The sequence below is a fragment of the Labrus mixtus genome, chromosome 11, assembly GCF_963584025.1.
Source record: "Labrus mixtus chromosome 11, fLabMix1.1, whole genome shotgun sequence".
Classification (NCBI taxonomy): Eukaryota; Metazoa; Chordata; class Actinopteri; order Labriformes; family Labridae; genus Labrus; species Labrus mixtus.
In genome coordinates, this window is record NC_083622.1 from 17,388,875 (window position 1) to 17,445,364 (window position 56,490).

Consider the following 56,490-nt stretch of genomic DNA (forward strand, 5'->3'; position numbering starts at 1 on the left):
TTGTGTTGAATTCTCAAATGCAGTTATCAAACACTTGTAGAAAAGATATATAATGAAGACAACATGGTTACAACTGTGCGTGTACGTGTGTCCCCTCTTTACACCCTGGAGAGTGATAATGCTTGATGTAATCTAATACACTCTGCTGGTGAACAAAAACTGCTAGTTACATGCAATGATACTCACATGAAATACTATTTGACTGGTGAATAAATCTGTGATAAAATTAGCGATACCGATAACATTGGCCGATATTATCGACTGATTAATCGGCCTCAAAAAACTTGTTATAAGTAAGGAACTTAAACAAAATCATAAGGCTAAATCCTCACTGGGGTATTAGGATAGGTTAAAAATTAAAATCATGGAAGTCAAAGCATATATAAAGATGAACATCAAACCTGTTTGATTTTGTATCTCTCTTTGTCTCCTGTCTTTGTGGGAAGGACAGCCTCTCTTCTTCATCCACCTGCTGCTGCCATAGATATGTAAAATTCTGTACTTGGAAGGTGTGCTAATGAATAGCAAAGGTCAATAAAAGACACTAGCAACCATGTTAGCTCTTCCCTCTGAGAATGTGATAATGAGGGCCAGAGTTTAAGCTGATCAATTAAGGCCTTGTTAACCGCCTCAAATGGTGCGTTTGTGTCTCCCAGTGTTTAACAAGCTGCCTTTAGTGTGACACACAATAGACACGTGCACACACACACCTCCACCAGTGGTTGACTTCTCAGATAATTGCCTCTCATCGTGCCGCACTTCCTCTCTCTCTATTATCTGTCAAGTTGGCTTTCATTCAAAAAGGGGGATTTGTGTATTTACATAGAGCTTCTATGTCACTTGACTTAATTCTCTGCAGACAGACACAGCACATGCAGAGACGTACATAAACAAAGACATTTCCACACCTCTGCCTTTGTAGAGCTATAGCTGCCCTTCTCTTCCTCCGTCAGTGTGCGTCCTCAGGATACTTTGAGAAGACACGAAGACAGCAGCAGCAGGAGGGTAGGTAGATATGTTTTTATATACTCTGTTTTCTATTGAACATGAATAAATGTCTAACATAGGCTAACAAAAACGTAAATGTTTTTGATTGATCAGTCTCTTCTTGTAACAGGCTAAAGAAGCATTCAGATGCTTTTCTTAACGGTAAATTAACTAAATGTAAACATACAAATTACATGTAAAGTCTTTAATTTTAATGTGAAAATATGTCAAAATAAACACGTAGAAGCATTCCCAAAATGCATCAAAATGTTTTGCTAAAGGTTGATGCTTCATAATTATTTTCTGTATAATACAATTTTGCTGTGGTTATTCATGGAGCTAAACACTGCTGGTGATGTTGAGTCATCTGCAGAAATGCTTTTATATTTTATAAGTTACAAGCTTCAAGCCACTGTTTTAAAATAAATGCTTTGGAGTAAAAATTTTAATATGTATTCATGATATAACACTGAGAACAGTTACTTCTCATGGCTTAAATAATTCTTTGCTTATTAAAGCTGAAATGTACTTATTCTGTTGAAAATGTTTTCATCTTTATTTTAACTGGTGAAGTAGACTCAGAACTTTGACATTTTATTGTAATATCTTTGTTTTGTCTGTTGGTGTTAATGTATTTCATTTCTCTTTAGAGGGTTGTTTGGAGTTTGTTAATATAATTAAAATTAATTGTTTTTGGTATTATTTAATCATTTGGTTGAATGCTTGTTAATTGTCATGATTATTTGTGTATGCAGAGAAAAACATTGAATAGGAGATGGTGCATCTCAAAGAGTTTCTAAAAAAAGAAGAAAAAAAACCTCATCTAAATTACCTTAAGACTGTGTTGACGAACTGTAATTATATAAAAATAAATAAATAATAAAACATTTTCAACAAAGCTATAATGTCAATGACACAAATGTATAACAATGTAATAAATGAGGTCAATAGCTTTGAAAGCCATAAAACTTTGTTTTACGCCTTCATTTACTGAGTGTCGACCTAGATTTGCTCATTGCTTCCACCCTCTCTCCTGCAGCCATGCGTCCATCCATGTCTGTGTCTCTGGAGCCTGGGTTGGAGCGAGGGGTCCCATGGGGTCGTGACCTTTACACCTTTGTTACATCAGCAGCAGGTCATATGATGCGGACCCTTCAGAAACCCCGGAAGAACCGACCATCCAAACGGCAGGTCAACCACCGTCGCTTCCTGCACAATATGATCCAGAGGTGTGTTGGAGCGTCAGAGAAACAAAGATGTCTGCTGAAATCAAACAAACACAACATTTTATTTCTAAACTGGACGTCACAGAGGGAGTTATCAGATGATAAGAGGGATAAGACAAAGACCAATAACTTTTTTCCTTACTAATACCAATTCTCTTATCTAGACATAAATATTGGCCCATACAACGCTACAATACTCATTTAAAAAATACATTGCCATTTTCTTCAACAGCTGTATACTAATAACCCTGTCTGGGATTGATTACAGTTGTTCTTGTAAGGCCAAACTAAGTAAAAGTTTTCTAACTTGAAGAAAAAGCTTAGCTGACGTTAGCAGCGACTATGCTTGTAGAATGAAAGTGCTTAATTCAGTGTCTTTACCAGTTTTTATGGTCTAAACTTTGAATAGTCCTAAAACATGTGATGGGGGAAAAAAAATGATTTCTGACATCTGCCAGGTTCGACTTGCACTACATCTACTCTAACAAAGCTCTGCTATTGTTTGGTACTCTCACTTAATAAATAATGTGAAAACAGTTAATTTAAAGGTTCTATATGTAACTTTTTGCATGTATAAATCATTTTTTATCGCCCATTAACTAGTGAACGGTTAACTGATGTGAAAAAAGTAGATGTTCACTGTCTATCTGTGTTGCCTGTATAAAGTTGCATGCACGTTCTCAACGTCCTCCTCACTCCGCTCCGCTTCCAGAGATCAACAGTACAAACTCATCACACACTCCCGGTCTTCACCTGCACAGCCAGAGGCCGTCTTCCACACACTTCTATCCGCCTTAAGAGCTCTCAAATCTCTCAAAGGCGGACAAACTCATCACACACTCCTGCTCTCAGCCAGTGCCTGCAGAGACTGTCGTTTGTAGGATGGAGAATGAATACAGACACACAGACTCCTTCACAGACTTCCACATGTGTATCACCACTTACCTCCTCTGTAAACATTATGCTGGTAAATATCCAGTGTGTCGCGGCCGATGGTGATGCTCGTTTGTGCAACAGGTTACTGGTGCAGGTCGCCTAACGGCCTGCGATATCACTACAAGCACAGTATTTTTGAAAGTTACATACAGCCCCTTTAAAAAAGGAGTTTATTTATGTGTATGAACATGAAAAGTAGTTTCTTGTCATAAAATAATGTATCACTGTGCAGACTACTGTTTTGGGGAAACAAGTAACATTTTTAGAGGGTTCATACATTTTTTTATAACCTGATCAGTGCATTGACCTGCTCACTGCTGTTATCCAATATTACATTAAAGGTAGTATTGGAGATATTTCCAATCCTTATATTACCATTGGACCAAATCTTCAACATTATATATATATCTATATATTATTTCAAGTGAGTATTACTTCTCATCTCCTCAGGGCTTCAAAAATACACAGAGAATAATCTTTCCTGGCTAGCTCTTTACACGATGGGTCTTCAGAGCACATTTTTGTGGTTATCAGAGTGAGACACTTGGGTCCCGCTGTCTTTGGGCTTCTTTGAAACTACTGTTTTTAACTATGTTTCCTCTTTCTCCTCGTCTGTCTCTCTCAACAGAAAGTTTGCAGACATAGAAGCAGCAAACCATAGACTGGCATCTGCTCTTAACTTGAAGGAGGAGGAAACAAACAGGTCTCTGCCATCACAGAAGCCAGAGACCCCTAACCTGTCAGGTATCCCCTCTGAAGATGGTCGTCAAGATATGTGCAGTCGTCACCCAGGAGCAGATGACATCAATGAGTCCAGTGGTGCTGTCTCTGGTGGCTCACATCAAACAGAAATCAGTGAAAAGAAGCAGCAAGAAGCGGGACTTCTTTGGAAACGACACACTAAATCACACCCCACCACATGCACTGCTAAGAGCAACCAGAGCAAAGGGAGGCAGAGCAAAGAGAGTAGAAACCTTAAACTGCTGGATTTCACATCTATGAGCTCCCCAAAAGGTATCGACTTCTACAACAGGTCAGATCTAGTCAATACTGAGTGTGATGAATATGAAAGTCAGCCATTAGTGGCCAACAGCTGCCAAGAAGACTCACAGAAAATCCAGCAGGACTCCAATTTCATCCAGTTTGGCCAAGATGTGGACATCTCTCCGTCTTACTCCCCAGAACTCTCTCCGTTGTCGCTTGACTCTTGTGACTTCTCAATGCAACTTTTAAAAGATGCGCTAACCCAGAAAAATGCCTCTGATATTTCTGCGAGTCAGTGGACAGATTTTATAGATATTTTCAGTGTTGGCAGTAAGGACTTAGGAGGCTGCATGGACGTAGAGGCCTATCTTGAAAGTATCTGTGCTTGTCAAGGTGACGATGGGAAGGAAGACGGTGCGGATGGGTTTGGATTGTCGGATCAGTCTGATAGTTTGACGCCAAGGATTTGCACCAACAGATCTGAGGTGGAGGATTTGAATGCTGAGACAGGTGATTATAGATATGAATGTGGATACATTTATCATGGAGATCAAGGACTGACATTAAACCACTCCCAAAATGAAGACATTGCAGAGACACAGTTTCATAATAATAATCCCTCCCAAGGTACATTTATCATCCATAACCAGCTCTCTACTTCAATCTGCAATGACTACAATTCCTTAGAGCAGCAGGTGTACCACCATCCTCATGAAGAGAGTCCCTGTATGATTGTAAGTTGTGAAAATAGGCAAAACTTTGCATCTTTCGAGGGCGTCGCTCAGTCTTTCTCTGTCTCGCTTCACAATCCTGAGCACCATCCAATACAAAGTCCTCCACACGAGGACGACTGGCTGTTCGCCGATATCTTAAAGGACAGGGAGTCAGCCGACGGATGGAAAGTTTAAAGAGTGATGCATGGATGGATTCCGCTGTCAATGTTGAGGGTGAAGGTAAAAGGGTTTGACCCATCTTTTTCTCATTTTAAAGAAGAGCAAGAATGAACCATCTTTTAATCCCCAACAGCTCATTGGACTTTAAAAAAAAAAAAAAAAAAAAAAAATGTTCAGATTATTTTTTTCTCTTTTGCTATGGATTATGATGCCTGAATTTTGTCAAAACAGAGCACAGATTTATGCAGAATAACGTAACAATCTCTGCTTACACCACTCTTTATCTGCTTTCATGTGATAAAATCTGTTGTTCCTTACAAACATTAAACAGGAGACATCTTTAATGATGCGCAGAGCATCTTAAAATTTCTGCTTAGGCTGCTGTTTAAGTGCGATGATAAGACTTAATTTCTGGTGAAATAATTGGATTTACTTTCAGGGAATAAGAGGTTAGGACTGGTGTACCAATCCCAATGCTGCATTGTACTGCATTAATGTAATGTGCAACTTGTTGTTTGGAGGTACTCAGTACATTCAATGTATTTATTCATAATATGATTTTATATTTTGTTAAAGAGCAAATCATTAATTTTTTTCCAACTTTGCAGATTTTCTAAAAATGTAAACCTCATCTTGTGATCTGATCTCACATGCCTTCCTGGTTGTTTTCTCGATCTTCATGTTTGAATGTTCTCATTGGAATTCGGGTACAAATTTGTTTTTGGCAATCTGAGCCCAGCAGGAGCTTTCATCATTAAAACGGATCAGGCATGTTACATAACATATTATCTTAGATTCAGAAAAGGAAATAAGGAAAAGTACTTTGTTGATATCTCATGAAGAAAGCTTTCATTCTTCCTTGCATCTTCAAAGTGAATGAAAACATTTGCTTCCTTATCTTGTCTTTAAGCTCTTGTAATTGGCTTTTTTCAGACTCAGTGCTCTTTTACACTTCACTGGTGACATCTCCAACCACTAGTACAACTTTTTTTGGGTAAAAATATTTCACTTGGATTTTATTACTTCCTTATATTCACTATATTCTTCCTTTCCAAACCAAACCTTTTGTGCATGTTTATATGTTTGATATTGTGTAACTCAATGAGTGTTAGTATTAACCAGTGTTGTGATCGCAGTGATATTGTGGCCTAATTAAGAAGTTTTTGTGACAGTGGTGACTTAAATTCACAATGCCAATAAACCATAAGGAATGATGCAATATTAACAGATATTGTTTTCAAATGTGTGTAGAACGATCAGTGAAGGAGTAAAACGATCAGTGAAGGAGTAAAACGATCAGTGAAGGAGTAAAACGATCAGTGAAGGAGTAAAACGATCAGAGATGGAGTAAGGCTTCAGATTTTTGAGTAAAAATACAGTTACAATGATGCAATTTTAAAATGCAAAAGACCTGCAGAGAGATTACATTTAAGCAAAAGTTCTTCATTTTATAAGTTGAGTATTTGTAATAATAAGGATTTTTTTTTTCAGTAACAGTTTTTATTTAAACTGTTGTACTGATGCATTCATGTGTAAATTTAATTTTACAGACTTAGCAGGTTGCGGTGAAGCCAAATGTATTAATAGTTGAAGTGATTCATATTCAATCTGCATCATATTTTATAAAATGATGATAGTTTTCACACAATATGTTCAAGGTGAGATATTATTGCGAGGTTAAAGGTTTAAGTAAGGCTGCAAGGTGGTTCAGTGGTTTAAGCTGTCGCCTAACAGCGAGGAGGTTCCTGCTTCTAATCTCCGGTGGACAGGAGCCTCTCTGTGTGGAGTTTGCATGTTCTCCCTGTGTATGTGTGGTTTCTCTCCGGGTACTCAGGCTTCCTCCCGCAGTCCAAAGAAATGCTTGTTAGGATCATTGGTAACTCTAAAATTGCCAGTAGGTGTGAATGTGTGTGTGTGGCTGGTTGTCTGTGTAATTGCATTTGAACTGTGCTTAAGTATTCTACTTAAAGACGTAGTGACTTCTGATACTCCACTGAAAAAAAAGTGAGTACCAAGTTTGTGCCCTAAAAAGACAAAACACACAGAAACACAAAGATCAAAACCAACGACATATATTGAAGTTAACCCCAGTCAGGTGTTTTATAATAACAGCATCATTAACAAAAAAAAGGCTAAAACAATCAAACAAATGTTTCCAAAATGTTCAAGTTCCACAGTAGCCATGAAAAAATGCAGAGCGAAAAATAACACCTCAAAGAAGCACCAGCCTCGTCTCTTGCTACACATGAACGGAACTCATCCGTTCTCTCTCCAGCAGTTTCGGTTTCCACATGTCCTCAGATTTTGGTCTTTAAAGACGTGAACACACATTCGCCACGTTCAGACGCTGATACGACTATTTGAGATAACATTAGTGTGAACAGTTAAGAGTGAGGACACGTGATGTTAGCTCATTTGGCTTAATGCTGTCGGCCTCTTTGAGATAAATCACAAACACAACAAAGCAGACATTATGTGCTGACAATGTCCAGCTGTGTTTATCTCCATTTGTAATGTGTAAAGTGCGGCTTTTACACAATATATTCAAAAATAAAGCGTCAAAATCCTTTGCATATTGCTAAGATCAAAGAATTATACATTCAGAAAATAAAAAATAAAACCCTTTGCTAGGGCGTTAAATATACGTCGTCAGAACTCTTTCTTGACCCGACTGGTTTGATCTTTCTTCTCCCCACACTGACTGGTAATCATGGTGAACTTGATATGGCAATTTTTTTTTTAAAAGCTTAAAATGTCTGAAAATATGGATAAACATGGAACAGAACGCCTGTACACGCTTATTGGTAAGTCAGTGCAGATGTTTGCTTTGCATTTTTGTTTCATTCCGTTTAAAAACAGAAGGTAGAAGTAGGAGTCGTCATGACAACCCTGTTTACCAAAAAACTACTGGAACTGTCAACGGTAAAAACCAACACGATCATTTATCCTCCCCCACATGTTCATATCACCAGAATCAAAAGAAAACATTCATAGCAGAAACAATATATTGGACTTCCTTTCAAACAATCTTTAGTTTCTTTAGTTCCAATTAAAATTTAAAGCACCAGTGACATTCTTCCTCATTTAAAGGAACAGTCGTCTATTTTAGGAAAAAAAGGCATCTTTTCTTTTTTCTAAAGTTAGACAAGATGATACGTAATTAACAAAAAGCTACAACCAAAAGACCTTTAGCTTAGCTTAGCTTAGCACAAAGACAGGAAACAGGGAAGGTGGGCAGCAAGCATGAAACTAATGAAGTTCATCCAGCAGCCTCTCTGAAGCTCACAGTTTACACACATTGTCTTCTTTGTTTAATCTTTCTAAAAAATCAAAGACTAAATATGTTAAGTATAAATAAGTGAGGTTAGGAGGTTCTGTAGGTAGACTGGCAGGCTAGCTTGTTTCCGCGTTTCAGTCTTTTAGCCAAGCTAAGCTAAGCTAACCAGCGTCTGGTTTAAGCCTCATATTTACTGGTCAAACATGGAGATGAGGTCAATCTTGGAGTATTTCCCAAAATGTTAAACTGTTCCTTTAAAGCATCGCTTTCTGTGACTATAAAAAAATGACATGAACATTGAAGTTCCTGGACAGCCTCAAAGCTATGACAGGCAAACAGGTGCTGAAGAAGGTCATAAAAAAAATAAAAAAATAAAAAGACCATAATATGTTTAACAATAAATGAAAGAAAATGAGTAGGATGGAGATTTTTCATAGAAAGAAATAACATTGTTTGTCTCACAGCAGGGTCATCGAGCTGTATGTGGGTTTGGCTGACACCCCCCCACCCCCACCCCCACCATACACACGTGTCTTTTAGGGCTGATAACTAGGGTAAAAAAGTCTACCATTTGTTCAATCACTGTTTTTTTCTCATAAAAATTAATTCCTCAGTGCCTTAATTGTCTTTTTTTTTTATTTAACTCTACTAGTATCTGAAAATGCTTTGAGTCTCATGCTCACTTTTTCTACTTGTTCACTGGACGAGAGTAGAAAACCTCACCAGCCTCATCTACTTTGTTCTACTGCTACTCTACATTTACTACAAATTTAAGTCCCTTTTTCTCATCCATACGCCCACCGTTTGGTTCAACAAAAAAACTTTGATGATCAATAATTTACACTCAGTAAAAATGACAATGTACAAGATGCTTGTTAAAATAAAATGTGACGTGTTCATCAATTTGTCCCAATTTGGATAAAAAAAGATGAATTTATAAATTCCCCACAGAGCGTTCCTTTTTTTTTTAATGTATGCTGTGGTTGACAATCTATAAATCTGTTCTCTTTCCTAACCAGTCACACCAGTTACACCTGAAACATCCTCTTGCTGTGACACTGACTGAAACCAGTCTGAGCCGTGATGTGACCCGAATCATCAGACTAACATGCCTCTTATAGAAAATGACCTGCGTTCAATAACTTAAGTTCACATTGGATATAAATTATACAAATTTATGAAGCAATAAGTCAAGACTTTAGTTGAAGAAACTATCTAATACTACCTACTGCGGTACCTAACAACAAACGGTTTCTAATCTACAGCAAAAGGATTCTCCCCTTAATACAATGTTAATGCATCTGAACGTCACCCAGGCTGCTTTGTAGATCAATACGTAACAGAACTAAGTGTAGTTACTTTCCAATAAGAGTTTTATTAAATATTGAATACTAATCGCCATTTCTCTATTGCTAAGTCACCCATTATGTCTGCCAGTCTTCCTATCTGTTTAATCTTCTCTATTTCACGTTTCTCATTGATGTTTTGACACTGTCAAAACTGTTCCATGTATGTATTTGACTACTTACTGTTTGTATCATGTATCTAGATTGTCTTAATTCACCCTTTTTTTTAAAAATCAGGTTGAATATTTAACCCACATCATGGCTTTGTTCAGAAATACCTCCTAATGTAAAAGAAGTCACCATCATAATGTTTTCACTCATCTAATAACTGTACAGCATCGGGAAACAAGTTGAAAACCATTCACTTTCCGACTCTGGGAAATGTAGTTTTAGTTACTCAGAAGTTCATGACATAGACGTAGAAATTCCCAGTTATTTGATTTTTATCTCACAGTTTGTTACAAAATCAAAGTCAGTTCCAGTTACCACTTTTTAAAATCAGATTTTTACATTTGTATCTGTTTATCGCTGAGGTTAAAGCGCCCCGTGTTTGGACCCTTCATGACGTTATAAACTAGTGTTGTTTTGTTTTGTTCTGTTCTGTACTGTGTGTGGTGTGTGTGTGTGTGTGTGTGTGTGTGTGTGTGTGTGACCTCTGAGTAGTCGAGGCGGTTGTGTGCCTGTGTGTGTGTGTGTGTGTGTGTGTTTGTGTGTGCAACAGAGTCTATGAGTGCGTCACTCTGTGTTGTTGACGCTGTAGGGTGGCGGAGGGTCCAGGCTGTGTTCAGAGGAAGGAGTTGGGGTCCCTGGGAATCCAGAAGAGGGGGTTGGTGATGCAGGGGGCTCCTCTGAGTCAGAATTCTCATACGAGAGGTCGTCAACCAGTGCTCTGCGTCCACGCATCGCCAGGGGCAACGGTGCTCGCCTGGACAGGACGAGAGAGAAAGAGTGAGATTGTGTTCTGATGTGAACCAGATTTCTTCATAATATTACTCGATTGGCAGAAGTAAAAGATGGTTCTGACTTTGAGCCCAACCTGCCTCTCCTCACTTTTGAGTTTGGAAAATATTTTTTAAGATACAAACACTTCTTAGTCGTGTTAGCCACAAAGATCATATATATAATATACAAGATAGGATAATACAAGTCCAAGCAGACAAGTGTCCGTCTTTGAAGCCTTTTCTTTTGTAAAAATGAAACATGAAACTAAAGTAGATTTTCAATTTCAACTTTACTATTATTAAAGATTACCCATAATGCAATGGTCTGTTTGAGTCTAAATAAATGAAGGAGCTAATGTCAGATTTCAAAAGCCGGGAAAGTGGTAAACTTGCTAATTTTGATTACTGAATTACTAAAATGATTTTTTAATAACAAACTTATGGTTGTTGATTCAGTTCCGGTTATCAGCGAATCAACATCACAACTAAATGCTCCAGTGCCATCTGTTGGTTTAGCAGTAACATTGTAAAGTGTATTTTATAAACCCTTGCTGGACGTTTATAACGAAGCTTACTACTGAATCATCTAAGTGAAACAGGTAATGCTGGGGCTGTGTCCGACACAGACAGAGCAAACTGTGAGCCTAAATCCTCGGGGAAGACGTTTGGGTGTGGATTGTTCAACAGAACCCTTTTCGATGAGACAAAACCACCAAGGTAATTCTGTTTCCATCGGGAGGGTGAGACTAACGAGGGACTTCAGACTACTGTAACACTGAAGAGCGTGCAGAGCAGATAACATCATTACATTCCAAATTTTTTCTTAGCATCATATTTCTTTTTTGATCTCATATTGTAACATATTTCACATTTGATCTTCTTTGATTGTTAATGGCCTATTTTTAAACGTTTCTTCTTCCCTTCATGCTTCTGATGTCTTGTGTGAAGCACTTTGAATCGCCTCGTTGCTGAACTTTGCTACAGAAATAAACTTGCCTTGTCCAATGCAAAAAAAAACAAAAAACCACACATGTACTTAGTGAACTGTGGATGTGAAATGAGCCTCCACCTTTAAGCACAAACACCCAGATATAATGAAAAGAAGACACACACAGTGACCTACTTATCTGGCCTCCACTCTGGGACGCTGAGTGTTGGTGTGACGGAGACAGGTGGACAGTTTGTCAGTGTTAGATGGACACAAACAGAAAAAACAAAAGGCAAAGTAAAAACAAATGATATCAAGTTAATGGGGGGTTAAAAAACAAAACAACAACAAATGATGATGAATAAATCCAACACACACACACAAACCAAACATACATTAAAACACACACACACACACAAACATGTGGTTACCTGAGCTGGCTGCGGAGAGACGTGATCTCTCGCGCCATGGTCTGACTGCTGTCCGTAAACTCCTCCAGCTCCCTCTGCAGCTTTCTCTTCTGAGCATTGGAGCGAGAGTTCTCCTCCTCGACCTCCTCCAGCTGCCTCTTCAGCTGCTTCAGGCGGACCATCGACTTATCCAGCTGGTGGAGGAGGAGGAGGAGGAAAGGGGAAGAGGGGGAGTAAAAGGAGAAGGAAAGGGGGTTATTGCAGAGGTCATCGTAAGGAGAAAGAAGAAGAATGAGAAGGGGAGCGATGTATAAAAACGGAGATTAGTAGTCTGAGTAGGAGGACTGATAGGGATCAGGAGTCAGATTAAACCTGGGAGATTATCAGCGATGATGTTTTTGGAGGACAGTCAGTGTCTCCTCTGTGGTTGAGGGATTTGTTTGTTTTTTTTCTGTGGGATTAGGATTAGGCTGGATTGAGCCAGATAAATCACTCATTTTAGGATGATTTTTTTCAACACTCTTATGGCCATGGACACACAATTACAGCACTGGTTTGGCTGCACTGACTGCCATTATATCTTCATGTATTGCTCCGTAACAGGCGATTCTTGTCTGTGTGTCTTCTTACGAGTCATGTAGAAGTAGTCAAGTGTTGTACCTGTTCTCTGTACTGGTCTGCATGTCTCCTCTCGTCTTCCGCCTGCATCATCACCTCCTTCAGTTTCTTCTCCGTCTTCCGCACCATTTTGTTTGCCATGGCTCGTTCCCTGAAAGGAAGTAATGATCATTATAAGCTACCTGTTGCACCAAACAACTGAACACATATTTCATGAGATTTAACTTGAAACAAGAGCTCGAAAATCGGGGGGGGGGGGGGGGGGGGGGGGTGCTATCTGTGTGCTGCTTTCAACAATGCTTTAAGTGCTTTCTTTAAAGGGCATTTTCTATCGAACATATCTGCATGTGTGTTTGTTTGTCTCACTGTCTCTCTTGCTCCAGCTGCTCCTCCATCGACTCTATCTTGGCCTCCAGGGCGGCAACGCTGAGCCTGTTTTTTCCCCTGACTGCTCCCTCCATCTCCCCAAGTCGGGCCTTCAGCTCCTTGTTCTGCCTCTCCAGCTGCTCCCGTGCCGACTCTGCCTTCTGGGCCAGAGTCCTCTCCCCCTGCAGCTGCACCGTCAGAGTCTCCACCTGCGGAGCACGAGGGAGCAGATGTTATGACATTACACTTACAAGTGTTTTATGTATGTGTGTGTGTGTGTGTGTGTGTGTGTAAGCGTTGAGTGCAGGTAAAGCCACTGTACCTGTAGGGCAGTCTTCCTCTGTCTCTCTGCCACAAGTTCAGCGTTACTCTGCTCCTCCTCTAGCTCCTCCTCCAGCTGACTGACTCGTGCGTCTAACCTCCTCTTCTCTTCAAACATTGCCGTCCTGAACAAACACACATTGTAAGAATGACAAACAAGTCCATATTCTAACCAGGCCCGCTAATTAAAATAACACATCTGGACTAAAGTGATACTAACTTTCCAGAGGTGCTGTTGACCATCTCATCAGCCACCTCGTCTCTTTCCTGCTGAGCCTGTCTCCTCTGCCTCTCTGACACAGAGAGTTCCTACACACAATGCATGTAAGAAGGGGTTAAGAGTTTAAAAACTATTTCAAAGCTGTATATGTTTCTGCTGGTTTTCACTGAATTACACCCACCTCAGTGTACTGCAGGACTTCTGCTTCCAGTATCTGGATCTTCTTTTCGCTGTCTTTCGACTGGGCGATCACCTCTTCCCGAGACAACTTGAGCTCATCAAGCTCACGCAGAGCTTCTTTCATTTGACCCTGTGGCAATGAGAGATTGTATTTAAATGCAGGCCAGTGAAAAGTATTGAACATGAATATGTGTTTACTCTTGCAGCCTGGGTTCCCTGCATTTCTGTAAGGCCAGCATTATGTCATGTAAGTGAAGGTTCTCAGTCATGCAGGTAATTGTTCAGAAGAGGAAAACCCTTTCAGATGCAAGGCAAAACATCTTCAAGAACCACTACCAAGTATTGCTGAATTTAGGATTAAACTTCAAAACGGTCTTTTGTCTTCTTAACTGTTGTTCATCCCTTTTGTGTGTTGCAGATTTGCTAAGTCGTAAACAGGGTTTAACTGATTAATCAAAATGAAAATTAGAGAGAGTATGAAGACTTGTGTCAACTTAATGTCCTAGGTGGAAAAAAGTAAAACAATAAATGTATTTAATTGGAATTTTTATTTTTTTTTACCTGCAGCCTCCTTAGCTGCTTCACAGCCTCTTCTTTGCCGCGGGTGGTTGTCTCCACCTGGGCCTCAGTGTCCTGCAGTTCTGCTTCCAGCTGTTTCTTGGAAGACACGGCCTGAGACCGCTGACTCCTCTCCTCCTCCAGCTGGATCTCCAACTCCCTAACCTAGTAGAGAAAATAAGGACAATAATGATTGATCTGAGGACTGGAACAGCCACGACACTGTCTGCGATTTTCCTCCCTACTTCCTCTCTCTCTACCTGTTTGCTGAGAGCCCTCCTCTTCTCCTCTCCCTTCTCCTCGCTGTTGCCTATCTCCCTCTCAAACTGAGCCTTGAGCGCCTGCAGGGTGACCTCCAGCCTCAGCCTCGAGTTCTCCGCCTCTGACAGCTCCTCCTCCAGCTCCTGCGTCTGAACCCGCAGGCTCTGAACCTCCGTGTCTAAAGCCCTCCTGGCCCGCTCCAGCTCGTGGACCTAGCACATGAGCAGAGAAGATGTGGTGACTCACTTAGGACTGAGACAGAGAAATATTAAAAAGGAGTCCAATGAGATAATTACTTACGTTTTTGCCGACATCATCCTGCTGGTTCACAAGCTGTTCCATTTCAATACGGAGCTGCTTGTTAGACCTCTCAAGCTCTTCCCTCTGGTCCTGGGCCTCCTACACAAACAGAAACAGGAAAACATTTATCTTCACAATATCAGATACACCAACACTCGAATTTGTCTTCTCTCAGTGAGTTTACCTGCAGGGCTCGGGAAAGGGACAAATATCTTGTGTCCTTCTCTCGGCTGTCTGCCTCTGCTCTGTCCTTCTCCTCTGACAGCCGAGCGCCCACCGCCTTCTCCTCCGCCAGACACTGAGGGAGTGGAGGAAAAGTTCAAAATAAAGGAAAGACATTTCAAGCATTTTTTCAACCTTTATAGAAAAAATAAATAATGAAGTTCTGACCTGGTCAAACTTCTTCTGCCGCTTCTCCAGGGCCATACAGTTCTGCCTCTCTCTCTGCAGTGCAAGCGTCATGTCCTCTATCTCCTCCCTCAGTCGCTCCCTCTGTCTCTCCACTCTCTCCTTCTCCTCCTCCTTCTGCTTCTCCCTCGCCATGGTGCTGTCTAGCTCTCGCTGGAGTTTCCTGCGCGTCTCCTCTCCGGATTCCACCGCGGTGTTCACCTCCTCTGACTGCTTACGGAGCTCTGCAAGCTGAGGGGTTCAAAAGTGTCAAACATGTTTTTTCAAATATCTCTCAAAATATCTTATATTTGGATTACTTTGGGTTCATGAAATATGAAAACTGAAATGAGATATTTATCTGCATCTGCTGTTTTTAACTTAGTTACATATTTTGAATTGTGTGTGGTGCGTCATTTTAACATTTTACTGCTGTTAACCATGATCTGGAGAACAATTTACGTATTTATTGACATCTTTTTCAAAGTAAGAACTTGGAGAGATAAATGAAAGCCTTTGTGTGCCTTTGATTTACCTGTTGTGTGTGAGTCTGAATCTGCCGGCTCAACTCTTTATTCCTCTCCTCCTCCTCCTCGAGTCTCTCCATCAGACCGTTCTTCTCCTCCTCCAGCGCTCGTACCCGAGAGCCCAGAGCCATCTTTTGACGAGTTTCATCCTGCAGCTGTTCCTGAGGGACAAGAAAACATAAGAGTGTCAACAAAAGCCCCGTCGTCGTCTGTGCTATGTGGGTGTATACGAGTGAAGGCTGGAGGAAAATCTTGTATTTTAATCAGATATTCATTTTCTTCAGAATGCTTCAGAAATGACTTTTGATGATGATTTTCTTAACTGTAGGAGTAAGATCTTAAAGTGTGCTTGGGTGTTGCATTTTGTTACCTTTGCGTCGTTCAGCTGGCCCTCCAGGCTGCTGACCTCTTTAGAGAGGCGAAGTGATTTGGTGTCATAGGAGGACAAACTGCTGGAGACGGTTTCAATCTCACACTGGAAATGACAAAGTTAACCAGTTAAATGATTAACTTAACGAGAACCAGTTTGGTGATATTTTGAAGGAACAAAGACACAAACTTTTTTAAGCAGATAAATTAACATCAAAACATAAAAATGAAGGTCTAGGATCTGTGCGTTTGTGTGTCCATCTGCACCTGTAGCTTGTGCACCCGCTCCTCTTTCTCCTCCTTCTCTCTGTCGGCCTGAGTCAATCGGGCGCTGACCTCCTGCAGCTGACTCTCAGCCCTCTTGCGGCCTCTCTCGCTCTCTGTGCGACCCGCTTGGAGGCTCTTGAGCTCGGAGGTCAAATTCTGCCTCTCTTCCTCCAGCAATACCTTGGCCTTCTCCAACGACTGACGTGCCTGAAAGACAACATGGATGAGTGACTGTGCCTTTTAACACGATGAAAGTGTTTATGACTGTGCGTTCCTCTTACCCTCTTGCTGTTGTCTAGCTGTTCCTGCAGGCCGTCTATGGCAGCGCTGTGTTTGACTCGGAGTTCTGATAGCTGGGCCTCGTGGTGGCGAGTTTCATCTTCAACACGCCGCTGGAGATCATTTAACTCAGACTCACGACGAGACCTATGTGGAAAGACGAGGAAGGAGGTTAGAGGGTTGTTAAAAATATTCTATAATCATTTTCCAGAACTGTTGATTTTTTGCTTTAGTGACGCTAACCTTAGCTCCTGCTGGGCAGCCGTGGTGTCCAGAGTGTCCTCCAGCTCAGTCCTCAAAGCCTCCAGTTCCTCCCCGAGGTCCCGCCTCTGTTTCTCTGCCCTTTCCCTCATCCCTCGTTCATTCTCCACCTCCTCCTTCAGCTCAGACACCTGGGACATGGCCTCCCTCAGTGACCTCTGAGCTTCTGCACGTCGCGCTCCCTCTTCCTCCAACCTGACAAAAACAGGGAAAGAGTAAAAGCAAGGGGGTGAGAATTCCATTACGAGCTTTTAGATGTGTTTCCATGTCTGTTTCTATTTTGTCTTGTGTCTCACCGGCCCTGCAGGCTGGTGATCTCTTTCTCTTTCTGAGACAGACTGCCCCTTAGCTCAGAGGACATCATGCCCAGATCTGATAGCTGCTCCTGGGCCTCCACAGTTTCGTTCTCCATCCTCCTCCTCATCTTCTCCTGCTCTAGGCGACCCTGCTCCTCACGCTTCAGACGCTCTGCACACAATAAAGGAGGAGTCAGATTACAGATCGATCAGCATTTGAACAGCAAAGATGTTCATACTGATATACTTAAATCAATTCTAACAGTTTCCTCTTAATATCAGCACTTCAATCTAAATCATTCATTCATTTCAATGCAATCACAGTGTAATATTAGTTACCTTCAAGGTCAGCGATGACAGCTTCCTGTTTGTTCTTGAGTTTGTTCAGACTCTTTGTTTTCTCCTCTTCCTCAGTGAGCTGATCGGTAACTTCACTCAGACGCTCCTCAAACTGTTTTTTGTCCTGCTCAGAAAAAAAACGGCAACACAGTGTCGGATCAAGAGACTTTTATAAAACATACTGTATGTATACCAAACATGTTTTACACAAAGCAATACGCTCAACTCATATCTACAATACAAGAGTGTAAATAAACATAGTGAAGCTTTCATTTGATGCCCACCTTGCTGAGTCGGTCTCTCTGCTCCACTGCATTCATCAGATCTGTTTCTAGACTCTTTACTTTGGTCTCCAAAGTCACCTTCTCCAGCAGGAGGCGCTGCCGTGCACTTTCCTCCTCCTCTAACTGTTCCTCTAGGTCCTGATGAGGTCAGAAAATATACAATTTTGCAGGTTAAGGTAAAGACGCCTCAATTTAACTTCAAGCAAAGCTGGAAGAAAAACTGCTGAGTCATTATTAGTGTCTCTCACTGTATTGACTTTATCTCCTGACCTGTATATTCTGCTGCATCTTCTTCTTCTCATTGGTGAGTTGCGCAGTTCTCTCCTCCTCTTCCTCAAGCCGACTCTCCATCTCGCCCATCACCTCCTCCAGCTCCTGTTTCCGAGTTGCTAACCTGGCCCTCATCTCCTCCGCCTCTGCAAACAGTTCTGCCTCCGCCTGCAGCTGGTCAGCCAGCACCGACTTCTCCTCCAGCAGCTACATGACGAAGATAGAGAGGAGGAGGAGGAGGAGGAGGGGGGAGAAGTGAGGCTCTGATTCATAGAAGGGGGGGGAAGGGGGCGAGGACTTCATGGAGTTTTCTTTGTTTATTTTACCTGAGCGTGTTTCTGGTCCAGTTCAGAAAACTCTTGCTCCACTCGGGTGAGATTGTCTTTGGCCTTCTGGAGCTGACCTTCTCTGGCCTGGATCTCCTCATCTTGCCGGGACACTTGCAGCAGTGGCTTCACCTAAATGAAATAGAACAAGGGTCACAAGTTATTGTGTGTGTCTTAATTTCCTGCATCAGTGTGACTTTCCTTTCTTTCACCTTTGAAGGACCTTTCAGAATTTCGCATTTCAGGTTCTAATAACAAAACCTGTTTTCTTCTCTCATGTTTTATTTACTCAGACATTATCTAAAATTCACCAGCTAGTAATAAGCGTTGATAACATTAGCATATATTTAAACAGTCTGTCAGAGAGAACAGAGCATATACTGTATCTATGTATATTTAATATCTGTGTGTTCGGTAGTTGAGTGTGCACTGTACCTTTGTAAACAGACGCCACCACTGCCAGTTCCTGAGTTTGAGGTAAGCAGCACAGTTCCTCTGCATGACCCTCATTGCGCTCAGCTGCTGCTGCTTCTTTAAGAAGGCTCTGAAAGAAAAAACAACAACATAAATCAACTAGCATACATGTGCATGTGCAGGAAGTCTGTGCATTCATTCAAAGTGGTTGATTGTCCTTTCAGAAACAGAAACATTACAATGTCACACATTAGCTTTTCTTTACACTCCCATCACTTGAAAACACATTTTACTCTTAACTACTGCAGAAAATGAAATCTTTAGGCATTTCACAGGATCACTAACAATCATGAACCACTTCATGATTCCTTTTCTAAAGACTTGGCTTCACTCCCTTTTTAACCTACACTTACATCACTGCTCAGTAATGGACAGAACTACTACAGATACTGTTTTCACAAATATTTAGTTAAATCCCAGAAGAACAAACGACATCACAGACACACATTGTTTGAATATGCATATTTGTTTTCTTTATAATTGTTTTTGCATTGTCTTGATTACTTTGAATGACCCTAATGTGCAATGAACCTGAAATCCACTGATCAGTGATGTTGTTTACAGTCTTCAATAAGCTGTGTCAAATTCATGTCAATGCGTCTGCGATTCCTGAGTCACTGATAGGTGCTGAGAGAAGATTAATAATTGATGCTCCCTTAAGAGTGAAATACAAAACTGCCCTCCTTCAACAAGTGCTTCTTACAGAGAAACCACACCGAGTTAAATGTTTGACTGCTTCGGTTTCATTACGTAAATTAAAGATTCATGGACTGGCACAAGTTGAATCCAATCAATTAATGTACAACACATATCTAAAAGTAACAACAGGGTGCTGTTCAAACATTCTAAACATGAAAAGAAGTCTAATGGAACATCTCTTTCTCTCTCTGTTCATCTTTAGTCTAAGTTCAAACTCTTACTTGCGTGCGAGGTAGCCTCTGGCTGCACTCTGGAAGCGTATGATGGTGTCTGTGATCTTAAGGTCTCTTTCTTCCTCCAGGTGACCCAGGACTCCAGCTCGGAAGAAGACTTTACTCTGACCCACCCTGAACAAGTTGTGGTCCAGTTCCAAAGCTTTGATCTGAATGAGGAAACAGCATTCAGTTAGCAACGTTGTGACGCCTCTATTTCAATCATAACACAGTCTGTTGTATCTTTACAGACCCAGAAAAGTTACTCACCATGAGTTCTGATGCCTGTTTGCCATCCATGAAGGTGCGAGGGATAGCGTTGGGAGTCAGGATCTCGTATCTGGAAGACATTTTTTTATTTTTTTATTATTGTAAGTTTGAGGAAGAGACATTAAGACTGAAGATGTGTGAAGAAGTCTCATTGGCAGATCCCAGAAAAAGAGCTTGATGAACATTTGGTGTGTGTGTGTTCAGAGAGAAAGAGGATCATAAGGGGCTGCACAGGTGGCTATGAAAGGTGGGTGAACACACAAAAATATACACACACACACACACCTCTGCCTAAACTCCTGAAATGGGATGCGGTTAGGGAAGCCTTGTCTGCAGATACGGATCCCCTCCAGAACCCCATTACACCTCAGCTGGTCCAAAACCAGATTGGGGGCAAGCTTACCGGCCTGAGAGAGAGAGAGAGAGAGAGAGAGAGAACAAGAACCAAGAGAATAATTGAAAATGTCATCCTTTTTTCCCAGCTGTCTTGTCTGCTTTGCTCTAAAGTCGTCATGGTTACCGCCTTCTCACCCTCTTCTCGTGGTTGGGGATGATGCAGCGCAGGAAGTTGGGGTTTGTGTTCCTCAGTGTGGCCATCAGCTTGGTGAGAGACTCCTTGTAGAGCTGACCAACAGTCCTGAACATTCCCTTCTTCGTCTTCAGACCTGAAGCTCCGAAGTTGACCGGGCCGCTGTTCTCTCCCGTAGAAACCTGGTCCAGACCAATGATCCTGTCCACTGCAGGAAAAAAAAAAAAAAGTGGTCACAGTTTCAACAAGCAAGCATCAACTTAGTGGAGTGAAAAAAGACACTTCATGAGGCCTGATTATATTCCCATGAGTGCCACACTAATGCAGCGGTGTTAGGATTTCACACCTGATTGCACATCTGCTATCAAGCTTTGGACATGATGATATTAGATGGTACACAACGGATTTTGAGCTCATTAGAGATGCAATCATATGGTTTTCACAGCAAATATAAATCACATATTTGCTCTCCCATGTCAGCCTCTATGACACACACTCACGCTTTAGTGAAGCGCAGGTGCATAACAGGTTTTCTAGCTGAACCTTGAACAAGCCTAGACAGGATTAAGCACAGGTTCGTCTGTCTATGATTTGAAAAAACAAACATGAGACAATGATGCCTTATATAGTTCCTCATTGGACTGTTATATTCGGTGTTATGCTCTTTGAAAAATGTCCCAGTCGGGTAAATAATGACATTTATAACACCATAACAGACCAATACTTGGGGGGCTAAATTGAAGCTGTGGCATGAAAGGTTACATGTTGCATCTCTAGAGCTGATTCAGGATCACACTTCGACCTGCACATGGTCGTTCTTACTGTGCAGCACATCTCTCGTGTGATCCTGAATTTGGTTGGTGTTGCTAATGAGACTCATACTGATGAATTTCTACAAAAACTACGGTGAAAAGGCAGAAAAAGGCACATCAAAAAGCACAGCACAGTCACTACAAGCTAATACTCTAATACTAAAGAATCATTAACTGAGCTAAGAGCACAACGACTTCATCACACTACAGGACAAAAACCAAAAAATGACACACAACTCAACAACTAGTGAGACAGAAAAAGAAAGGCGTAAAACAAGCAGAGGAGGTGGGAGAGAGGACTGTGACAACGGGAGGAGGAGAGAAACCTACTGTCGGAGCCATTGGCCTGTATTGTGGCATAGGAGTCAAAGAAGTACACACGAGGAAGAGTTTGAATATCTGATGTGGGGAGAAGTGAGGAAGAAAGATGAAGGGCAAGAGAGGAAGAGGAGCACCAAATTAGTGTAGAGAGGAGAGAGAAAAGAACAGAGGGAAATTGGAGCAAGAGCAAGGAGGACACAGGAGAGGACAAGATGGAGGACAGCAGATAGAGTAGTCATATTGTAGAGAAAGGGAAGAGAAAGAAATAAAGTTATTACATTTTGCACCAGGTGACTTCATCATTTGTGTTTGACAAGAGAAAGTGTTTCCGTTAGCAATACATTAATCTCATTTTGACATGCTGTACATAAAGTCTTAGATTATGGGGGCAATGTACAAGGCAGTGGATGAAAACGAGAGTAAATCAGTCTCACCTTCTTTCCAAAGTTCTGACACAAAGTGATCAGACGACTGGTGCAGAAGAGACGCCACGTTGTCGTTCAGAGGATCCATGTTCTTCACCAGCCAATCATTGGCCTTGTAGTCCACCTGAGAGACATTTCAGAGGGCACAGAGTGGACTTTTTTCAGTTTGATTCCTTTAATAAGGAGACATGGCAGGCATGGACGAAGATGAGGAGGAAATGATGGGATACCTTTCCAGCATAGTGAATGATGGAGAAGTCAGCCTCCCCGCGCGGCTGCTTTGATCGGAAGTATTTTGGATGGTTGCCTTGCTCAGTGGAGACCTTCTCTACAAAAGAGCGGTCTGTAGCCCGGGGGAACCAGCACTCTTCATCCAGCAGGGCCAGAACACCAGGCGGGTGAGTCTAACAGAGACGAGGGAAAAACAAATTTGACTTTGAGGGAAACTCTGCAATGCAAGATGAATCTGTGTGTGTGCTTGCGTGTTGATTTTTTTGTTTTCTTTAATTCACCTTCACTCCTTCATCTGTCAGTGCAGAGAACTGATCAGGTAGAATCTGCAAGCTGTATTTTGTGACTGTATTTTGTTACAAAAACAAATAGAGCACTCTAAATTTGGAAACTCAGCATCTATGTTTTTGGCAAGGATTAATCCATGCTCCTTATTTCAAAGAAGTGTCTTCGTGTGCACGTACTGGTTTCTCGATGAGGTCGATGCACGGCTGTAAGTCCAGGCCAAAGTCGATGAAGTTCCATTCGATGCCCTCTCGCTGATACTCCTCCTGCTCCAGGATGAACATGGTGTGGTTGAAGAGCTGCTGCAGCTTCTCGTTGGTGTAGTTGATACACAGCTGCTCGAATGAATTTAGCTGCGGAGGAAGGGATTTAGAAAAACAAAGACTCAATAAATCATCAATTCATGTGACATAACTTATGGAGGAAGATGCAGATACTTGTGTGTTACACTGTTTAAAATCCAGATCCCTACATGCTTAAATGTGTCTGCAAGAACGTTTAAACTAAAGCAGTCTTCCTCATCACCATCACTAACATTTGTCACTGTAGCATTTCTGAAAAACTGATGCAGTCAGGAAAAAGTCCACCATAATCCTTAATGTTGAATAAAAACACATTTGCTATTGTATGCAGACAAAACATGATCAAGAACAAACCTGGAAGATCTCAAATCCAGCGATATCAAGGATTCCTATAAAGGAGGCTCCCTGTCTCTGTCTGCGGTCCAGAGCTCTGTTGACCCTGTGCACCAGCCATCTGAACAGACGCTCATACGTTGCCTTTGCTAAAGCCTCCACAGCAAAGTCAGCCTGGTAAAGAAGAGCACAGTGTTAGACACAGTCCATAGAGACACGTCTGTTTATCTGCAGGAGTGTATATAAAATGTTACCTGCTCTTTGGTCTGCGCCTTCTGCACATACTCCCGACCCACTTTGATCCTAGGAGTGAGGATGGCCCGGGTGAACTCCAGCACGTTGATGCCCAGCAGGTGGCACAGTTTCTGAGCAGCTGTGTTATCAGGCATGGAGGCCTGGTCCTGGTTCTTCTCTTTCATGAAGGAAATGTTCCCAAACTGGAGCACAGCAGAGATCACCTTCAGCATGGCTGAGGAGAGGCAGAAGAGGCGAAGGGAAAACTTTTATATCAGTCCAGCAAGCAAATATGCAAAAGGAAAACAACTCTCTCCTCTCTTCCTCTTTTCTTACATAGTGACTCCTCAGGGGTGAAGCCCATGATGGCCATGGAGTCCATGGTCTGGGTGAAGTTCTCCGAGTCGCTCTGACCTGGAACCGCGATGGCGCCTCCACTGAGGAAGCGGTACTGGTCAGCAGTTCCAAGGAGCAGGTCAGCTATGGATGGGGATAAAAAAAAAAAAAGGGTGTAACAGTGAGGTTAATCTAAGTACACAACAATTTACCCTAGGGCATAAGTACATTAGACATCTACATTCACTGAAAAAGGACAGAGTGTGCTGTAGCGTTAGAGTTTCTGATTGGTCGACCCTTGGCTCACCTTTCGTCTCTTCTGATGTTCCACACAGCAGCTGGTAAAAGATGTGGAACGTCCTCTCATCTTTGGCCTGCCGGGTGGCCCGGGACTTTTCAAGGAGATCTGGATTTATATTGTCAAGGACATAACCAGACAAAACGTCTTCTACTAGTGATTTGCCCTTCAGAATATGTAGCATTATATTTAGACTTTTAAAGATTCCATTTTTTTTTCTCCACTTTTATACAAGAAAAAAAAACCTTAACGCAAATTAGCATGACTTGTTTTTATGTCACAACAGATGAATATATGGTTCAAATAAATGGACAATCTTCATGTCCAAGGTTGCAGTAAACTCAGTTAAATTAAGACAGTAGGAGTGCATACAGGTCTCATTCACTGAAGGTAGGACAAAGGATACAGGTCTCAATGTTGGCACCGACAATGTACCCCGCAACGTCAAAATTGATGCGGATGAATTTACCCTAAAGAAGAAGAAAAAGGTGATTAATGTTTCAGTTCATTTCTAGATGACTAAATCATCAACTGATTCTACTGGTGATAGAATTTTCGGGCGGTGATTAACATAGTCTGTATGATATATCAGGTCTGCTCTTACAAATCTGGATGAGTTGTCGTTTTTGACTGTCTTCGCGTTGCCGAAGGCCTCCAGTATGGGGTTGGCCTGCAGCAGCTGTCTCTCCAGCTCACCCTGAGAAACACAGGCGACGTCAGATCAGCTATGCAGCGCTGCAAATGTGAGAAACTTAACAAAAGCACTTCCATAGTGACCTTCTACTAAAATGCACCATTTCATCCTGCTCTCTTTAGACTATCCACTGATCTGTTATGTAAAACAACCACTGCATGACTCATGTTTGAAAAGCATTGACACAAAACGGTGCATTTTAGGGCCTGAAAAAGCATCGGCACACCATCCCCAGACCCAGGAACAAATGATTCTCAACTTCAATAAGAGTAATGGGCCCTCATTGGTTAGGCAATCAATAATAATGGCAACACTTTAATTTATTACAATTTAATCTCCCACATTATTAAAAGGCAATCTCTAGACACCAACTATGATGAGTCAGTTGAGAACCACTGTTGTAGAGAAAGAAGGGTGGTGCTGGTGGGGGGGGGGGAGTGACGTTAACACTTTACACAAGCTACATATAGGCTGATTCTAGCTAGCTGCAATGCAAAAGACTGCGGTTGTCGCATTGCCAGTGCAGCAGCTGATGATGCAGCAGCAGTAGTGATGAGGAGCTACAGTAGCTACAGGAGGGGGGTTTGACTGTAAAGTGCCCAGGAATCATCGCTTGCCAACTCCAAAAGCAGACACACAAACACACAAAGCAAAAGATCAGCATTTCTTATTAAATACAATCAATACCCCGAGAGGCCAAATACATGATTGTGTGTTCACTTGGTGCCACATCCACTCCCTCAGCCAGTCATTCAACATACAGGCGATGACTCTGTAGCTGGCTCTACCTAAAGACCTGTGGCATTTACAATTCAATGGACGGTGAAAAGTCATCCCTGAGCCCACTGAGCAGAATAAAATAGAATGTGCCCGAGGCTGAAGACCCAGAAAGTCAGAATTATTCAGGCTAATGTCACAAAAGAAAAAAGCACAACGAACCGAAGACTGGATTCTCTTTACGTATCAAGAGAATCTCATCAGCTCTGTCAAACATTCTTCTACTAACAAATGACAGTCCGCCCCCAGTGAATAAACCCCAAGTCGTCTAAATACTTGAATACTCACATATTGCATACTCTGACGAAGTGTAGGGAAAAAATGAAGTTTTTTGGAGGAAGGAGAATGGGTGAACATATGGATGAGATAAACAAACAAATGGAAAAAAAACACAAATAAGACAACAATAACAACAAACAAAGACATTTAAAGAAGCAAAAATCAAACATAGTGTACAAGGTTATGACGAAACACATCAGTACTGACAGTTAGAGGTCAACGGTTACTCTATTGGTTAGCCTGTATCTCAGTGGAGTTCATTAAGCAGGAAGAAAAGCAAAGGAGAGGGCAGCAGGATAGAGTTAACTCACCCTGTTTCCCAAAGTGCTGCCTCTTGTTAAGGATCTAGAGCCATCCATCTGAACATGCCGGAAAGAGAAGGAGGACAATGCAGAGAGAGGAGAGTGAGGGGGGAAATAGTGCAGGAAGGAAGGACGGTAATGTTTGTAGAAAAAGAGGACAGGAAAACCCGTTCCAAGGTAAAGCAGCTAAGAGTTAATGGTATCAGAAGGAAAACCCATGATGTCGTTTTTTACGAGACAATCGGTCAGTATAAAGAATAAACCAAGAGGAAAATGATGTGATTAAGGTGCAGTAAGTTGAGAAGAAGTTAGAGACTTGAAATAATGGATTGCACAGAGCAGCACATTTAAAATAACTAAATCACAGATGCCGGGTTTTATCGACTTAAAGGAATAGATCAGCATGTTGGGAAATAGTATCATTGGCTTTTTTTTCCCGTGAGTTAAAAGAGGAGATTGATACAAGTCTCTATTCTGTGCGCTAAGTGCAGACCTGAAGGAGGAAGGTGATTGGCTTAACTTGTCATACAGACTGGGAGCAAGAATAAACAGCTAGATTGGAGTCAAACACAGCTTCGAGCACATATCAAGGAAACCATTTACAGCATACAGCATCATGTGAGGAGGAGAATAAGAAGTCACTGTGGTCGACTGCAAACCAAGAAATTGTTAACACTTTAAACCTCCAAACAGTGGGGTTTTTTTTCATGTTTTTTTTTTCTTTGCTCAGATTTCAGTTATCTTAGTCAACGAACTGCTGCATGAGTCTGAACATTAAGGGCAAAAGTCATGGCAACATGTAATAAACAGAGATAACCTGCACTGACCAATACGCAGATAGCTAACAGTAATAGCTAACACAGCATTGTTGTCGATCATTAAGATAATGTAACGAAGAGTTCTGTTCTGCCTGTTCCTTTAAGGCCTGTTTCTCTGTAGAAGTAGTTTTTTTCCAGATACTCTTATTTGTATTCTTAACTCTGGTGTCTGTAATGTGACGTACCTGTATAGCCTCCTTGTTCCTGCCCGGTGTGCCCCCTTTATGGGAGGAGGCAACGTGAGCTAAATACTGGATGACTTTCTTTGTGTTCTCTGTTTTCCCAGCTCCAGACTCGCCTCTGAAATACACACAAACACACACAACACACTGATATCAACCACTATTTTTCTTTCTCTCTTTTTTAACAAACAGTTGACTCTGAACACATGTGGGCTGAATTATGAACGGTATATAAAGAGCATTTTAAAGAGAGAGAACACACAGGGAAAGTGGCCAAACCCACATTCATCACACCAATAAACGCAGGCCCCATGCGGGGGCGTTCAGGGCCACAGGTCTAAACAGAAAGCAGGTGTGCAGGATGAAGGCGGTGTCAGTGTTGTTGTTTTTGGAGAAGAAAGACGGAGAATGGGGTAAAAATAGCAGCTTTAAAAGATCTAAAAGAAGCAGACGCCTCGTACCAAATACTCTTGATTTTAAATGATTCTCGACAATGACAGGAAGAGTCTGGCAGGAAGACGTGATGACAGAGAGAGTGATGGGCGGCCCTCAGACAAGCAGGTAGGTAGACAAACCACGAGTGCAAACACTCACTAGGATGCATTCACATAACAGGCTGAACCTCTTCGCAAAGGAGTGATTATCTGACCTGATTCTTTATGTGTGTTTGACAACTGCTTCTGACAAACATCAGTGGAAACATTGATACCAACTCTTTCTATCTTCAGTGTTATCATACAGTGTTGTTCAGCTTTTAAAAGGGGTTCATTAACTCAACAAAAACCAAAAAAATCTAAATGAAATATGAAGCAAAAGGTTATTTTGTTCATTTAATACATTACAAGCACATGCAAATGTGCCTGAAGGCTCCAAAATACTCAAACAAAGACAGAGAAAGCATGCACACATCCTCCAACAGAGGCAGACATTCTCTTTAGGATTAATGAGGATTTCTCCTGAAGGCAAATGACTGTCACACACAGACACACTTGAGTCTTACTGAAGGCTACTCACGTGCAAAGGATCGCCTGATCTTCTCGGTCTGTGGGAGAAAATAATATGTGGACTAATTAGTGACAGAATGCGCATCTCACACCAGACGTATGAAAGACATTACTACATATCTGTCTATTCGTTTGACTGTTGACAGATGACTGCAGTTTCTCCCTCAAGTAGGCTTTTACTGAGACGGGCAGCCTTGAGCTCAGTTTACTGCCAACAAAAAGTGTATTGGCAATTTTTTTCTGTCACTCAAAGATGACTAGTGGACAAGGTTCTTTAGTTTCAATATGCTTCCTCATAAACAACAATCCTCTTCCCCGTTAGGTTCACATTTTGTAAAAACAGAATCAGGGGTTTAAAAAAGTCCAAAATGAGAGTTGTATTTTAGGGGCATTTAAAAAAAAAAAACTGTTGGTGAAGAAGCTATACGACCATTCTGTGTGAAACACCCAAGATATTTTAACCTTTTTAAAGTGTCATTAATAAAGGCTTTTTTTCTTACATTCTGGCACAGTGTTAAACATGGGGTTGAAACAAGAAAAGCAAAGTCAACATGGAACAGCTACAAGGATCACATTTCTCTTTAAAAGGCTACACATGTTGACATATGAATCCTTGAAATAACACACAGAAAGGTGCTTTATGGGAACGCTCTGTCATTGGCCAGGTGATGTTACTGTACAGTACACCAAGCCTCTCCCTTCAACTAACCAGACACGAAGACGGACTCACACCAACCCTCTGTGAGCGCATCAGTTATTTCAAGCGTGCAGAGAAGCAGGTCACCAGCTGAACTGGTCCCAGTCTGCAACATAAGTTGCATTATGGCTTTGAAGGTTCCCACACGCTCAGTCTGGAAGAATTCATACTGGTCCTACAGGTTTAAATCACTGTGGAAACACACCTATAACAAACCCTGAGGAGGGTGGAGGGTGGAGGGTGGTGGATGGTGGGGGGGTTGACAAATACATAGACACAGCCCGTTCTGTCCTGTTATCTCATGAAGACACCCCAGGCAGACACAGGCATTGCACAATCAGGCCTTAACGGCTTTTTTAAATAATTGCTGGGAATTCTCTCTGACACATCTTGTGAACTGGGGAATGGGAAGGGCCAATAAAAAATGTCAGTCATGTATTGTTGTCACCAGTATAATATGTGGTTACTATCATCACCACAACAAATACACTACATTGCTTAAACTACTTGTTACAAGGAGTGCTACGCCTTAAACAACCTGTTGCATAAAACACTCACTCAGTATTTTCACTTTAAAGGCTTTTGAAAACAGCCTCACGTCACCGTGTGACACCACACCTTCAAATAGCATTCGCAGTGTGGCTCGGTGTGAAAAGATCACAGAGCAGATACAGGACAACGTTCCAGCTCAGCTGATAGCAGATGCATGCGGTTGCTACAGTGTCACCGTTTGTCAGAGGGGTCAGCGATAGCGTGGATTACCTTGTAGCATGCTACGATAGGCGGCCTCTGATATGGCGTAGATGTGCGGGGGCATCTCGTGGCGTTTTTTGCCTCTGTACATCTCCACGATGGCCTCTGTGTAGATGGGCAGGTTCTTGTACGGATTCACCACCACACAAAACAGCCCTGAATATGTCTAGGGGGAGAGAGATTCACATTAAACTTACACACATTAGGCAGACCTCATAGTGGAGGTCATTTTCCACAAACAGATGTACTTCTCCATTATTTTGCAATTCTTCTTATTGACAGCGTTACGTTTTGAACAGTCAGCGCTGTTTGCACACGCTCAGTCACTCGAGTCACTTGTGTTTTGTCCTAAATGTATTGATTGACTGTAACTGTCTGACTTCTCCTTTTTGATAACTGCATGTAAAGTATATTCTTAATGAACCATGCCTGTAGGTGAGAGCACAGCAGTAAGCCAAACGTGATATCAAGTACTCTCAGGGCAGCTGTGCTCTTAAAGTGATTAAATATATCGCTCTATTCAGCAACATTCTCCCTCATCAATAAATGTGATGAAGGGAACCCTATTTGAACATTCATTATCGTAATCATAAATGAAGTTAATTTAGTCAAACAAACAATTGTGCTTCAGTGTCAAGACTGACTGTATAAAAAGAGGGCGTAAGTAAACATTGTTGCTCTGACATATATAACATATAACTCATCAAATTGTCCATACACATGATCACATTAAACCTTTGTTAATCGTCTGTTCTGAAAGAACCTCAACAGACCCCTGAACTTTAAAAACCCTCCCCTTCATCTCCAGATATGAAGATGTTACAAAATATGTATTGGCTCATTCTGAATTTAGAAATCCAGCCAGTCACCATATCTTCCACAGTGTTCATCCACACCGAGACAGAAGTGTTGATGTAATGCATTCCGACAGTAGGGAAAGTCATGAATGATATGTAAGCCACTTTATCTTATCTTGAATTGTAATACGCCTCTCACAACTATTCCAACCATTTATGCCAGCCCCGCTTTGTCCTATTCTTAATCTGCCCTCTCGGTTTCATACACCCTCATTCATCCCACTATTGACAGCTCGACTACCTTTTATTGCCTGTCATTATTCTACCTTTAGCACAAGTAAAGCCCTTGCATGCTTCCTGGTTACAGCACTTATCTCTGGCTTACGTCATAACGACCCTTCCTATCTGTTGTGTTCTACTCGTGTGTTTTTTTTTCTGCAGGAGAAACTGGAGAAGCCTCCCATCGACACCACATGAGCAACTTTGTAAACTGACTCCTCACCTCTCTTACTGACTCGGATCAGTTACACAGGAGACGTTAGATGAGCTAACCACTAACACATGCATACAGTACACAACATTACAAACCAAATTGTTGCTGTGGGCATGTCATTCTGAGCACTGGGGGTCACTATAAGCTGAACGTGTCCCCCCGTCGTACTTTAATTGTTTTGTTTCACTCACGTAGATCAGGCCCGAGTAGTATCTCTCTCTCAGGTTGTGAAGCACGGAGGCTTCGTTGAGGCAGGTAAGGTCGGCCATGTCCTCCACTTTACTGAAACGTGGGGGGTTCATCCGCTGCACCTCTTCTCTGGAGAGAGTGATCCGACGCTGGCTGTCTGTGAGCTCCACCTCCACCTCATCACCGCGCTCTTCTCGAATACTGGCCGACTGGAGGTCGAAGAAAAAGAAGAAGAATAAGAAAGGGGTTTAGCAAAGAGGGAGATGAAGGAGGAAGACTTGAAACTTTGAGAGGTGATGCACTGTAACATTAGGGCGGGGGGAGGGGGGGGTATCCCATATGATACAATACACTGACGCAATTCCTCTTTATCAGTTAAGATTCTAGAGTTAATATTTATGATACTAAAATGACAAAACATGTCTTTTTTTTGGATGGAATTCGATTCAAACAAATAGTGAGACAGTGGTTTTAGGCAGTGGTCATCTTCTTTGTAGAAGTTGCATTATTGTAATTACCTGTAATAGTTCAGTAGTGCACAAACATGTGCTTTAAGTGAGACTGGGCTGTTAAAGCTCTGTAACACAGGCTTATTGGAGAGGTGCATGCAACACTAATTATAGCAGAGTTAGTCAATCTGTTTGCTGAACAATCCATCATAGCTCCACTTAGAGTTCATGGAGTGATGTGAACAAACTTTTAACCTCACCGAACTGGATGAATTCTCTCATTTTGGTCCAAAATTTGCTGTTTTTTTTTTAATTTACACATTTAATTGTTTAATGTTATTTATTATTTTTTATGGCAATACTCTGTATTTTGTTTTCTTTTAATTTGTAGTGAAGTTGTGATGCATCCCTCATCCTCTCGTGATTCCAGTGTCTGCTACTGTTACTCATTACAACTCTGCTCTAGTCTCTTAACTCTCCTGTTAACCATATGGCCTACATTTCACAAGCAGCAAAGTATTGAAAGCATAATTGTGCAACGTTTGGCAGAATCTCTGTCAGTAAGCTTCAGTGAGGCCGGTCACTATCAGACAACAGACAAGAATAGCTGGTGACAGAAAATGGAGGAGACGAGCTGTCTTCTCGTCACGCTGCTGGTCTTGTGCTTGCGGGACAGGATGTGGTGAACTCAGGGTCTGACCAGGTCACAGGACCCTGCTCGACTCCATTCTCTCTGATATTTGACAAGCACGACACACAAAATATGTTTGTGTGGGTGAGTATTAGTCACGCATTGAATTACATGCTCCAAATCTAAAACTAGAGTAGAGCAGAGTGTCTTTCTGTGTGTGTTATACAGTATAAATATGGATGTTTGGTGTGTCCAAAAGTGCCATTCTCTAATCATGAGTGTAAAATGAAGTCAGTGTCTCTACAACGGCCTCTTTACCATTAGGAGGCTGAAGGAGAGTATTGTTCTATTCATAGAGCGCTCTATGAAACCAGTCCAGCAGAGAGAGGGAGACTCAGAGAGAGGACATCGAATTCATATGTCACATCTGACAGAGTGCCCCAATGAAAACCTCTGAATCATAGGTTATACAAGAGGATAAGTGGTGCAGAGGAATATTATTAAAAGAGCCTTATGATAAGTCACTGAGTCCTAATTTGTCAGCATCACAAGGTAAATTAAAGAATACAATAGGAGAGAGAGAGAGAAGTATGGGAATTGGGTACTGTCATGGGGATTAAACCTCTCAGACATCACCTGTTTGACACACCTTGAGTTAAAGGCACACACACACTGAGCTAATCATTTACCAGAGATAATGAGAACTGGAGTGTGAAAACCAAGCTAGGGTTAGATTTCTACTTTGTTTCATATCAGATGTTGGTGCATGTTGAAAAAAACTCTTCTGTTTCTTTTATGAAGCGACATTTCCTGCTCACCTCGAAGCCATGCTTCTCTGACGGCACCCACACCAGCCTCTTTGCTGCCCAGTCGGCCTGGCTGGCGGCGGAGAACGCAGCGTTGGAGTTTGGGGACCCAGGTCCTGGCCCCGCCCCTGATGTCAGGAAGCGGGTGACATCATTGGCACCGCCCCCCACTGGCTTGGTCATGGTTCTACTGGCACTAAGAGAGGGAAAGACAAGAAGAATTTAAAAAAAAAAGCCGGATCATAAAGATTCAGGCCCTGTGTGTTGTACGAGGCTTCAAACTAGAGCACTTAGGATGATGTGACGGAGTGTTTGACAGTGACACTGATGTGATTCTGTGTCAAGACACACGCATGTGCATCCACCCCACCATAAAAGGAAGAGCAGTAGCAGCACGCAAGTAGCATGCAGGCTACTTGCAGCTAAGACTGGGTCAGGGATGGCCTAATTGAAAGAAACAGCAAATGAAGGAGAAGAAAAAGGAGGAGGACTGACAGGGAGATCTGTGGGTGGAGGGAACAGCGAGATTCATCAATCGACTGGGTAAAACTGACATGACAGTGAGAGGGGGGGGAGGAGGTAGGGGGAGAGGAAATAAGGGTAGGATGGCAGAGAGGAGAGATGGATAACATGGGGGAAACTATAGAGAACTGAAAGGAAATAAAACGTCCTTCGACTACAGGCTGCTGGATTCACTGAGAACTAGTGAAGCCAAAAATGTAAGAACCAGTATCCTGTGAAAGATGAGGCGACAGTGGCTCCAGAGTGGTCACTACTCTATAACACGAAGACGATCTCCAGTCAGAGTGACTGTAGTACTACAGCAGGATGTTTGAGATTTACTGTGACATCTAAGAATTAATGTGCAGGAGTGACTGCGTGCGAAAAGTTCTCTTGCTGAAGGAGAGAAACTTTCCTTTGAGGCAAGCAGCACTGACACTGTTTCACATGCACTAGTTTCTGCTCTCGCTATAGGAATACAAGAAATGTAAACATATATGATAAACAAACAACAAAAATGGAAGTCTTAGGTAACAAAGGAACTCTACAAATGTGTTCTTGGACCAAAATGTAAAGTGTGATGATTGACATAAAAAACAAGCAGTTTTTGACATAGTACAAGACAGTTGCTTTAGATAAGAAAACCTTTAAAACATAGAAGAGGTATTTGACACTGACATCAAGATGACCCAAAAACAAAGTACAATATTTGACATGTTAGAGGGCTACAGTGATTTATCATTATTGCACATTGCTGCTTAGATTCAGCTTTAGCTCTCAGGAGCTTGGAAAAAATTATACACTTGTGCTGTTTGATCAATACTAATGAATAAAGTATCTCGCTGTTTTTTTCCTCTCTGTAGCCTGTGATAGTGACCAGAAAGAGTTTGAATTCTAAGTCAGGTGAAAGAAGACATTCTGAGATGTTTCTGGGTCCTCTTGGAACATCTGATGAGACCTCCCTGTTACAGATTGAAATTAACTCGAGCCAAATAAAACAAACAATAAATTGAGAAAATAGATGGTATAAATGAATTATTAAAAAGGTTATCAACTGCAGCAATACCAATGAAACCCCACATGAGACCACTGGCTTTAATGCAGCTCACATCTGTTTAATAATGGACTTATAATCATATCTATATTCAACAGAGATGAGTGATACTAAAATGTGACCTTTTCACTTTTGGAAACAAAAGAACTCAGTCTTAGATTGTCATTATTAATGTAAGCCAAAGGTCTTATTGGCTTGTGTTTTTCAGGGACATGGGCTCAAACATGCTTTTGTTTGAGCAACGTCATCTTTGATCAGACAGGTGAGACTATTGCGTTGGCCTGTGTGGTTTGTGTGTGCGTGTGAGTGTGTGTTAACTATTAGGCGTCTCCATGCCTCAGCAGGTATGTCATCTGGCCTGATTCCTGCTGTCTCAGTTTTTTTTCTTCTACTCTGTCTGTTCATGACAGGACCTGGTCCCCAACCCTGCCTTTACCATACCTGTTACTCCAACATGACTCTGGGTGTGGAGCCAGCACGATGACAAAAGAGCCGCCGCCACCACCCAACCACTCAGTATGGAAACTATGTGATCCCTCAGTGGCATAAAACAGCTGTGCATCTCTTATTAATAGGCTGGTGTTGTTCTTTATTTTTCTTATTGTCCAACAGATGAAAAGGCCCCCGAACCAGCATTGTCTGTTCGTCTTTCAATTCCTTCTGGTTTATCTGGCCTTTCTGCTGCACTCAGCCCCGAGCGAAATGTGTTTCTACTGAAGACACAAATCTTTGAAACCTTTTACTTCGGAGTTGTGTTTGATTTGTTGTCTCTTTGATTGACAAATACGCATATTTTTAGCCTACATTACTATATTTTAAGTAAATTGTTCATTTTATGCATATTTTTTGAGAGAACTTTCAGCAAATTAGTGAGTACCAAGTCCATGGTAATAAAGATGCATGACACATCTGTGTGTTTTCAGACATTTCTGAACGACAGTGAAGTACTATGTGTGAGGGATACCAAGTATACATCAGGCTTTGGCTGCACAGACAATATTTAAATCATAGTAGTCATTATTCATTGTTGGTTTTGGTCTTTTTATAGCAGTTTTTAACTGGTAAGATAAATATAGAACAGTGGCAGCCTCAACCTTCAAATATGAATTTGCCTACAATCCTTTGAGAAATCAGAACTAATAGGATGAGAGTCAACGTTACAAGATGTGGAAAGGTACATTATGTAGTCAAATGATCTTAGTCATCATTAACCATTTTCCATACTCAACTCTCTTTTGTATGAACATATGGTCCTCCTTCCAACACACCTTTATTCTTAAATCACATTAAAAGGGGAATCATAGAAGAAGAGCTTGCATGCTGACATATGAAAAGCAGTGTATGATGCTGCTGCCATCAACGCTAATGATCCCCCTAAAGCAAAGTCTTTACACACTCACACGCCCACACAAAGACAGGGACCTCACAGGTTGTCGCAGTACACCCTGGGCTGACCATCAAACTCGTCCTGCAGCAGCTGGAGTTGCCAAAACCTGCCTGCTCTCCTCCATAGCAACACCCTGCACACTGAGCAGCAGCCCACAGACAATACACCCCTGAGTTTTAACTGCGGTCACTCACTGTGTGTGTGTGTGTGTGTGTGTGTGTGTGTGTGTGTGGGGGGGGGGGGGGGGGGGGGGGGGGTACACTGGTGTCTGTGTGTGTACTTAATGTGGATGCGTGATGGTGTCTGTGTTAAACGGGTGGGGGAGCAGGAGTGGAGACGCCTTTTTTTTTTTTTTCCCTTCAGCTTTCATGCAAAGACATTGCATCGGTGATGATATTGTGGCATCTGCGCACTTCAAGTGGACAGTGGGGAAAGGTGACATTATGAAACCCCTGGTTATGATAATTAACTACAGTGCGGCTGCGGTGTTACAGCTGCGCCGTGCCCATCACAGATTACCTGCGTTTTTTTTTTTTTAGGACTGTCGCTCCGGCACATAACTGGCGAAGGCAACCACACCTTGAACATTAGATATGAGACAATCACATGGGCCCCAGCCTTTAATTGAGTCATGCATGTGGCAGCCAAGAAACCAAGCCATTTTCACTGGGAATTATTGTAAGTTTTTGTTTTGGTTTTGTTATTATTATCAGGCTAAATGAAGATCAAAGTAGGCCTACACTCTTGTATGTAAATGGGTCGAAATCCCTCTTAATATGACCATTATAAACCCAGAGTTTTCCTCGGTCAGACTTCAGGTCATCTTGATGTAAGCCTCTCTCCCAAAGCGTAAATAAAGACCAAACCACATTGAAAGCCCTGGTTCCAAGCAACGTTACATTTTAAAGCGTAATGCCTCCGTATTTAGACTAACCTAGCGAGGTTAGCCTGTTAAACTGAAATATGATACGTTCAGGATTTTATACTGGCGATTTACGAGTTGGATTAGAGTAAAGGTTATTAAATGTCTCACCTTGAGGTTCCGCTCTGAGTCGTGGATAAGGCTGTGGTGCGAGGAGAACCGGGGTGAGGCCGTTTCTTGGGTATTTTCCTGTCTGATAGGTGTGTAGCCTACCGCATATGCGGCTTTTATCATTGCAGCGCTCTCTCAGAGAAGCTGCACTCACACTTCTCGCTGAGAATAAAACAGGCAGAGAGCAGTGAGGGCACGGCGGCGGCTTCAGTCGTGGAGACGGGGCTTCCTGCTCGATGACCAACCAGGTACGAGGAGACGGTTTTCAGCCGGGCCTCAGAAAGATTTAAGGCCAATGAAAATCTACAACCAAGCAGTAGACCCGCCTCATGAATAAGACGGGAACTTTCCGCCCCAAAGCTGGCATGAAACGGCTGCGGTGACCAATAGCGTTAGCGATAGCTCAGGGAGCAGAGCCGTAAGCCAATGATAACGGCCGAGGGGCGGGGCTAAGTGTGACTGGCATGTTGAAGAGCCAGTTGGAGCGCTGCAGCAGGTGCCTGTGCCGCACTCTCGCCGTAAAGTAGGGAGATTTGCGCGCCCTTTGTTTACCACTCAGTGGCGGCGAGCGTCCGCAGACACAGATCTGGGATCAGATTTCTCTGAATCCCATCCAAAGACAACTGATGGTTTGCTCGCTATGATCTGACACCAGGCGCGTGACTCAGATCATCTCAGAAAATCCGACTGAAACCGACTACCAGAGGAACCTGGGTTCCGGGGCAGGAAACCTTCTGACATGTTTGGTATCCTTTATAGTCCAAATGGATGAAGGCAGCTTCTTAAATATTAAGCAAGCACTATAAACTGATGAAGACATGAGACACAAAAGCCCTTAAAAAAGCTAGTAAACTGACATGTAGACTACTTATATTATTTAATTAGTCTTATTAATCTATACATTTGGTAGGATTGTTACTGTGTGGGAATTATTACAGAATAATGTTAATATCTTATCTTAATTTTGTTTATGTTTGCACAATAGTTAGCGAGTTGTACGTTAGATGGGTAGTTATGACAAGGACAGAGTAGCATCAGGCTTGAGCATCTGACAAATATTGATTTACATGTGGAATTAGATGTGTTAATCATTTTCTTTCTAGAATCCATTTTACTCATGCTTACTGTCAAAGAGATACAATTGACTCTTTGCACAATAATAATAGTTTTTATTGCATCAAAGGTTTTTACATTTGTCCTTTTCAGTCTGTAAAAAAATACTGTTCCATTAATAATAATCCAGACTAGACTGTGACACATGGGCTCATCAGTGAAAATGTTGAATTGTGAACTTTACAAAGTAGAAAAAACTTAGACTTTTCTTTCACTTCTTTCTGGGAACAAAAAAATAAATCAGACCATTTTCTTTTATGTCTATGAGTGTTAATCTTTTAAAGAAAGGCAGTTGTAAGAGTGAAATCATATGAGCACAATATACATCCCCTTTTCATTTACACAGTTTTGTTAAAATCTTAGAACATTTATGTCTGCATAAATAAAGCAACAAGATGAGAATTGATTAGAGCATTTAATAAACCCTGTTTTATGCTCTACAATATTCATTTTGAAGTACTGTGTGAACAGGGCAGCTCTGAAATGACTGTGTATTACAGATACTTGTGGTTTAAAAACTATTTGCAGTGTGTATTTTGAACCAAGCAACCAGTGAAATTATCAAAGAAGTCATAGTGTTTTTGTTTTTGCAGTGTTTCAAAGTCCTTATCATAGTTAAAGTGGTGGTGCTGTGTGTTCAAGTTACATTTCATGGAAGCAGAGGGAGGGAGAACAACATGACCCAGCATGAAGCCCATAAATAGAACAGGGTAGCCATGAAGGGGACGTGTAAGGGAGAACACAAACATACAGTAGAAGAGCACTACAACTAAATGTAACAGATACTATGATGTCAATATTTCCACCAGCCCTGAGCTAACCATGACAAAATCTTTCGATAATAAAACACTGCAATTTTGTTGTATTGAAGTTAGGCTGTACTGATCATGCAATACTAATGTGCAGCTGTAGTGCTAATTAGTGATATTTATCTACTTTAGTGCAAAGTACAGAAGAAGTTCCCAGGATGGACTTCTTCAGGCTGATTATTGGTCAACGCTTCATATCAGGTTTCATTCCTCACATACTCAAGTGGCATCATTTACTGCAAACAGATCTCAAATAAACAAGAACATGTTAGGTGCTTCTCAAATGAACTACAAAGTGCAACTATTACAGTACATACAATAAAATTCAGATAAAAGCATTCTTATGTAATCACTGCATGTTCATACTGACACTTCCCAGTTAACACGATGATCCCCAGTAACTTGCAAATACATTTTTTGGTTTACTTTTAATATAATGTCAATGTTTGAATGATTAAAAAAAATACATTATTGTATTTGCAGTTTAAACATGAAATTACATGCTAAAGATCAAGTGGCAGTTTCAGGATTTCTAGTTTGTTATAAAGGCACCACTCACAACATTGTTCTCACAATTTGTGAGAGATTTAAACTGTAACACATCTGAATTAGAGGAGGGTTTCACATGAGCATATGCACATAAAAATACGGAATAGTTTTCTGTTAAAGTGGTGTAGTTTCCAGTTCATGTTTTATCTTCCTTTGCGGATGTGTAGGACATTTGCGTATACAACAAGCCACATCATTGGCAGAGTTCAGCTCAATTTTGATTGCATCTGGTGATGCTGGAGGTGACTAAAGTCCTCCACCGCTTTAACAAAGTTTATGAGCCGAACCCCACTGCCCTGAAATCAGTTCATAATGTCAAGAGCCTTTACACTGCCAAGACACTTAAATATTATAGCTCAGGTCCTAATTGCTAGTATCCAAATGTAAAAAAAAAAAAAAAGAGTTAGAATGATTTCAGCAACAGAACAAGAGAAGCTACTTTAGATTGTAGCACAGAAAACAATATATGGAAATTGACTTGTCCGAACACAACATTCTTCATCTGCAGTGGTTTGAAAATGACTCACACTACCAAGTGTACAATGTTTTCTTTGACCATGTGCTATTCAACTCAACACAACATGTTACTGCAGGTGTTAAAATATGTGAACATTTTTTGTTTTACTTAAAAGCCAAAAAACAACAACATACAACACATAACATGGAAGACAAACCGCTTAAAACCGCTGCTAGTTTTCAGCTGTTACTTCATGTTACTGTTGCTCTATTTTGGCTCTTTAAGTAGCCTAACAAAATAATGACTAACTACATTCTCATTAGCCATCCACAAGTATCAAAATAATGTGCACTGTCCATACTTACCATAAGAAAATAAAGCATTAAAATGATAAATCAGAGTGGAATACATTCCTGAGCTATACCTCAGAAGGTACAAAACGATTCATTTCATACAGAAGCTCCCCCGAGCTCCCCTTAAAAAATGTCTGCAGATCAGGAGACTGAAGGTGTAGTTGCAGGTTATAGTCACCAAGGGGTGCTGTTGTGATTCTGCGAGTCAGGCATTGGAGATAGAAGGGCATGCTGTGGTGGAGACGGGCCAGATGTGAGACTTAGCAGACGAGTTTTCAATGATTCTGAAAGATTGCCAGGACCAATCAGACAACTCCCCCCTTTAGACTGACCCAGAACCTTCCTCTGTTAATCTATCTCCTGTCTATTACTCCGTGCAGTCTAATCTGTATTGTGATACTCATTTAGATCTTGCACACGTTCTAACATTCTACTTCATCTCTTGACTTGCTCCCAATTTTCTCTTTTTTTTTTGCTATAATCACAGTTAACGTCTTCCTGTCCTTAATCCTGACACTGGCATAGTCATGCACTACCCATTTTTTAAACCTGTCTCTCTGTCAGCCCTTTCCTACCTTTCTATCCCTCTCTTTATGCCTGTCTGTCAGCTTAACTGATTAACTTCATATCTCTTTTCTCTTAAAGCCTCCTCCCCCCACTTTCAGTTGTAGTGGAGATGATCTGCCAGGGAGGGTTTTCGTGTTGGTGGGGAAGGCCTCTCAGGATCTTGGTCAGGCCCTTCATTAGGGGACACAAGTTCCAAAGCCACTTCATTCTCATAGCAGAATGATGAGTGTGAGCTTTCAATGTATTTCTGCTCAGCCAGCTCTTTAGCGCTGCATGATGGTGTGTTTGGAATTTCATAAGTTCGATGGAAGAACGAGTAGTCCACCTGGAAAAGGGAGGAAGACAAGATTTTTCAGTGCAAATTTTAATCGCATCGTCACAGGCAAAGACTCTACAGCCATGTCCACTCCCTCCGGCTGTGATGCTGTATGTGTGTACAGTTTTGTTTTGAGCCAAAATACAGACGTTACTTATTACATCTAAGGCTGAATGCCATTTAGCTTTGCATGTGTCCTTAGGTTGAGACATACCGGCTTGTCTGAACGATTCAACGCTCTGAGAACCAATGCCATGGTAATCATCATCTAATTCTGTATTCAGATGTTGTTCATTTGAGTCCATCATCAGCTGCTGCAAACTACAGTAAAACAACATTTTGCCAATTTATCTGACAATTGAGACTTTTCACTTTGAACCAAAGTGGTGGACCAACAGACAATGCAATCATTGAAGCCACACTGTGACTAAAATAGTTATAGTTCTGCTTCTAATATAAAGAGAAGTACAGTAATGGATCCCTTTTCACACATGGCATTCAGGTAACAGAAGCATTCATAAGCTTTCAGTATATATCTCTAGCCTTCCTTTCTAACCTGGTAGCAGTCTTTCCTCTCGAAGAGCACTGGTTCAAATCGATGTCCCCAGAGGATTTCAGAAGCCAGATAGGAGCTACGGCACTGTGTAGTCATGGCAGTGGCCTCCACCATGCCCTCGAGTATGACCACCACCTCCAACTCGGAGTCATTCTCCAAGGTCTTTCGGTCGATTTCGAAGAAGGGTGATTCATCGTTGATTTCATGGACAATTGTCACTGGAGAGACCAAGAAGATGCGGTCTGTTCCAGTGTCAAAACCCACATTGATGTCGGCATTGTCCAGTGGGAGGAACTCTCCCTCTTCTGTCACTCTAGACTGGATTTGGGAAAGGAGAGGAAAATAGTCACTTTTTATTAAATTAAACTTTCCACATCAGGTTTGTTATGTTGCAAAATTGCTTTTGACTTAAGATATTAAATGTTGACTGCAAGCAATCAAGAATGTAACAAACATCAGCCGGGACAGGTGTGACGTGATGGAGTAAAATAAGATTACAATTCTATTTGACCTACAATAATATATACTATCATGGTATAGAAAAGAATTCATCTGTCATTTTAAATACAATTGACACATTTCCCGAGGTCATCTGAGAACGATATTAGAAATTCATTGTCTAACCCTGATCCAAAAGCTTAGTATTTAGTTATTATATTCCGTTGAGCTCGACTATGCAAGTCGTACTACCTGCGCATAGGCTTATCACTCACTCAACCATTACGGTTCAACACTATCAAACACTAGTATTCACAACTTTTTTTTTTTTTAATCCTGGCAAACTTAATCCCCTCACTCCTGTTGTAATGGTTATGCATTTATAAGAGCGATCACAGTGTCTGAGCTGTAGCCCCAGTGCTCCACAGATTTTGATCTTCTGGACAACTCTGGCAGCATACACACATGTATACACACCGTACTGTTCATGACCAAACGTTCTCAAAAGAAGGGATAATGTTTAAAGCTATCCTCGTAAGTACAGACAGTAAGGTTAACATATGCACACATACAAAACCATCACTGAACCAACATGCATTGCGCTCAAGAGAAAATGAGATGATGAAGGACAATGGTTCTCGGTTAAAGAATTGTGGGTAAGTTAATCCATAGTAAATCTTCCTAACCCCTGAGGGAAAATAAAACAAGCTCTCATTAACTACGGTCCGCAGGATACAGGCCAGATGGTCTCAGCACTCTTTTTCAATCTATTGCAACCTTTTTTCTTCTGCTGTTTTCTCTCTTTAGTTTTCTCTCACTATTCTTTCTCTCTTAACATTTTGGTGAATTATTTTATCTGTATCAGTTATGACATTTTTAGATGCTCACTATAGAGATAATATAATGAAAACTCTTGTATAAAATTGTCATACTTTCTGACCTCTTTCTTTACTACAATATGGTCATTATCCATCATCTTACCTTCAGCAGTTGTGCTCGTACATGTGCCTCTACCAGGTGGCTCTTGCGTAGGTTTCCAACTCTCCACATCATGCAGAGCTTTCCGTCCCTTAGCGCCACGACAGCTGTGTCAGAGAACACCAATGTCTCGTTGCGCTTCTTGGGCTTGGCAATCTTTGCCATGACTGCCCCGATGATGAAGGCGTCAATAATGCAGCCCACAATGCACTGCAAAACGACCGCCATCACCGCCAGGGGACATTCTTCAGTCACGCTTCTAAATCCGTAACCGATGGATGTCTGTGTCTCTAACGAGAATAAAAAGGCCGCCATGAAGCTGTTCACCTGGAGGAAGCAGGGCTCCTCAACCACTGCCTTTCTATTAGACTCTACACCAGACTCTGCCTCTCCTGACTCCGGAGAGGATCCTGAGCTTGGGGTAAGCCGGATGGAGAAGTCCCCATGCGCGGAGGCAATGAGCCAGAAAGCAAATCCAAAGAGCAGCCAGGAGAGAAGAAAGGAGAGGGTGAAGATGACCAGCATCCAGCGCCAGCGAATGTCCACACAGGTGGTAAAAAGGTCGCTGAGGTAACGCTGGCCCCTCTCGCTCATGTTGACGAAGGTGACGTTGCAGCGTCCGTCCTTGCCCACAAAGCGTTGCCGGGGCCGGCGGCCTGAGCGCCTGTTGCGCCGGCGGCTGGTAGTGGAGGGGGAAGAGAGAGACCCCTGATCCGATGATGACCGGCTTTTCCCTCTTCCTCCTACATTATTGCCTCTTCCACTCCGTATCTCAGAGCACATTCCTCCTGCTCTCACCCCGCCTTCTCCTGCATCTCCCCCAACTGACTCTCCAATAGCACTCTGCCTTCGTGCATTGTTGGTGTTGCTCTGGAGCGGTAGAGTTTTGCCATTCAGGGCATGGGTCGGGGAGGGGCTGCTTGGGGTTCCTGACCCTGTTGGGCTCCCCCCTGCCCTAGCCGTGTCTGCAGCACTCTGTGCCAGCCTCATGACCTCCTCTTCCTCTACTGGCCCGTCCACCACTGCACTGAAACGGCGTTTAACACGCGCCGCTCCCATGATGAACAAATACAGTTTTGTAACCTCCAATGCAGAGGATCCTTAGTATTCCTCAGTGAGCTTTGATTTAGATTCTGTGCAAAAATCAAGCTACTTGATGCAGTCAACTAAGTGTTGCGAGAACAACACAGACTTTCAGTTCTTCTTAATAAAGAGATAATTTAAAGTTCACAGTGGCCAGTAATAACCAGAGCAGAATTCCTTCAAAGGCCATTGGTCACTCGACAGCGATAGATCCCTCATCAAACAAGTGTGCTTTCTTGAATGAGATCCACAGATGTGTTCATGAACAATCAATGTCCTTCAATAATATCCACCAAAAGTAATTTGGTATGACCTGGAAAGACGGCAGTCAGTAGAAATCAAAGGAGTCTATTCCTGTGAACCCCAGTTTGAAATAAGCTCGAGAACTACTTGTAGGGGGGGATTGATCTCAAAAGACAACACAAAAGCATGCAGGATTGTTTTTGTTCAGTTCAAAGCAAAAAGGGAAGCCTCAAGCAGGCATCAGCTGATAAAAGCTAAAAAACTAAGTATGCAATTGAATTGTAGGACTGGGATGAAAATAAAAAAAAGCATACAGCTCATTGCAGGGGACTTTACAAAATATTGAAACAAGATGCAAACAGGACCGACAAAGCTACATTGGACCATCTGATATCATCATGCAGTCAAAAAAGGAAAAATAAATCATGCCAATTCTTACAATGAAATGTCTTTCCGGTTCACAACCCCTTGGCATGGGCATGGAAAAACAAAAAACACAGAACTTTCAGTACATCAAAGCATTGAATACTATACACACAATTTAGTGTTCAGACTTCAGCAGACTTAAACTAATCCTTTAACTTGTTAAAGGTTATCATTAAATGTCAAGGACATTTACTTTAGCTCAAAAGAGGGTCCCAATTGAAAAAAATAAAAACATTTTTGGTTTGCCATTTCCGGTTCCATTTCACTCATGTCACTGCTTTGACAACTTCACACTTTCTTTTAAGGGGTCTGTATATCCGTTTGATGGCCATTGTCAATTTTGTTGAATTCAGTTTCATGTACTTCTATGTTGCATGGACAACATTGACCTTAAGTACACAGCTGTTTACTATCACCTGCAACAGTTAGTGTTTCAGAGCACACATACCTCATTACAGCTCATTATTATGGCTGAAAAACAGTCAATGCCTGACAAGAGATAAGAAGGAAAGAAAACAAAAGAGAGAGAGAGAGATTACTTTGATCCATCTCTGACAATAATCATGGTTCCAGATTAAAGTGTCAGATGTATATGTAGTGGAGAAGGTAAGTACACAGGTCACCTGAGGAAGTTAACAACATTATTCCAGATGTCTCGTGCCGAGGGTGATGGATCAGGTGTACACCTGTGAAGCTAAAGCTGAGAAGTATGGTGTCTGAGAGAGTCATTGAGAGACTGTAGTTTCATACTCAGGATCTCTGCTTGAACCAGATCATCAAAGGCTGCCTGAACATCAGATTCCTTAATATATAAAAATAACTTTAACAAGAGAGAATTTTGAAACTTTTCCAAACTATTCTCTCTACAAATGAACCCTGAAACATTCACAAGAGTATTAACATGCAGTCAGTTTAGAACAGTGGATAGAATCCAAACTTCAGCTCTGCCCTGTGGTGAGAAAAGAAAAAACTAAAAAACAAAAGATAAAAACTACTGCTATAACTGATCTGAGTTAAAGTCATTTCATCTGGCTGCTGACAGCAGGGCAAACAAAAGTCTACAACAAATGAAAATGGGGGAAAAGATCCCTCCTGAAGTGTGAAGTGATGTAAGGGTTCATCTTGGTTAGAGTGTTGACTTCCCTTGGTGACACATAGTCAGTTGAAGCAATGAGACTTGGGGCAGGGAATCTCAGCTCAATGAGAAGAGTCTGGTGTTTTTTTTTTGTTGGTTTTCCGATTTGTATCCTTTTACTTTAGGCCTCCTTGTTTCATATACTCCCAGTCTTAAAATGAAACGAGAAGAAAAAAAAGAGAATACAAATTAAAAGGAAGGTAGAAAATGCAACACTACTAAATTTACTAAAACTGATTTCACTTTTCAGCATGTCTCACAACATGCCTTAAATGTATTAATATATATTAAAATTTGATCTCCATTCAGATGTTCAGGAGTCATTCAAGGTAAATGGATGGTGATCAGAAAACCTACCGTTTGTAAGGTAAGCCCTACATTTTTCTCACTCATTACTTCGGTTGTTGTTGGATTGTTTTTTCAGTCATGCTGAGGTTTTCCTGTAGACGGCTTCAACACTTTGTCCCGACAAATGGGTGAACTTCACAGGGATGAAAATGAACCCCTGGAGGGATGAAGCCTGTGAATGGAAACAGCGAGAACAGAAACAAAGAAATCATTGTAAATGTACATCTTCAGTTTATATGAATCAATTGGAGTTAGTAGTACATCATTGTAATTTTAAATATCTTACAGAAAGTATAGGAAGGGTCATTCTGAAGAGCAGGTTATAGCTATCACAGCATATTTCAATATATTGTTGAAGACTTGGTGAGTTATCACGTTTAAATGAAGCCTCGGATTAATAAAAAGATCTAAAATGCAGGATCTCATTTTGGTTCAGGAGAGCAAGTGGTACATGGGGGAGTAATCTTTGACAAATAAACAATAGTAGATTAGAGGCAATAGATTGGGAGAATTTGATGGGATTTCTTGGGCAAAGGTTATACTGGCTTTGTGACTCAGATGAAGGACTGGGATAAACTGGGACTCGATGTCGATGTGGGGTAAAGAGGTGTCCTGCTGTGGCGATGGCGATACGATGTGGATTACAGCTGTGCTTGTGTCCGGTAACCTCACCAATGGTTTTGCTAATCCTTTGAGGACTTACGTAAGAGCTGCTACTTTTATGGAAAGTGGCAAGAATATCTTTTAGCATCTTTTGTCTAGATTAATTAAATAGAGGCGAGTGCATAACATTGAGTGTAGATCACAGGTTTGAACACTGCAGGATATATTGATACTTAGCACAACACTTAAATAGTTGCTGCTATCACAAAGTCTGCCACCATAGAAACTGAAGAAAGAAATTGTCCTTTTAACGTGCATCACAAAGAGCAATATTTGCAATGTTTCAGTGCAAACTAATGCTCGCAGGTTTATGCTGCCCACAAGTATTGTTGTGTTTGTGTTTTTTGCTTTTACTGTTGACCATCTTTTCCCCGAACAGTGTTTCCTGCAGTGCTTTACTATCGGTTTAGAAAAATCCCCAAATTGATTAAAATCCTCCTGCGTCTCTGTGTGGCATCCAACAGCAGCTCCGGATGCTGTTGGATGCCACACACAGTTCCGGCCACTTGCTCTGTAGACCATTCACTGAACAAATAGGAAGTAAATTTGGTCTTTTTAAATATATCATTCACGCGAGTTCATCTGCTTTCACACAGAAATGTGCTGTGAAGTGTTAATATCTCATTGTGTATGGATACTTTCTTTCAAATGTGACTTTTCTTCCTCTCATCTCAACATGTCTGTATCATGCAGGTAGTCGGTGGTTACAGTTGACAATAATCCGAAAGGTATCGTGAGTAACGTAACAGCCTGCTGTCGTCTTAAACAAACAAGAAACTCTGTTACAGAGCGCTTTGTTCAGTCCAAACGCTGAAGATATAACCACTAAACACACACGCCTCCCTGGTATACACACACATAGTGTTCAACATAGTTAAAGCTTTTATGAGACAAAGAATGTGTTTCTGTAAATCAAATTTGTTTTTCATATTACAGTCAGTTGTATTCATATATTTAAAAGCCCTTTCTGAATAAAAAAGGAGTTCAGGTGTATCTCACTGCTTGTATTCATAGACTGTAAATATAAATGGACAAAGCCTGAGTGACTTCAGCCATCTGTTACAGCAGGGGGCTCCGGAGGCTCATCGGCAGCAGCCGCCCTGCTGGAAATCCTGTCTCAACCTAACTTTCAGTCAACCTAACGACAGGCTGAGAGTTTGAGCTGAGGCAGGTTTTAAGCCTCTTGACCAACCGTTACATTGCGCCCACCTGTCAATCATGTCAGCTGTGCGCCTAACAATGGATAACACGTAACGTTTTCAAAATGAAAACAGAGCCGTTTTTTTCAAATTCACCCTCCGTACAGTGTGTGCCAGTGATGACAATATCCAATCAGACCTATTTCCTTCTTTGTACCAGGCTGTAAACATGTTTATTTATACTGTAAAAACTGCTTCTTCTTTTTTTCATCTTGTGTGTGACTTCTGGTGTTCCTGGAGCCCGCCTCAAGAGGACACTCAACAAACAGCAGGATTTTGCACTTCCACATTGGCTTCATTTTCAAGACTGGAGGTTGCCACTTGATTGTTTTATGTATTATCATAACAATTATTAGTATCTGAAAGTCAAGTCTGTAAGTTGTTCTTTGATCCTTAGGTCATTCTTCACTTTTGCATTATCCTCATACCATAAAGCTGCAAACCAATCCTGGATATAATAGGTTCAGCCAAAATCCAGAGATATATTAGAAGATATTTCAAATGGTTTTTTTTTAAGAAATGATTTCCAGTTCATGCTGTTTAGTGTTCAGTTACTGTGTGAGGAGGTGGTCCTGACCTTGAGGCCTTAACTGTTGTTCCTGTCAACACTACCAAATGAACACGTTCTCAGGTCTGCTATCTTTGAGATTGGGTTGAAGTGTCGGCAGACAACTAACACCAGTAGCTGGAGGAGGTGCTGAGGGAAGTGTGTCCTTTGTGTTTGTGTGTGTATAGGCCATGTGAGAACACGTGTCCAGTGTTTCCTAACCTTATCATGGTGAGGTGGCATATGTATCAAATAACTTCTCATGTAAGAACATTCATGCAGGGGTGTCTGTGAACGTCACCCAGACGAGTTTCCCACCGTCAGGACCCCCTGAACAGCATATAGCCTGATTCTTTACCTTATATGATAAGTGGAAACGTGATAGGAGTACTAATGTTTGTGGTTCCTTCAACTAAACACATATACAACACATTTTAGCCACTGGCCAATCCCTGCAAACCAAATTAAATGGCCTTGAAGGTTTAAGAGTTCCCTGAACTGGGCATTCACTGTTTGCAAATTATATTTTATACAATTTAGAATATTACCATGTTCGGAGAGTTACTTATATTCAAAACACATTTGATAGAAATGAAATTATTGATGGGCCAATCTAGAGCTGCAAATGATTAATTAGTAATAATAAATAAAGTAATTTCTTTATTAGACGATTGAAGCTTGAAACTGCTTCCTTTTTGATTTTTAAAGCCTACAGAGGCCAGAAAAGGGATGTGCAGATATGTGCAGGTTAACGCTGGTGATACTTTTAGAGCCCCTCTTCATTTTCCCTCAAAAATACCACAATTATTATTAATTCTGACCTGGTTATAGGATCATATAAATGGTTTCACAGCCATCATCAACACAAACTTCAACCCATTTCCACATTTTATTTCAAGCATGATATTCCTTTTGCACATTAATCTTCAGTCTTTTTTTTTTTTTCTTTTTTTTTTTATCTTTTGGTCAAAATCCAGGTGTGGATTATTTTAAATGTGCCACTGATCGTAAGGGACGGAAAAACAACATTAGGAGACTGCAGGTTGTTGAAGGAAGTCTTTTGGCATTCATTTTTGATTTAGCAAGAATTCAGCATCTTCTGGGATGATCACGTTTATATTTCTCCTCTGAAAGACCCCATTAATCCGCCCTCACTTCCTATGTTTTTCTTTTTTTTCCATTGTATTCACTCTCTTTATGGCACCTCCCCTGTCCTCTTTCTATCCAGATTATCTGACCATATTAAGGTGTTATGTGGCAAGATTAGATTTGCAGGGAGTATGATTTCATTGTCATTGAAAAACGCACTGAATGAATTATGTTCTATATTCTGCTCAAGCCTCATTTGTCACATGGCATCTGTGGTTTATACTGTTTTTATGTTAATGCAACAGTTCTATATCTATCTATACTAGATCTATACTAGATAGATAGATAATAAAATGTGGTTTTATAGTTGCACAGCTGGTAGCTTTATCAACTGTGTGTATATGTACAAGACAAAACCGCACATTGCACAACATGATAGAAATACAGACATCGATACTTGTTATTGATCAATTGGAGTTACAAACCAGGGCACAGGCTGCATCTCTCTCAGTGTCACATGGCTCTCTGTATCTCTGGCCTGTTTTTTCATTATTCATCCAACTAATTTGACTCTACAAAGCAGATGATTTCATGTTTAATGCACACAATGGGGCTCCTGTAACAGATGTAGCACCGATGCGTAAATATACCAAACATATGCCGGGTGATGTAACACTGCAGTGACCTTTATCTATTCAGATCAATATACTGTTCTTGTGCGAGCGTCAGAGTTTAGAACAGGAATGAAAGCAAAAAGTAAAATCCAACCTAATATTTGAAGTTTTTATACATTTAGGTATTTCTATAAAGAAGAAGAACTGAATATGAAGAGCTTTGTTGATTAATAAATAAATACATTAACAAATAAATGCTGATATTTTCATAAAGGTGTCATTTTTCGTTTCTTTAACGTTTAAAGTACCATAATGGTGCTGTGAACGTTTTTCTGTTAAATAATCCCCAATAAACACAGATTTTAAAATTACCACTGACTTTTGTTCCCCCCTGTATTGAAGTTGTCAAACATTGCATATATTTCAGTAATCAATGATATCATTTTGAGTCATTTTACAATAAGAGTAGATATTCTCAGTTTTCAGATTCTTTAATAAAGTATCTTTTGTGTAAACTCCTTTGTGACCGTCATTTTTACTATCTTTGGTTGTTAACAAATCAAGACATTGAAGTAGGCTACTTCTGGGTTCTAGGAAAAAGTAGTCAGCATTTTTTACCATATTTTGACTTTTTAGAGACCAGAAAACAGTTCTATTTATCAGAAAAAAATTAAATGGACAGCAGTTGATTAGTGGTATCCATATGTTTGTTTCTCTAATTGTGTTGGTAAAAGTATCTGCACTTCAATTTATCAGCTAAATGAATTGTGAGACAAAAATCTTCTCATCATTGAGAAAATCATTAAAATTATTAAAAATAATTTAAAAGGGATTGTGTGTGGTTTGTTGTTTCGTTAAACACTGACAGCTCTGTTGTGATAAGAAGCACACACACACGCGCGCACACACACACACACAACACAAATGTTGAGTCATCTTGGCATCACGCCTTGTTCCAACTAATTGAAACTTTTCCGCAGCCATGCCTCCCTCAGCTGTATGCAGTGATCGGGGTCATGATGACGCCTGAATGTTAATCTGTGGAGTTTAGATCATGATGTTTAAACTCCAAACAACTCTTCTATTCTAATTAAGAAAATACTCAGAATTGAGAAGTAGGTCATCCAAACAAATTTGGTTTTCTTTTCAGTTATCCTCCCACTTTAACTTTCACAAACATTCGGTTACTGCAAATAAATAAGTACACTGTCATGATGACTTTTTGTCAATTTTGTCATAGAGAAGCTCCTTTTCATTTTTATAAAGGTCATTTATTTTTATGCATGGTGCTTAAACAAGTTATTAATTGTACATATCGCAACTGATTGGATTGTGATGAATAAAGGTTTCAATTCTTCTAGTTAGACATTGTAAACTGTTTTAAGACAATCAAAAATCCAAGGTGCTTCCTGCTACTGCAAGAGTCCCAAGCATGTCAGACTGCGCCGGCTGCTTTCATGAAATCTGCCAAAGAACATCCGGTACTGGGGGGCTGCTGTGATTGCGTTTGAAATGCACATCATGAAAGTGATGTCAATTACAGAGTAAACTTTGGTGTTGATCATCATCGTTATCAACTCACTCCAATGCAAGGGAAACTAAAAAAGAGGAGCCAAGAGAGTTAACGTGTAGCACTGTGCATTTGAAGGATCTTGACCTTTGCATCATCGTTTAAATTGCCTCTTTATCCTTACATTTTATGTGCAATGATAAATGGCTAAACATTTCCCTTAAATCATTTTAAAATACTTTGAACAATTACATCGACAAAATGTTCTGTTGTTCCTTAATCAGGCCTTACAAAATGTAAACATGAGCGACTTTTGGAAGGTCATCACCTAACAATGCTGTCATTGTATGATCCTTGACTTTGAACCTATCCTTCATCATGTGCATTCCTGACATAAACATATAATGTCTTGCTGCCACATTTAAACTTGAATTATAATAACTTCAATTAAAATTGCACTTTTAACATTTAAAAGATTTACAACTTGCTTTAAATACCAGTGTTTGAAGGGCTGGATGTGTAAAGCAACCTGTGTAGCCTATATTATCTGCTGCAGGCCTGCAGAGATCACAATCCACATGTAGGATGCTGCACGTTTTTTAGCTGCAGTTTGCCTGTTTTTTAAAAACATTATATCATTTTAAAACCTATTTCAAAATACAGCTGTGTTTTCGATCACTTCACAACTCACTACATCTAAAAAAGGATTAAAGTCTAAATCAGCTGGGCACACAAATCTCTCTGGCCTCCTTTGACATTAACACGTAGGCTATTTCATTGCTCACTGTTGCCAAATCACTTATATCCTTTAACCATTTAATACTGCAGTTTGTCACGTTTTCAAGAAATTAAAACGATTCTTCACAAATATAGACAACTTAGGAGGAGGAACTGTTTATAGTATTAAATATAGTGTAACACACAACACCATTCTTATTCTCATGTCACATTTAGCAAATCTAACAAAATGATAATTAATGTAGGCTAGATTTCAACCCGTAGGCCTGTAATTATCATAAAAACAACGTAGGCTAAATTGAAAACCACATCCCTTCTGAAGCTCATCAATTTGGACTCAATAAGTTGAAATGTAGGCTACGAGTTTGACTTCTTTCAAATTAAAACTTCAATTCCCAGATTTGGAGCAGACAATTAAACTGCGGTACGATATCGTTAACAACAAATTAAAACGTTTTAAACCAGAAGTTTGGTTTTCAAAACTTCGTGCGCTCACTCTGGACTTACCCTCTGTGGTATTTATCCTGTCGTTTCAGCGCGGAGTGTCGACATCTGTTTACTTTCTCCGTTAACGGAATTTAGAGGTTAGTTTATTTGAAACAAATTGGAACCGGGCGCGAGCCGTCCCGTTCTGTCCTGTTAACCATCCGCGAGCCCGCAGGTGGTGGATGAGCGCGCTCACGTCACCATGCTATCTGTCCCCAATCAGAGGCAAGCACGTACGAGCCTATCCGGGCTGCCAGTGTGACCTTGTCTCACCACTGTGTCTCTTTCTCCAATGTTAAAACACCGTTTAGAAGTGTCAAACCGACAAATCATTGATTTATTGAGTTTATTTAAACTAATAACTTTATGTGCAGTACAGACTTCATATAGGAAACTAGGTTATACATAAAAACAATTGTATAAACTCCAAGGTTCTTTTTCTTTACAAGATATATAGGCCTAATGTATATTTCTAGGCTATTTTATTAAATTGCCTTAATTGGTCTACCTTAAAACACAAATTTAAAACTGTTTTATACCCTGTTGTGTTCACTTTTTGTCTGCAATCTTTGCTCTTTGCTGCTGTAACAATGTACATTTCCCCATTGTGGGATAAATAAAGGATTATCTTATCTTATCTTACCCCTTTAAACCCGGTTTTTCATGTTGTCTATGCACATAAATTGCAGAATTGTCATGAAACACCTACCTGATAAAGGGCAGAATCTGAGTGTTTTCCTGACAAACATATTGGTAATTAATTTTTGATCAATTCATATTTTTGTTCACCTAAGTTTGTGTCTGAGAGAGAGCATGTTAAACCATGTTACAGTTTGTGACATTTATCTGTGAAACCCTGCATTACTTAAGTCATATCAATAAAGCTTCTTTTTTTTTTAAGATTTATTTTTTGGCTTTTTGTGCCTTTATTAGAGAAATAGGACAGTGGACAGAAATAGAATTCAGTGAGGGAGAGTGGGGAACGACTTGCAGGAAAGGTGCCACAGGCTGGACTTGAACCTGGGCCGTCCGCGTCGAGGACCATAGCCTCCACACATGGGACGCGCGCACCAACACTGCGCCACCAGCGCCCCACAATTAAGCTTTTTAAGAGGAAATGTAAATTTGAATTTTAAAGTCAGACAGAAAGAGAGAGAGACACAAAGTGACAATGAACCCATTACTGAGTGACATTGTTTTTATGTGTGTGTGTGTGTGTGTGTGTGTGTGTGTGTGTGTGTGCGCGTGCGTGCGTGTGTGTGTGTGTGTGTGTGTGTGTGAAGGAAGAGAAAGAGAGAGAGAAAGGGAAAAGTAAGCAACAGTGTGTGTTTACTACTTAATCTGACTTAATCCCAGTCAAGGCGCCCAAGAAGTGACCTATGATGTCAAGAGCTTTGTCATTCTATGGAAATAAAGATCAGCTTGAAGACGGCTGACGCCAGACGGCGAAGGAGAACCATAACACAACAGCCACAACATCCAACACACACATGTAAACATTGACATATTAAGACAGCTGCAGACATAAAACCACACATCACTGATCATCAATCTATTAAAATACAATGTTTGAAGAAACTGATCAGTGTATAATATTGCAATATATTACGTTTTTTAACGGTCCAACTGATGGAACATTTTATGTTGATGGTGAAGCTGCTGTGAATGTTTCAGAATAAGGATGACTGTGGTGCAGCTTAAAGACTGCTAGATATTTAAAATTGACTAAATTAACTAAAACTAAACTAACTGTTTTTAAATATAGACTCCCAAAAAAAAAGATACTTCTATTTTTGGCCACTTACAAAATGTTCTAAATATAAAGCTAAATGAAATGGATGTAATGGAAATATTTAAATTTTAGCTTAAAGTGATGCAATAACTGTTGGAAGTTTAGTCTTAAAAAAAGATTACTAATCAAATCATAATCTGTGAAATTAATAGCCGAAAATGAAGAAATGGTAGCATGGACCTACAGTATTGGATGGAGGGGTCAGAACGTTACTTCAAAGCACTGAATGGAGGCAAGGCAAGTTTATTTATAGAGCACCATAAAGCAATTCATAGTTTAATCAATAAAACAACTTTGATTGATAATTTAGTACCCAATTTCATCCATCATGGCAGCAGAAGTTGGACACAAATGACTGATTAAGCGTTTTGAATATTACATGATTCCTGTATGCTTCTTCTTAACATGGTATACCTCACATGTTCAATCCATAAGAAAAGAAAAGATATGCTACAATGATTATTTATGACCTTTTAACGGGGGTTTCTTCATCCAAACTTGCATATGAGTGGGTGTCTGTGTAAGGACCTCGCCATGACCTGATGCAATGGACAATGTTTGTTTTTAATGTTTTCTGTCTGGTCTTTTTAACCTGTATTGTTATGTGTTGTATGTACCTATTGGAACGCTGAATCACCTCTCTGCACAACAAATGTACCTTTTTAGATACGAATAAAGAAACCCTAACCTTAACATCAGCATTCACTTGGATTTCTGCCACATACAGTAAGTATACAAGTTGACAAAGCACTCGACTGTAAGCTCGTCTGTGGTCACCAGCAACTCCAGAGAGAAATATTTGAAACTTTAGCTAAATGCTCCTGTTTGCTGATGGCTAAACCGATGTTTGTTGCTGGCTACATAATGCAATATTCCCTCACTAAATCACAAAATATTATTCAATTGCTATTTTAAAAAATATAATTTTAATGGCTTTATTAACGACCATCCATGCACTTTTACTAATAGGCATAACTTATTAATGAAATTCTGTCGATATATAAATAAAAGTGTAACACAATCTTTTTTATAATTGTTTTGAACAAGACCCTTCAAATGTCTGCCACAAGTCATGATAAGTATATCGAATGATTTCTGAGAAACCCACCAACCCAAGTGACAACTATCCTGATTGGTCTTTGACCTGTTTCTTTGTGTTTATGGTTTTGGATTCAGCACCCAGAATCAGTATGAGATTTTAATTAACACGTTTAGAATGTAACTATTGTAATCAATATTCAATCAATATGTATTTAAACTGTAAATATTTCATGAATCAATACGTATTTAAACTGTAAATATTTCATGAATCAATAGATTGTATGACATGTGCATGTATTTTAGAAAACAAACATTCTATGAGTCTGTTGGAATGGAACACATTGTGATGTGTTCCATTCTATTCACAACCAACAAGTCAACTTCAACCATACAGACACTGCAGTTAGACACAAGCTCTCTATGATATCAGTCACTTTGTCTTACACTTAACCTTGTTTCAAAAACTTGTTGGAAAA

The 56,490-nt window shown here is 40.8% G+C and overlaps 2 protein-coding genes and 2 long non-coding RNA genes across 7 annotated transcripts; 1 reads left to right on the top strand and 3 right to left on the bottom strand.

Moving 5' to 3' along the window:
- Nucleotides 1–7,082: 7,082 nt before the first annotated feature.
- Nucleotides 7,083–37,121, bottom strand: myh14 (myosin, heavy chain 14, non-muscle). Of its 4 annotated transcripts, none has more exons than XM_061050389.1 (45): nucleotides 36,965–37,121; nucleotides 33,002–33,185; nucleotides 31,106–31,312; nucleotides 29,634–29,790; nucleotides 28,185–28,212; nucleotides 27,174–27,288; nucleotides 25,878–25,889; nucleotides 24,723–24,815; nucleotides 24,525–24,588; nucleotides 24,128–24,226; nucleotides 23,821–23,964; nucleotides 23,505–23,719; nucleotides 23,272–23,424; nucleotides 22,795–22,968; nucleotides 22,330–22,503; nucleotides 22,109–22,223; nucleotides 21,684–21,752; nucleotides 20,544–20,749; nucleotides 20,298–20,419; nucleotides 20,013–20,082; nucleotides 19,752–19,912; nucleotides 18,793–18,901; nucleotides 18,358–18,489; nucleotides 18,032–18,238; nucleotides 17,762–17,899; nucleotides 17,478–17,601; nucleotides 17,139–17,310; nucleotides 16,825–17,037; nucleotides 16,584–16,728; nucleotides 16,303–16,509; nucleotides 16,037–16,141; nucleotides 15,675–15,827; nucleotides 15,143–15,391; nucleotides 14,937–15,050; nucleotides 14,753–14,851; nucleotides 14,452–14,664; nucleotides 14,195–14,356; nucleotides 13,635–13,763; nucleotides 13,454–13,542; nucleotides 13,235–13,358; nucleotides 12,913–13,121; nucleotides 12,589–12,697; nucleotides 11,950–12,122; nucleotides 11,714–11,737; nucleotides 7,083–10,574 (listed from the first exon to the last, which is right to left on the bottom strand). In XM_061050389.1, exons 2-45 carry the CDS (start codon nucleotides 33,170–33,172, stop codon nucleotides 10,385–10,387), a joined length of 6,138 nt encoding a protein of 2,045 aa, XP_060906372.1. In that variant the 5' UTR covers nucleotides 33,173–33,185; nucleotides 36,965–37,121; the 3' UTR covers nucleotides 7,083–10,384. The 4 variants fall into 4 exon arrangements, with proteins under 4 accessions (XP_060906372.1, XP_060906370.1, XP_060906371.1 ...); XM_061050387.1 differs by lacking the exon at nucleotides 25,878–25,889 and adding an exon at nucleotides 26,180–26,227; XM_061050388.1 differs by lacking the exons at nucleotides 11,714–11,737; nucleotides 25,878–25,889 and adding an exon at nucleotides 26,180–26,227.
- Nucleotides 31,798–35,090, top strand: LOC132983865 (uncharacterized). The gene is made up of 3 exons (XR_009674883.1): nucleotides 31,798–32,327; nucleotides 34,753–34,806; nucleotides 34,955–35,090. It is a non-coding gene; the product is annotated as an uncharacterized LOC132983865 (long non-coding RNA).
- A 2,540-nt stretch (nucleotides 37,122–39,661) lies between the features above and the next one.
- On the bottom strand, nucleotides 39,662–45,689 carry kcnj14 (potassium inwardly rectifying channel subfamily J member 14). Its single transcript, XM_061050392.1, has 3 exons — nucleotides 43,104–45,689; nucleotides 41,685–42,002; nucleotides 39,662–41,137 (listed from the first exon to the last, which is right to left on the bottom strand). The coding sequence occupies exons 1-3, from the start codon at nucleotides 44,157–44,159 to the stop codon at nucleotides 40,907–40,909; spliced, it is 1,605 nt and encodes a 534-aa protein (XP_060906375.1). The 5' UTR covers nucleotides 44,160–45,689; the 3' UTR covers nucleotides 39,662–40,906.
- Nucleotides 45,690–45,701: 12 nt separating this feature from the next.
- LOC132983867 (uncharacterized) lies at nucleotides 45,702–53,341 on the bottom strand. Its single transcript, XR_009674884.1, has 3 exons — nucleotides 53,203–53,341; nucleotides 46,345–46,507; nucleotides 45,702–46,138 (listed from the first exon to the last, which is right to left on the bottom strand). It is a non-coding gene; the product is annotated as an uncharacterized LOC132983867 (long non-coding RNA).
- Between the last annotated feature and the right edge of the window lie 3,149 nt (nucleotides 53,342–56,490).

Coding starts and splice junctions, on each gene's coding strand:
- kcnj14 (XM_061050392.1), bottom strand. CDS start 44,159: ATGGGAGCGGCGCGTGTTAAACGCCGTTTCAGTGCAGTGGTGGACGGG. Junction 42,003..43,103: donor TACGAGCACAACTGCTGAAG/GTAAGATGATGG, acceptor TCCCAAATCCAG/TCTAGAGTGACAGAAGAGGG. Junction 41,138..41,684: donor AGAGGAAAGACTGCTACCAG/GTTAGAAAGGAA, acceptor TCCCTTTTCCAG/GTGGACTACTCGTTCTTCCA.
- myh14 (XM_061050387.1), bottom strand. CDS start 33,172: ATGACCAAGCCAGTGGGGGGCGGTGCCAATGATGTCACCCGCTTCCTG. Junction 24,589..24,722: donor ACGACAACTCATCCAGATTT/GTAAGAGCAGAC, acceptor CTTCTTCTTTAG/GGTAAATTCATCCGCATCAA. Junction 17,900..18,031: donor AGATGCAGCAGAATATACAG/GTCAGGAGATAA, acceptor TGACCTCATCAG/GACCTAGAGGAACAGTTAGA.